Below are 72,089 nucleotides of genomic sequence, written 5' to 3' on the forward strand. Positions count from 1 at the left end.
GATCAGGTAAATGTCGGACTTATTGATGGAGCTTAGAGGAGTACGGTTCAGAGTTATCTGTTCAGAGTTCCTCACTCTGGCACACGATGGACGAAATGGGTAGTATGGTCTAACTACTGAACGTACACCAAGTAAAAAAATACACACTCAGAGACATTTTTTCCGATCTCGCCGAACTGAGTCGAATGGTATAAGAGATTCGGCTCTGCGGGCCTCGGTTACAAAGTCGGAATTCCGACCGATTGCATAAGTTTTATTATGAGAAAGGTAAAAAGGTATTCAGTCATTTTCTGTTTTTATTTTCACTGCATCAAGAATGCTTCTCATATCCTTAACCCAAAGACTAGTAATTTATAATCTAAAATAAAATTATGAACATTTTATGTATTTTGTTTAAGCATGTGCATTCACGAGGATCTATCTTTCGATAAAAGTCGCTTCAGGTGATGCTCTAAAAATTAAAAGGAAGCTGCATAAAAAGAATCGCATAACTTTGAAAATCCGCATAAAAAAATCGCATAAAGCATAAGCATAAGCATAAGCATAAGCATAAGAGATCGCCCGTAGTTGCTACTCCGTTATTGACCAGAACCAAATTAGGTTGCAAAATGTTGATTGGAACAACATGCTTGGGAATAACATGATGAGCCACATTGTACAATCTATTCCGATCCCTGCATGCTGATCAATACCGACGCCGGCCACGTCCGAATGCAGATCTTCTGGGAAAGGAAGGAATGTTAGTCCGATACATGTTGCTACTAGAGACCGAGGAATCCTCTGCATCTCCACATGTATCACGGGAAGGGGAGAGTTGTTAGTAAGTGTGCCAATAGCGTTATCATGTAATAATTGCTCTGGGCAGCCGGCTGCCGAGAATTTGTGAAATTTATCATTTGTTGTATTAATACGATTAGCAAAATAAGCAACTTGAACTCCGGATAGCCGGCTATAGGAGCACTGCTTATATTTTTTAATAATATTCAATCACGCGACGAATTTATTCGTGGTTTCTATCGTGTCGGTGCTGATTTTACCCGGCGATCGTTTGAATAAAATGAGGAATCTTATACCGAAGGTTCATCAGACTCTTCCATTGGTGTCGCGGAGTTGGTGGTTTGGAAGGAAATAGGGTCTAGGATTCGCTCCAAGCAAGCGATGCGACCTATAAAGCATAGTTTATTATTAGGGATCATCTATAAATGGCGTAGCATTTTTTGAGTAATTTTTACCACCCCCTTCCCCCATCGTAGCATTTCGTCACAAACCTCTAAATACCCCCTGGTAATTACGTAGCTTGACGGTAACTCTCCCCCCCCCCCCTGTCAGCGTGATTTTTTTTAAATAAAAACCGATGTTAGTTATTCCCCTTTGAAAAAGCTACATAGCCTGACATGACCCCCCACCCCCCGTCACCACACATCATCACAAAATGCAAAACTCTCTTCTCCCCCATATAATGCTACGTCATTTATGGATGATCCCTTAGTTTGTAGTTGTTAGTTTTCGAAAACACGATCGCTCGAAAAAGATCTTGTTTAGTTTTTTTGTTCTTTTAAAATCTGGGTAGCCGGCTACCGAGAGTATTCTATGTTTTCTAAACAAAAGCAATTTCAACTCCACACAATCGATCGTGGGAGTATTGCCCAGAAAAACTAATCTTATCTGCTTAATGGGCCGGATCACTATTTATTGCGACATTATTTAGACTAACTTCGCTGTTCCTTCTCTACGATATATTTTTTGGGTTGCAAACTATCGAGTGATAACACGTGATACAGACAAAGAGTTATGATAGCTCTAGATGTTATAAATCAGCGAAAGTGTTTCCTATTTCTAATATCGGATTGTTTGTGAAATACATCTATACGAACGATTATATCGAACATTGAAGGGAAATACAAAGGATCGTTAACCTGATGGACGGGCTTGTTACCAAAAACGGAACTTGAAATTAGATTCATTAAAACAGACGCGGCGAATTTTCAGTACGTATTGATCCGCGTTCATCGATACTACTCAAATTAAAGTCTTATTAGAGCTGATTATTCACTTACCAATAGCTTTTTCAATATAATAAACTTTCCTCAAAAGTTGAACAAAATCTATTTTCACACATCGTCGAACCTCCTGTGTATTGAAAATGTCCAAAACTATTGATTGTTAACTGCCAATAACTTTCCCTTCAATATAAAACACTCCCGAAAAGTTGACAAAAAATTCGATTTTGACACATCATCGGACCCCCCCTGTGCTTAGAAAATGTCCAAACTATTGATTTTCAACTGCCAACAACATGTCCTTCAATAGTTATTTATTTCTAAACAATTGAAATTTAACCGCATCAACTTCAACTCCAATAAACGGGAAAGTAACGCAAAATGTATCGCGATAACCACCGATGAATTATCGACGATGACGATGAATCCGACGATACATTATCGTTAACGGAGTTTCAGATGACGTTGACGGGTGGTTAACGTTATCGATGATGACGATTAATTATCTATTAACAACCCTGAACCTTAAGGTCCGCCCAGGTTAACTCTTCGGTACGGAGCAATACCTCGACCTAGGAACTTCTAGCATGTTGTTAGTCGCCTCTTACGACATGGGAGCAGTTCCCAGAGGTTCTATTCTTGGCTGAAATAGTTCAAAAAGATTTCAGCCCGCCGGACACCACACGGCTTAAATCCGCATAAAAAAATCGCATAGCTTTGAAAATCCGCATAAAAAAGTCGCATAAAAAAGCGCATGAAAACGCATAAAAAAGTCTTCCGTGTATTTTCTTATGGCAGCGTGCTTTCAGTTTTGCTATAAAATTTTCAATTTAAAAGAGCTCGGAATTCAGTTATATTTTGGATAGCAACGAAATAAATTTAATTTGCCACCTAGTGACTACTAGCCAAACTATTACCATATTCTCTCTTTCGCCTGCTTTCTATCTCTGAAGCACTCATGTATTCGAAACGCAGGAAACCGTCGGCTCTCCGGTTAACTCTCCTGCTAAATGTCAACCTTCCACGCACACAGTCAGCCGGCAGTCAACACTAATCATCACGGGAATCCTGTCATGTCATGTAACATTTCCCGCTGAGAGCAGACTATCCGAGAGAAACCAAAACAACACACTTGTTGCACTCCCGCCAACCAGCCACAGTCGGTTTGCTTTCGGTACATGCTGTGACCTGATTTTCTTTTCTTCGTTCCTTCTCCTACAATATTGGACAAACGCTGAGAAATGTGACATTTTCTCTTCATGTTGCATACCACCCCACGCGACACGCCTCACGCGGGAGAGTGACACCAGGCTCTCACCCCGGAAGGGATACACGTTCGATGCTGCCGGCGCGGAGATGATTTTCGTCAGGCTCTCGCCGGAGTAAAAATTGGACTCCGGTTGCGAAACCGATCCGATTCCGTTGCTGGCACGAGGAAGTGTAGTAAGACTGTAAAAGTGTGTTACTTGTTTGCGTGCCTGATGGGTGCCCTCCTTTTGGGATGGGTCATCCACAGCAGCCGTTTAGTTCGCTGCCAGAGCATTCCGGACGTGGACGTTGTGTGCGCGGAAGACCCCAAAGCACCGGTTAGAGTTGCCTGTTGTGCGTTGTGACCATAGGTGTCAGCTTGCGGTTGTCGGTGTGGGCAGTGTTTTGACGATCTTGGGATACCCATAAAAAAGGGAATTGTGCGAGTAACCTGTCAAGCAGAATTAACACTGAGTTGGGTAAGGGCGTGCAAGTGCGGAAATAATTCGCAGCAACCGAGCAGTAGAATGTTACGCCAGTAGCACCCTGCAGAGTGGTATCCGCCCAACAACAGTGAATCGAGGGGGCTGAAGCGTGGCTCGAATGGTTTGGGCAGGGCAGAGAGCAAAAGAGCCCTTCGGAAGCAAGACGCCGAAATAAGTCTTCGCGTCTGATGCAGTTCTGAATAATTTAGGCGACGGAAGGAGATAAACGTACATTCAAACTGACAAGTGGGTCAGAAGGAGTTCGAGGAGTGTGGGGTACGAATGTGTGGACGGCCGGACAAGGAACTGAACGTGACGCTCGCTTGGTGAAGCTGCTGTGGCTGCTACGATGGCAGTGCTACACTGATGGTGGGAAAATTTATGGAAAAAGCGTGCCCCAACTTCTGCTTTGCGGATTAGAGTGTTGCTTGTAGTCCAAATCCACACTTTGTAGTTTCATAAGCGTAGGAAAGCAAAAGTAACTTTCTTGATTAATGGTGGTAGTGGTGCAAATTTGCTCTAATTACTAATAATCGTACCGAGGTCAGAGCGCCGTGTTACATCGACCAACGTAGCAGATCCGCCCCAAAGATCATAAATCTCTAACAAAACTATTAATCATCGCTCCGGCTGGACTATCCCGTCGGAAGAAGGATTCCAATAAAATATAAATTTGCTGAAAACACCAGCCCAGTAGTGCACAAATAAAAACCCTAACACAAAACACATTGTTTGCTTTTGCTGTGCCTCCCACCCAGTGGATACCGAACTGATCCAAGAGCCAGCAAAAACAAAACAACAACAACATTCCTATAAATTCGCAAATATTCTCCAATTTCCACGTAGTTTTGCCTCCCGCCCCTCACGGGATTTGGCAGGAAAAGAGGATTATAGATTTTTTGCCGAAAACATCCAAGCTCGCTTCGAACTATGAAACAGTGAAAGCACTCTGGTGCGGGATTAAATCCTTGGTGGAAAATTTTTGCCAATATAGCAACAAATTCGGTCAAAGCAAACCTCTATCCCCAGGAGCGGTGTCACCACGAACCGAAAGGTGGTGGTGCCGGTTTTCGCGAGACCACTTTCACAGTCAGTCAGTAGTGACGGATGGAACAGTGAATGGTGGTACTGCCACCGAGCGTAGCCACACTTCTGGGGCATCCATCGGTGATTGTGTGTGAGTGTGGTGGTGGATGGTGGTGGTGTGCAGTCTGATGTGGGGTGGTGTGGTGTCGGGAATGCAGCATTCGCATGTGTGCCACTCGATAGTGTCATCCATCAAATGAAAAGTGCACCATCAATTGGAAGCTTTGTGCTCTGTCTGTGAAGTGTGCTAACCGGACACAGCTGACTGGTGGTGGGTTGTTTGCTGGTGCTGCAAATGCGAAATGACAGGTGCTTTGCTGGTTTGGGAGTGTGAAAATTGAAAATAGGCGAAAATAAAAACAACTAGTGGAGCGGATCAAGTGTTTTATTTTTAGTGCCGGGTTTTATTATCGCTGACGCGCTAACGGGGATTAAACATTTTAATACTTGATCGACAAAGTGTAAATACTGATAAAAAGTGTGGCTTGTGTGCGGTACAATTATTTTGGATTTTGATCCCCGGGTTGAGCCGGAAAGCGGTTTGAAGGTAGGTGCAAATATAGTAAACAATAGCGGATTAATTTGAGATTAGAGATCATTTTTTTGTTTACTGGGCTTAATTGACTCTAAAAGAGGTTTTGCTTACATTGAAGGTGGTGATGATAATGGTCTCACTCATATCATACTCATATAATTAAAAAACGAACTGGGTTTTTTGTGGCTGTAATCCAGTAGGAGTTTTATAGCAGTCTATTATCTTTCTCCGGACAAAACCAGCCTAGAAACCGAGTGGTATCCGGCAGTTTGAAGTATCTCAGTCAAGAATTGATTCACTGGGTTACTGCTCCCATGTCATACGAGGCGACTGAAAACATGAGTCCTCAAGTCGAAGTATTTCTCCGTGCCGGGGCTTAATGGCTGATACCGGGTCTTAACCTTGTTATGCTATGAGATTCAAATTATGGTCATGCTCCTAATACCCATTTAGCGGTTCTCTATAGGCGCTTGTAAGCCAACATGTTTGGTATCTTCCAGTTGCTGTACAATAAGTACTAATGATATAATATGTAGTACTGTGATCGAGTATGGTTAGAGTAGTACAAATTAACCGTTATGTGTCCAACAAAAAACACCTTTAACAGGCCAACGAAGGTACCCGGGTACCTACAAATTGAAATGCTCATAACTGTGGCTTCCTTTAACCGATTTGGACACTTTTAGATGTTTTAGATTCAGAAACTCATCCATTTTTTGAATCGAAACGGATGAATGGATCTGGTTCTTAGTAATCCAGATATTCCGGAGTAATGTTCCAGTACTAGGGTATGATTGGTAAACTTTAATAATTTCCTAGCAATATGAGTATCAAAACTCTTCAAAATGTCTCGGAAGTCTGTTATTTATTGTTGCGGAACCCTATGGCAATTTGAAAAATTGAATTGAAATGGAATGGCCACTCACGACCCCACGAGAACCTGCTCTGGAATGTCCGTTCCAGGGTTAAAGCACCAAATGGTTCCAAAACCACGAGATACAGCTTAATGATGCAATTCCAAGAATTCTGATACCCATATTGCAAGTATTCCATTGAAGTTCACAAATAGTATCCTATCACTGGAACATGCTTCCGAAAATCCGGATTCCCGGGAACCGAATTAAGTAACCCGATTTGTTTTTACCAAATCCAAAAGTGGATGAGTTCTTGAATCCAAAACACTAAAAAGTTTCAAAATCGGTTGGAAATTACCTTAGTTATTGGCATTTCAGTATTGTGGATACCCGGGTACCCTCGTCGGTATGTTACGTAGTAAAAAACATTCAGGAACCCCTCCCTGGTCCCCCCTTACTATATCCATAATATTATTAACCCGAAAGTTTTACTTATTGAAGTTCTAAGATGTCACAAAGTTTCAAATTTCAGCTATGGATAAACAATGGGAATTTCATCAATTGAAACCTAAAAAGGTACCCTGGTATCGCGTCGGACACATAACGGTTAATCTTCAGTATAAACGTACAGAAACTATCACGCCTTGTGCATGATGGAAAACCTTTCATAGCTTTGATTCAAGAACCATAATTCCATGAAGAAAACTTTTATGTCGGAAGGCTACTTAACCCCGTCTTTCTGGCTTTCAACAAAAATGACACGACAAATCCACCTTAACCCATTCATGCCCATTAGGGTGGGGCATTGTTATATGAAAAAATATAATCATAGCCACATCAACCGAGCACAGCACTTTTTTGGTTCCTTTTGGGGTCCCAAACAACTGTGCAAAATTTGGGGTCGATTGGTGTTGACCCGGCGTAGCGCATTGCGATTGAAATTTGTATGGAGATTAGTATGGGAAAACCTACATTTTTGCATTTTTAATTCTACAGACTACAATTCTTCCTGTAGTGTGCCAACAAATAGATAGAAGTATAGTCCAGGATATGCTGAACAACTTTGCCGAAGGATGTATGGTGTTAGAATGTCTCTAAGCGAAGTTATAGCTGTTCAAAGTGCGATACATCGAATTAAATGCCAAAACATCATTTTTATTGCCAACACTGCCGGTGTACCAATGGTATTTCATATAGCATTCCAAAATAACATTATATATTTTAGTTTTACCACATTGATATGTTTGGATGAATTATTCAAAAGCCTTAGCTCAATTTCATGAGCGTAGGTAGTTGAGCAATGTGGCGTAGTGAGGGGGGGGGGGATTTTAATATGTAGAAATTCGAACTGAAATGTTGTCGAGTTGGAATGTTCAGATGGATTATTTCAAAACAATTACACAATGTCCTACGCATAATAGTAACGATGAAATAAAACATACTGTATCCCTTTGCCTTGACTTTTATCAATAGAAGTTACGTTACAGACTGAATCAATTGATGTCGAGTTGATATGTCAGAGGATTGCATTGATTATGTTTCAGTTTAATAGGCACTATGATTGATGGGATGCTCATTTCTATGCTGTTCGATCACGAGGCGTGAAGCTAATTTCTGGATTTCAACATGAAATCCACCAGATCCCTACAACAATTTTTGCTTCAGGTGATCTAACAGCATCGAAATGAGCATCCCATCAATCATAGTGCCTATTAAACTGAAACATAATCAATGCAATCCTCTGACATATCAACTCGACATCAATTGATTCAGTCTGTAACGTAACTTCTATTGATAAAAGTCAAGGCAAAGGGATACAGTATGTTTTATTTCATCGTTACTATTATGCGTAGGACATTGTGTAATTGTTTTGAAATAATCCATCTGAACATTCCAACTCGACAACATTTCAGTTCGAATTTCTACATATTAAAATCCCCCCCCCTCACTACGCCACATTGCTCAACTACCTACGCTCATGAAATTGAGCTAAGGCTTTTGAATAATTCATCCAAACATATCAATGTGGTAAAACTAAAATATATAATGTTATTTTGGAATGCTATATGAAATACCATTGGTACACCGGCAGTGTTGGCAATAAAAATGATGTTTTGGCATTTAATTCGATGTATCGCACTTTGAACAGCTATAACTTGGCTTAGAGACATTCTAACACCATACATCCTTCGGCAAAGTTGTTCAGCATATCCTGGACTATACTTCTATCTATTTGTTGGCACACTACAGGAAGAATTGTAGTCTGTAGAATTAAAAATGCCAAAATGTAGGTTTTCTCATACTAATCTCCATACAAATTTCAATCGCAATGCGCTACGCCGGGTCAACACCAATCGACCCCAAATTTTGCACAGTTGTTTAGGACCCCAAAAGAACCAAAAAAGTGCTGTGCTGAAAAAACGATCATTTTGCCCCACCCTAATGCCCATGTTGTTTGTGGACAACAACGTTTTTAAACAGCTATAACTTTTGATTGGGGCGAAGATTTGCTCGCAAAAATAAGTAAGGCTCATTAATGTGATTATTGCCTTTAATTTGAGTATTAATAATTACAAGGATCAGCTCTAGAACTGAAGTTATTGCAATTAGTCTGATTGGATTCCGATGGAGCAGTGCTACCAGGAACAGTTTACGTTGACGACGGAAAATGATTTTTTCATATATCTTCGTTATGGTGCAATATTATTGACAACTGATAAAACTTATCAATGTAGACTGTCGTTGGCTACGTTTTCCACGTAATTGGACTATTTTAATTATTCTAAGAGAATTGTATTGAGCATTAGAAGGTAAAAATTGACCAGCTTCTAGCACTGCCATGGCAGCACCTATCTTTATGAAAAAAGGCTTTTCGTGTTTCTTGAACCCACCGTTTTCAAGGAAAAATAGTTTTGAAACCCTACATGCACTAGAAAAAAGTTGGGCATGAAAGGGTTAAATGCACCGTTCTATTGACGCATGTCTTATATCTGACCTCACAACTCACGATATTTTCATGTCTCAGTTAATATGAATGTTGATAACGTAAACAGAAAATACGTCTGTTGTTCGGCATATTTGCCGCAAAATGATTCATCCCCTTCTGATAATTTCAATACGGTTGTATCATACTGCGGCTGAAATGGGTTTCCCTTCATAATCGGCAGTGATGCCAATACCCACAACATAATTTGCAGCAGCTAAAATATCAATTTGAGAGACACCGAATTGATAGAATACATAAGTAACACAAATCTGCATATACTTAATGTAGGAAACCACCCAACACTTGCACAAGTTAGCAGCGAAAACTTGTTCGGTGTAACTTTCTGCTCTGACGGTATTACGCATGAGTTGGCGTACTGGCTCGTACTCAACGAGCTCGATCCGTCATTATTTGATCACAGTGGCATAGCCAGATGGGGGGGGGGGGAGGTTTTGGGGGTTTAACCCCACCCCCTCCCCCCAAACCAAAATTAATTAGATTGAAAAAAACATTGTTGATGCTGATTAATTTAATTAAATATTCTACAAAATATTTTTGGAAGAATATCCTCTGATCATTACATTGTGTGAATCGTGTTTTACGCATCATGAGGACTATTGTAAAATTGTGGGAAGGGGATCATGCAACTTATCTCTTAGCCGAAATCCTATAGTTGTCAATTCACTTGAATGTAAAATAAAATAACTGCCTGAATTACCATGAGCTCATTTTTGGAATGATGCTGCAAAATATGGATCAGAGAAAATTTTTCGAATGGGAAGCTAAGTTTGTCTATGGAACATATAAACTTGCTCAACGAAAACTTGTATACATTACAACATTTGCTGAAAATGTGTTTTTTTACATTGCGTAGAGTTCAGACAAAAATTTAATATAGTTAATAACAAGAATAATATTTCGGAAACTAGTTGAAAGATGCTGATCAAATGACGTTTACAGTTTGTCTCTGCCAGGTTATGCTCGGTTTTTATAAGCATTTGTTTTTTGTTGTATTATCAATTATATGAATAGTCTCTAAGTAGGCTTGGTGTATTAGTGGTGTATATTTGAGTGCTGAATTGAATGGCGTACTAAAATTTCGTGTATTAGGTACTGGGACTCATTGTCAAGTTGTGAGCTTGAATAATGAAGAAAAGTAAAATAAATGCTCGATAAATTTTTAATGATCACGATCACATCCATTCGAAACTGACAAATTTCGATGTTAAGTTACATTGAAGAACTTCAAAACGTAAAACTGCCCATTTTCTAATAAAATAATTTTGGCGGGTTATCCTACAAGAAATAATTAAAGAGAATGTACTCTTCAAGGAAATTTAGGTCAAGTTTTAATGTTAAGTAAAGTTTTCGAAAATGCTATTTCAAACAACTTTGTTGAAGACATGAATATCCCATACATTCAGAGTAACGAAATATATTGGTACAAAACCTTTACAACAAGGTATTCTGATATTACTGTATTTCAAAAATCTCTTCTGTGTTTTATAAACAATAAAATTCACATTACATTGAAGGTATGACCACAGACAAACAGACGTAACAGCTCGAAGAAAATTTAAAAAAAATCATCACCCACGGTATACTAGCGACATCTGTTGAACACATTGCAGAAAATGTGATTCTTGCAACCAGGGGACAATTTTTTTTTCAACCGAAGTACTGGCAACAATGTCCACACCGCTTGTCAACTGCAAGATAGTAGATGAAAGGTAGGGGCATTGTTGCAGTTGCTAAATTTGAAAAGCGAAATAAAAAAATCGCCTGTCACGTACTTCAATTTTCCATGGCATAATTATTGCAATTGACAAATTTAAAGAATGCAGACTGCAGAGCTACGACTGCATTTTTAAAACCCAACAGAACCATTTTTTGTTACGGGAAATTAAGCAACGCCAAAATTGTTTTTCTTTTCGTGTGAAGAAATCAATTTGTGTCGTCGATTGGTCGTATGACTGATTTCTGTCTCTATTTACTCTTCTTTGTCGTCGCTCTTTTAGAATCCCGGAGACATTAGGTACTCTTAATTTTATTTAGTCTATTTTTAAAGAGTCGGCTCTATCGAGGTCATCATCGGATCAAGATCACGGAGACACAACCCCTAAAATTTCCTTGCCAATATCAGGATCAATTCGCATCAACGATTTCATTTTTAACGTTTTCCGTAAGGGAAAACTCATCATGTAGGCTATGGGAGAATTTAATTTTATAAAATTCCAAACGGATGGTTCACCACGATGATTCTGCATACGAGTACATGGCACTACTTTCCCTTTCAACGAAATCTTTGCTTCTGTCTTGAGTGCAAAGTATGTTCGATGTGTTGGTCTTCTACGGAACTGTAGCCTGACGCAATCTAAATATGTTGTGATTGTCAATCATAATAATCCAACGACTTGATAGTTTACCTCCTGTTGGGTTACGACGGATCATTAAATTAAATAAATTAAATAAATATATCTAGATTGAATATGGTCTAAGCGTATCTTCAATTTTCGTAAGTCCTGCATGCCGCCAAAGTTGAATTTCTCCGTCAGTCTCCGGGGACCAGCAAATTCGAATCCATTGCATACATCCGGTTAGATTTGTTACACCGAACCAGTTAAATTGGCAAGATCCTAAAATGTATCTGCTCACCGATCAGCATCGTGCAGGAAACTACGAAATGATTTTGAACAATTCTTACCTTGAACACTTCGACAGGAATGCATTTCACATTTCTGGACCATTTTGTTTGTTTTGGTTTGCATAAAATGAAAATGGCGGTTATGTTTTCGGGCAAGATGGTACAGGATGTCACATTGTTCCAACTATACGTACTGTTGCCATATTTCTTCGATAAAACCGATAAAACAAACGGATATGAAGAAGAAAAACATAAACAAATAACGTAGTGGGCAAAGGTTTTGATTCGGTTCAGTCATAGTTATTTTTATCGCTAGTTTCGAGATTAAAAAGTGTTCCTAAGTGTTCGAATCGGAAGATTCATGGTGAAGTTCAGCCTTTTCTCTCCTTTCATCGTACGCCAAAGAATCAGGATGCTCGTTCCGATCTTTATGTTTACTTGTTTTATGGGTCGTGGAAGCCTTGTTCAATTTGACTATAAAACTAATACACTCAAAAGTCACGAATGTTCCCACCTTTCTTTCCCTTCATCTTAGTTTTCGGGTGCTTGTTGTAACGAAGTGATACATTAGGCCATGTGTCAAAATCGCTTCACAAGCGCCACGCTCGGTGAGATGGCGCATTTTACATAATTTAAATCGACCGTTTTTTCTGTGGGCAATGAAAATTCTTCTCGTGTTACGTCTGTTTGTCTGTGGTATGAATCTCTGAACCTAACAAAAATGATATATTTAAGCGAACTAGCTTCAAAAAAAATCCCAAATTTTTAAAAGATTAAGAGTTTTTCTAGAAACACAAAGAGTGTTTCCGTTTTTTGGAGATAGCATCAATTCGGCACTAGCTTAGTCCTGTCACTAAGTTAGTATTTTGATGAGAAGCCTGTCGAAATGCAAAATCTAATAATAACTAATTTAGTTTTCAACCCGCAATGGTTTGAAACAATTTTCTTCTAAGTTCATCAAAATTAGTTTTTGCCTAAATTGTTCTCCACTAAGTATAAATATAGCATGTTGTTTATGTCTCGATATGCTGTATTCATGTAGCCTTCATATTTTCAACAAAATTGTTTAAAATGACATTATCAATAACTTTACTGAACGCGTCAAGTCTGTTGCTATTTTTGAAGAGTAACTTCTCCATAACTACCTCTATGCGAATTAATCACTAAAATGTTAATATCAAAGTGTGCGCTATTTTATGTTGGAAAACTTCTACCACGTGTCAAACCTTCATTGTTAAGGATTTTTAAACTAGGTGATCTTGAACGTTAAAATTTTTTTCGAAGATTTATCCCACTTTAAAAGATCGCATTCTTTGACATCATTGATATATTATGCAAGAAAATAATCAATAGAGGTTTGAAAACTGTTCCATGTTAATTCTCCTTGTTTGTAGCCTCGAACGACATCTGTTAGACTGCTCATGTTTCTGAATTTTCAAAAATTTATCAAACTCGTATTAAATTTTAGCATATTCCAAAAAAAATCGATTTTCATCAACCACTCCCCCCCCCCCCAAACCAAATTTCTGGCTACGCCACTGTTTGATCATAAGTACATCGTCTTTAATAATTTAAACGTCTAGATGTAGACCCTCTTGCGGTTCTCCTGTGTTCAATTTTGTATGTAGTGCAAAATTGGATTTGATTGTGCGGGCTTTGCTAGAATATAAATTCCCACTTTTTAATATCAAACCGTTGATGCGTGCAGATCATTCCCTCTTTTCCCATTTTCGACGAATCGAAAATTGAGTAAACATAACATCAGGTGTGAATACTTGCAGTTGTGGAAATCGCGCTCTTTCTAATCCCTTAAAATGCGGTTATTTGCTGAACTATAGCTTCCAAAAAATCACGGCGAATGTGAATAACCTAAATCGGTTTAAACTGAATTTGAATGAAAATATATCTTCGGGAGTGTGTCTATTATACCTTTGGAAGTGAAGAATACTTCCATATTATCCATGTTCTCTGTGTCGTTATTTTCCTCATTCATAACCTTACCACTTCCTTAATCCTTCCCATAGGAGAAATAATGAAAATACATATCAAGACAAAACACACATTTCCAATCAATATGGGAAAGTGCCATTTGAGCCATTCGCTACTGATTCCTAGCACTTGGCCAAACTAGTGAACCAAGTAAAAACGAGCTGAGTATACTTGTAGAATTTGATTTTCCTGATTTGATATTGATTATTGATTGATTTGATATTTGTATTTGTATATATTTACACCAACAGGCTCCTTGGCCCCAATGATGACTCCTTATATACTAATTACATCAAATTAATTTCAACAGAATACTTCATGGTAAAACAGTTAATTTACAATCACAGTGGCAACATTACAGAAGAAATAATCATGATAATATCCACAGAAACATATTTCACATATTGCATAAATTAAACAAACAAAACATTTTTCATATTTTAATTTCACGTTGTCCGAAGCCGCAATCCATCCGAAATGTGCGGTGAAGTTTATCGTCCAGGTTTCCATGTTGTGTTAATTCGATTTTCAAATTTCCTACATCGGATGTTACGAGGCCAAGTTGTGGCTTGCAAAGCAAACGATTCCCATTTGCTGTTGAGCCTAACTCTGAATGACGCATAGTCATTGGTGTCACACGATTTCCAGATGGGCACAAGTTTTTTTACCTCAACTGTGTCACTCGCACTAAGGCCAAGACATTGTGAGACTAAAGCACTAATTTCGCCTTCACTTACATGGGGTTCAATGTTTGACAGGTACAGAGAGAATTCTATATTTTTCTCCCAAGAACGGCTCCGCGGCGTTATACATACTGAAGCTATCCGACCTCCATCGCTTGATGTGTTTTGCAAATTGACGGATGAGACTGGAGTTGAGTGATGATCACACATTTGCTTATTAGGAACTATTTGAGATAAGGATTGTCGAATCTCCTCAATTTTTGTTTTCATGAGAGATATATCCTTCTCCAAGCATGTTGATGGAAATTCCAATTCCGGTGAATCCAGCAGTGAAGCAGTTAAAGTTTTGTTAAAATATTCCAAGCAGTCATCACATAACCAAATTATATTTTTTGAAAGAGCATCGATTTTTGCCTCGTTTAATCCAACGCATTTGGCATGGAACCGTTTACTACACCTACATACATACTACATTTGATTTCGAAGCATGGAGAAATGAAATCCATCTATAACGAAACATGGAGAAACTTTTTTCACGACATTCTCAACGGTGTTCGGTGGTGCAAATGTGGCTAAACCAACTTATACCGTCTTACTTAACTGTGCATATCATCCCAATGTATTAACTACATATAAAGAATTCTTTGTATTAGACCTCTCCACATTTTGAAAAAGTTTTGAAATACACATGAGTCAGCTAAAACTTTTGTTCCAGGTGTGAATGAAAAAACTTTCTCCAAAAATGACTTAATTTGGACATGATTTAGAGGTGTCTCCAATCAAAAATCGTGTTTTTGCTATGTTTCTATAGGAAGATCACTGACGCTCTGATTTAATAGGCCCTACATGCCCAAATATTATCAAAGGCTGTTCCTTAGACCTATCTTGACATGTTTAACAGGTGAACATAGCTCTAATCGCAATAGAAAATTTGTGAACTGGGTTTTTATATAGAAAAGAATATCAAAACCAAGAAAAAATACCACTAGATTAGAGCTATGTTCACCTGTTAAAACATGTTAGGATGTGTCTAAGAAACAACCTTTGATGATTTGTGGGCATGTAGGGCCTATTAAATCAGAGCGTAAGTGATCTTCCTATGGAAATATAGCAAAAACACGATTTTTGATTGGAGACACCTCTAAATCATGTCCAAATTAAGTCATTTTTGACGAAAGTTTTTTCATTCACACCTAGAACAAAAATTTGACCTGACCCATGTGTATTCCAAAACTTTTTCAAAATATGGAGAGGTCTAATGTACATACTCTGACCAGACACGTGGGCACCAGTTCTGTAACCAGACAACACACTACGGTAAGCCATGCGCCAAAACAACCAAAAAAAAAAAACTCATCCGCAACCAACACTACCAAACAGTCTTCAACATCTGCTGATACACAACAGACAACTGGTCAAAAAATAAATGCCAGACAAACAATGTTCCACGGTATCCCCAAGCCAATAGTTAACCATACCTAGGGATGAAATAAACAGGAAAGAAGACGGTTATACCAAAGTCACTCGAAAACACAAAAAGCATCAAGTGTCTAACATCACCAAAGCTCCAGCAATAAAAACATGGACGCAAACACGAGCGAAGGAGAGGGCAGGTGGAATGATCAGCAAGCGACAGAAACGGTAAACGTGGCCAGTGGCGTAGCCAGAAATTTGGTTGGGAGGTAGTTTTGATGAAAATTGTTGATTTTTTGAAAATGCTGAAATTTATTAGGAGTTTCATCAGTTATTGAAAATTCAGGAACATAGATAGTCTAACAGATGCCATTCCGGTCTACAAACAAGGTGAATCAATATGGAATGTTGATCAAAGCTTTATAGAATCAGTTTGATTATTTTTGTGTTTCGAATTCATCTCGTCAGTAACTAGCATCAATTGGGTGTCTAGTTAGACGATGTATGTGAACTAAAACACAGGTAAGCACTAGTTTAACACAAAAAAAAATCCAAGCAGTTCACGCGATATATCCCGATTAGAAACACATAACAAAAAAAATTCAAAACCATATCTCACTTTGTTACTTGTTATAATTTCCTGTTATTTTAACTACTAACGAGACCAAAATTATAACGCAATATGTTACGAAAAATGCATTCTGTTATAATCTTATTTCATTCTGATCAGGATGTGAACGTCTATGCAACTGACTTATCCTGGATGGTGTCCTTGGAAGCAAAAACAGATGATCTGGGCTGCTGACGAGAAAGCGAAAACGAACTCCTGTCTTATGGCTAGGCTAGCTAGAAAATTTTAGACAATGTCAATGAAGTCAAAGAATATAAATTTCCAAAGTGAGACAAATTTTCGAAAACTTTCTCAACATAATTTCGAAGTCATCAACTTTAAACGTTTAAAAACTTCGAAGAAGTTTTCCAACATAAAACAGCGCATCTTTTGACACACAAATTCTAGTTATTAATTCTCCTAGAAGTAATTGTGGAAAATGGTAAGTGACTTTGTGCCTTCAGCAAAGTTGTTGATAGTATTATTTTAAACAATTTTGTCGAACATATGAAGGCTACCTGAATGCAGCATAAGGAGATATAAAACAATATTTAGGAAAAAATTAAGGCCAGTTCTCTTCAATATAACTTTTGTTGTAAACTGCAGAGATTCATACCTTGAATGCAATGTGAATTTAATGGTTTGTAAACCGCAGAAGAGATTTATCAAATATAGTAATATTATAATAACTTGTTTAAAAGGTTTTCTTTTACATATAATCTACTAATTTTCGATACTCTGAATATACAAAGTATTCATGTCTTTAAAAAAGTTGTTGGAAATAGCATTTTCGAAAACTTTGTTGAAGACATTATGTCACAAGCTGAGTTTTCTTGAAGATCAAATTCTCTCTAATTGCTTCTAGAAGGATTAACCACCAAACCTATTATATCAGAAGATGTGCTGTTTTACGATGTAAAATTCTTCAATGATATTTAACATCGAAATTTGACAGTTTCGAATATAATCCGATCGCGGCCGTAAAAAGTTATCGAGCATTTATTTTACTTTTCTTCACTGTTCAAGCAAATCACCGAAGGAAGGCGTGACCTATAAGCAAACAACGCTAATCACATATCCCGGGCAGACCCTAACATGCCAATTTTGTAACCATACAGCTCACTACGGAAAAACATGCGCAAAACATGTAACTAGTCAAAAGTCGTCTACTACAGCCAATTATAACAAGCAGCCACCGACACCTTCAGATAAACCAAAAACTACAAGTGGCAGCCCTATGGCGTTGCACGAACTGTAGACGTAGGACTATACTACTTAATCTAAAAATTTTTTTCTTAGTACATTTAGAGTAATAATAAATCAAATATATTTCTTACGAATAGTTTAAGCACAACCAATCAACATCGAATGTTATATATTGAACCAAACCTTCTTGGTTATCAAGTTATTTCATTTGTTATAGGCTATCGAATCCATTTAAACTTATTTGAGATGATTTGAATGGAGACAGAAAACCGTGACCGAACTAATATCTGAAACTAAATCTTTATAGCACAAGCAGGGCCGGCGGAAAGCGTGGGTAGTATGGGTAGTACTAGCCACTCGAAAATAACCGAGTGGGTAATTACCCACTCGAAATTTTGAACTATTTAAAAAAATTTAGATGTGCAACGCATTTATCTCGCACTACACACATTTGAAAACAATTCCATTTGCATAAACGAACGTGATTTAATGTGAATGTAATGTAAGCGTGTGCATTGCGAAAAGAGAAAAAATCCGTACCAATGGGCCCCTCACCCTATGCTTTCTACCCACTCGAGCGTAAAGTGTTTCGCCGCCCCTGAGCACAAGATCAGCTTTAAAAAATTGTAAAACTTTTCGATTGTGTGTGGTAAAAAAATCCATTTGTACGTATAGAAATGTAGCGAATGCAATGGTCTTAATGATATATCTGTTCTCTCCATCGATCTGCGTAAATTTGTTGCTAAGAAAGTTTTCGTCTTTGCGCAATTAAAGCACAGATTGCTATCATGCAGGTTACGCATGTATCCGTTAACAAACAGGGATGCCACATTGAAATCTGTATTTCAGTCAAAAATATGATTTTACCAAAAAATTTGTGATAAATTTCCGAAAAATATGTGAAAAATCACAATATTTCCAAAAATCTATCAAATTTTCATCAAAATGCCAAAAATCTACCATCTATGAAAAAGAATATGTGATCAAAAATTGTGAAAAAAATCTCTGACATTACAGAAAAATCTGTGAATATAGTAACCCTGTCAACAAATTAGATATACCTACATTCGCCTCAAACATTGAACCCAAGCGCACAAAGCAAAATGAGTCAACGCTGATGATGATTGGTAGAGCGAAAGAGACAACTAGTACCACTACGCTATGTTAACCGTGTTTGCAAATGGAGCTCGAATGTACAAGCGATTTTGTGTAGGAATAACTGTGTTCGAGATTGTACATAAAAGTGTGCTGGAAACAAGCACAAAGAAAGCATAGCACTGAATAGCGTACCTCCACAAGCAGTGTAACGGACTTCTCACTCAGCTACACTGCACATCAAAAAAATATGAATTTTGTCGTTGATGTAATTTCAAACATGATACAATTTACCAAACCGTAATGCACGAAATGACGAAATATAACCCCGTTCCGTTTAATTTTACATGAAAGATGTACTTTACATGCGCAGTGCTATAAAAATATGCGTATCAACATTTAAAACAAATGCCATATGTGGAGTAAAATTGCGTGATTTACGAAATTCAATGTCATTTAAAATTAGAATCGAACGTGAAACTGTGCGATTTTCGACGCTCGTATATGTCAGGGTCAGAAGACGTAATTTTACACGATTTTTTCTAGGTGTGTGGCTGTGAAAAGACACAGCGCAGTGCACCGCCTTCCGTTCAACAGGCAACTGAGCTTGTCTTGCCAAATCCATTCTTTAAATGGTCGATGATGACGTCATTCATAGAAGCGTAGCGCGATAGGTACACAGATCTGTCGTACCGGGCTTGGGAAGCGCTATCTTCTGTGTGTAAATGTGCGATATTTTGACAAGGTTGTATATTATTTAAATTTTTATTGCCATGATATCAAAAATCTTTGGGTTTATCTATTGGAATCTATTCTTAGAAGTATTTTGGGGCGACATGCGCAAAAAAATTGAAAATTTATCGTGAGATGGCTGAATTATACGCGTTTAAAATTGGACCACTTTTAGTTACATACCATGTTTGTAGAATTTGCAAAGTGCACCCCCATATCGAAAACAAAGACGTAGTCCTACGTCAAAACAACGATCCAATCAACCAATAATGCAGGTACAACGACCACGACAACCACTCCCAAACCAATAACTAGCATCGCCAATAATGAAGCAAATACCGATGAAGACGGATTTACAACAGCGACCCGTAAGCACAAGAAACAAATAAGAACCTCTGATCGTGCACAGCAAGAAAGCAGTACCGATGATGACATGAACGGGAACGATAACGCGAGAGAAGGCAGACTGAATGACCCTCAAGCGGTTTCACCGCCAAGGAAAATGATCTCAACTCGCAGCAGCAAACTGCGTCAACAAGACATTCTTAGCATTTTTTTAAACTTATTGTCAAAAAGTCAAAAAACCCACGGCTCAGTTATGCTAACGCATTGAGTCGTTTCAAATAAAGCTTCAGATTAAAAAAAACTGAATTATAACCTAATTAAACCACGGCTAGGTTAGGTAGCTAAATCACAGATCCATCTGCTCCAGATCCGTACCTATAGTGGAAGATCATGTGAATATAGGCGAAGGAAAATTGAGAAGAGAAAGGTGACCGAGGATTACTAAACGTAAGTGTATACATGGATGAACAACACTGAACTCATAGCTGTCTTATTTCTGGAGATTTTTATTTCTTTAACCCTAGAACGTTGCACTTGCGTTTTCCACCCTAGAACGTTGCACTGGGGTACAAATCTCGATAAACATATGATTACGGCTTAAAAGCCATCTGTCAAAATTATCTTTAAAGGGGAATTCCGGACAAACCGTTACTGTCCAAACACAGTTCACTGTACTAAATGTTAGGGAAAACTTTTCTCATTTGTTTACTATCAACATCTGTGACTGGTGTGCGACCGTTTGTTCGAAATTTTCGTTCAAAGTGAATTTTGACAGTTGGCTTTTAAGCCGTAATCATATGTTTGTCGAGAAATATACCCCACGCGTTTGATCGCAATTTTCGCAGGTAAAAATGCAAACAAAAGAAATGTATAATACATCATTTTCTTCGTTTTTTATTTGTGAAAACAGCTGTGTGAGTGAAAGTACGGAATTTATTGAATCAAGGATACAAAAATTGGTTTGAACAAAAAAATAAAAATAATGTTGCTTTTTCAACAAAGATTAGTATAACTTTGCGAAATTTTAACCGATTTGAAAAAAAAATCAAATGATTCTAACGATCGAAATGGTCTAGAAACGGTTTAAATTTGAATTTCGAAATATTTGAAAAATTATTTGGAAGAGTGAAAGTTTAAAAATCGGGTTTTGGAAAATACCACGAAATGGGGTGGAAATTGATGTGAAAAAATATTTCTGATCAGTAATACATTGATAACAGGCAACGTTACTGTTACAGCAGTTTCTGTGCACAAATCATACTTGCGGGTCATTATTTAATTATTAAAAAAAAAAAAAACAAAACAATGAAAATAAGCAAAAATGAAAACGATTTTTTTCTATTTCAAAATTAAATTAATTTACTTTAATAAATGATTAAAAACGATTATATAATACTTATTGTAACTTACGTAGTAAAACAACCAGTATTTAAACTGATATTGTCACGAATCACATTTCAACTGACAGCACGAAACACTAACGGCAACCGTATACTGGGTACAAATGTACCCCACGCCAGCTTTGACACCTGCTTCCACGATGGCTATTAGTAAACTGACTATACTACCTTTTCCTACTCTTACTAGGAACTCTAAATTGGATTATGGTTAGTGACCTGCCCAATGCCGAATTCTCGTCTTCACACGACTCCAAAGAAGGCGTGGGGTACATTTGTACCCCAGTGCAACGTTCTAGGGTTAATAAAGTTATACGCACACAAAAAATTCTCGGTCTATTTTTTGTTAGAGCGTCAACACTTACACAATAACGACCCGGATGAACAAACTAGAAACAAACATGATTGTCCAACCGTGAACAGCAATAAAACAAGGCACCGATAACACGCAGCATGAAATTGCGTCCACAGGATGCATCAAACAAAAACAAATTTTTCATGACTTTTTTTATGTTTTGAATTATCTTATCTTTGAATCAATGAATCTAACGCAATAAGCAGTATCATAGGGCAACTGTTCGCTAATTCATCTTAACATCCGACAATCAAACATACCATATGCTTTTTATTGTTAATTTACTGAACTTTAACAAACGACTCATTGAGGCGCATAGAATTAATGAAATAAACAAAAAGCAACTAATACAGCATTCAATACATGCCAATCAGTACTTTTCTTCCTACATCTTCTATCTAAATTTCCTTGATAGTGAACGCCATCTTCAGGCACTCGGTAACTTTTTCGTCCCCTCTCGAGGTGGTGACCTCGAGGTACATTTGCCACTCGCCGGAAAATGCGTCCGGTATGTCCATTCCCAAGTCTCCCATCAGGATATTGTCGAATGTTTCAATGTGCTGTAAACAAATAGATCGATAAATGATTCAAGATCCAGCCGCTATCGTCAATTGGTGTGCCGTCTGCTACTCCAAGGACATCGAAAACGAAACAAACTTAGCACGACCCAACTTACCCCCGCCTGGTAGGGACATTCTATCCGCTGCATATTACTTGAAACCACATACCCCGTTATTCATCAGCAGGGGGCACAAGTAGGGTATATCGCGGGAGATTTCGCCATTGGTTCAAGTTCCTTGCTACAGACGCTTGGAATATACTTTCAGCTGTGGGTGAAAAAAGATTGTGAGCCTAATACTACGTTCACACTACGAGTTAAAACATGTTTTAACGCTATCTTGATGACATTTTTCTTGTTGCTAACTATTATAACGTGTTTTAACTCTGTAGTGGGAACGTAGTATAATTCGTTAAAACTTTGCCCTACTTTGATTTGAGCCATTTATTGCAGGGGGGGGGGGGGGGGGGGGCAAGTAATTCATTTAACAATGCCACTAGGCTCACCTCAATCGGGTCATTATATTCGGCTTCGATTTTTAATTTGCCGTTCAGCGTAGGATTTCCGTTTTCATCTTCCAGTGATGCAAGCTCACTAACATCCACAGCCGGAACCGGTTTTCCATTTTCGCAATCATGGAAGTAGTCGGTCACGTCAACCACGTTCTTTCCCTGTGATAGATACGAACAAAAAAAATGTTGTAATGCAGCAGTTAAATTATAGGCTAGCAGTTTTTCAGTAACCAGCGCACATCCCAGCAGCACCAAAAACACGACTAAATTTAGATGACGACCATGCTGCAATTCCATGATGCTTGTGACGTCCAATGCGTCCGGAGTAAGTTGACACCGTTGGATTTATATGTTTGAATTACATAAGCATTTCGTGTTTGTGATTCGAGCAGCGAGCGTGGTCATGTCAAACGGTCGTGCAGATTATCTGAAATAGAAATGTTTTCCCTCCGAACCGGTACTTGTTGGCTGGGTTCGATCTGAATTGTATTGCTACGGCATGATTTGGTGTTCATTTTTCAGATAATTTAGATACAATTACCAAGTCTCATTTTGTTGTGGAAGTCATATGTATGTCATGAATATTATTGTTGAAACATCCTTTTTGCAACTAAAAAAGCACATGTTGACTCAATTGAACACATCTGTCGGTACAAAAACATTTGTCACACCAGATGTTTTCACGTGTATGTAGATGGTTAGCTTTTTGTTTTCCCACGGTGTTATATCATAACATAAATTACTCCGGTGCAGAGTAATGTCGGAAAACAAATGCCATTAATTTCATCCGGTGGAGAAACTTCAAAGGAGAGTAGATAGAAACAGTCTTTGTATCTAAATTACAGATTCTAATCACACAATAAAGGCTGGAAGATTAAATATTCGACGACTTAAATAAAACATTTTTAACAGTGCAATTAAAAACCATCCCTTCTTTTGTGGGTATCTGCGTACGGAATGTTATCTTTATTTTTTTGCCATTTCTTATTCAGTTATTAAAATGGCATCGAAGTAAGAGAAACAGCGTGTCAATTTCTTTTTACGAGAAGCATGAGCAGCTATCCATTCTCAATGTGCGCGTTTCGACAGTTCTATACTTTAAAATGCCAATTAAATGTAATTTTCGACAATTTACACGTTATTAAAATTTTTATGAAAAGATGTCTGAGTCAGTTTCACATAGAATCTAACAGCACACGGGGGTTAATCAGTAGTCGATTTCAGCGAACTTTATTTTTCAGCTAAATAATGGCTAGGTTTAACTGAATAGTATCTGGATCATCTCTTGCCCACAACGTATGGTATTTTACTTCATAGAGGGCGCCAACACTACCTTTTATAGGAAAGGAGATAAAATAGGGACATGCTCACTCATAGAATGTACTCAAATTCTTTCAAACATTCTATTCGGCTAAACTCAATCATTATCTCGCAAAAAAATAGATTTCGTGAGAACCATGATTCTCCACCATGTGTTGTTAGGCCCTATGCACAATTGACTTAGACATCACTTCATTAAAAATTTCATAACTTCTCTCAAGGAAGTTGGGTTGATTTGCTGTCTTTGACAATGTTGTAGACAATAAATAAAAAAATCATCTTATTTTTCCTTGCAATAATTAACTGATGCATATAGTACCAGCTATCAATGAAAATGTAAGTTAGTGGACTTTGTCCGTGTAATTTTTCAAGGAATCCCGTACAAACTTCTAACGCGTTGGTCCGGTCACTAGATTTGTCCGATTTGGCTCAAAGCTGGCAGCAACTCGTGGCGGAACTATACCCAATACATTTCCGTTATGTAATCAATGCATAACATCGTTTCGTGTAGATTCCGAATTGGAATCATGCCTTCTTTGGATTTAATACCAAATATAGCTTCGGCATTATACCAACACACTTATAATTCACGATGAAACAAATTGAATGTGAATGTACCCTACGGTATAGACGAATTTCGCGCTAAATCGTATTCAGAGTTGGCAGCACCATCTCAGATTTTAGTGAAACTTTCTGTACATGACGACTTTCTCACAAAAAGCCACTTTGCAGACTTTGTTTTTCCAAAAATGATCTGACCCTTTGAAAAGGGTCAAACTTTTTTCCCATTTTTTTTTTCAAGTGGCTAAGGTCTAAAAATGACAATCCTTCAAAAAAAAAAAGTTGTAGGAGTGATTTTCGCCAAATTAGTCAAATTTTTGAATAAAAATATTCGACTCCTACACTGAGTAAAACGATTTTAAAAATTTAATGTCGATTTATTAAAAAACCCCATCTTTGATTTGTATGAAATTTTGTTCCAAGTTATGTTCCCCATCTTCCGTCAAAAATTCAAGGAAAAAAAAAATATTTCCAATAACTTTTCCTTGTCCAAACTGTGTTGTTTTTTGCAGTGTATTTTTATTGAAAACTAAGCCAATGAAATGAGTTATCCCAGTAAAGCTCAGCCGGAAATGAACTGAAATTCTGGCTGGTTCCAGCACGTATTCCGGCTCCAGTGACACAACCGATTCAAACTAGAATCGGTTGTGTCACTGGAGCCGGAATACGAACTGGAACCAGCCAGAATTCCGGTTCATATCCGGCTGAGCTTAACTGGGATGTTCCATCAATGACCATGCGGTAGACTTGGGTGCAACGCCCAACTGCTACTTAGCAGAAGGCAAAGGAGGGATTCCATGAGAAACCGACCGACCGCAAAATATGACCATCGTCGATTCGAACGAAACTTTGCAGGTGTGTTCGCTGTATGAATCTCCATGATATTCTCTGGCAATTGGAATATTTTGATACAAGAGTAATTTTTCAAAAGGGCGTAAACGTTTCTACGTGTATGAATTTCAATTTTTTTTTGTTCGATTACTGTATTTCATACAGCAAAACTATCTGAGAACAAGTTACAGGGAATGAATATTTCTGTCCGAAAAAAATATACACTGAAAAAAATGTTGTGTCACTTTTCAAAAAAACAAAAATTTATGATAAAAATTTAAATTGCGAAAAAACCCATTTTTTAATTAATTTTTTATATTTTGTTTTTTCCTTTCTTTTATTTCGACTATGTTAGTCACATTTTCTTTTTTTTACGTTTTAACGACATTTAATTAGCTAGAGATTACTGGGTAAGGAAAGTTATGAAACTTAGAGCCATAGTACTCAAGTGAGAGCAAGGATGTGAAGTAAGCAGATCGGAAAACTAGAAGTGGCAGGGTCATTAGAACAGGCTTAATATCGTACGGGCTTAATTTTTGCCTTCTGTTAATGAGGGTCGAGCTTAGGCAGAATAACTACAATATATTTTGGTTGCTTTCATGTAACTTTAAAATGTTTCACAATATCGCCTTGATGTCAAAGAGAAAGTTGCAGGAAAGTTTACGGGCCTTTTGAAAAACCTATTATTGTTGATGAAGAAACGCGACTAACTTATGAAAAGGTCGCAATAAAACAAAATAATTGTGTTGTTAAAACAAAATATCTCGAAAACTACTACATTTTAGAAAATTTTTGTTAAGAGCATTTCGATTTAAAATGGCGTTTAGAAAACTTTTTAATTGAAAGCTTCTCCAAGATCCAACTACACTAAGAAAGTTGCTTTTACGTCTTTAAAACGATAAACATTAAATTTTTTACATTTTTTGATGGGGTAACGCGAATAACTTTTAAAAAGAGCATAATTACACGAATTAATTGTTTTTGAAGGAACAAAATTTCAAATATCTCGAAAACTATCGCATTTTAAAAGATTTTTGTTAAATGCATTTTGATTTTAAATGGTGCTTAGAATTATATTCTGTAATTGTTTGGGCCTAGGGGTGGCCCTTGGTGTAGGAAATTTGCAGCTTGCTGTTGGTGGCTGGCTATGTTTACACTTGTCCGCAGACAAATAAAACTCTTGGATGGACCACTCAAAACAAACCGTAAACAACTTATGTGGACTGTATTTAGGAAAACCACTTGCAACTGGATGTGATTTATTGGAAGGAAAAACACTTTTTGCACTTCACACTTTACTCTTTTATTTTCACTCTTCACTTGTACTTCACACTTTACTTGTTGGAATAATACTGACTGCTGCGATGCGCAGAACGCGCGTATTTATATTACAAGCCACACGTTCTAGAAACGCGTGGCTCATCCGCGATGCTTGTCGATGCCATGCCACACATCAATTGTTCTTCGTCTCCTTTCCGCATCGGGCGATTGTATATTTGGCTCATTCACGCTTGTTGAGAATGATGCATTGCCGCGCGTATCGCTGCTGTTGCTATTGTTGTTGCTACTACTGTGTGTGAGATGATCGTGCGCGAAAGGAATATTTGGCGTTCATTCGAGAATGTTCTTGCTAGTTAAAGATGTTTCTCGATAATAATGAAATGGTGTGGACAATTTTATTTGGCAGTGATTAGCGCTGAACAGAGGCGCGAACATACTCCCCCGGGCTGGGATGGATTCCCAGAATTATTAGGATGTTCATACTTAGAAAACCGGTTGTCCTCAATCGGAAGGATTGATAGCTTCGAGCTGGGGTGTCTCAAATATGAATTTCCTATATCTCCAGCGACTACCCATCCGAAATGAGTCTCTCGAAGATCCGGAAGGTCATTAGCCATTTGGAAGAATCCCGATTTTAGCAAACGGAAGAACTTGGATACACCGATGAGTATGTCAACATGGTTGGGCGTATGGAACTGCGGATCCGCCATTTTAAAACCTGCTGGTATCGGCCAATTGGATATATCGATCTTTGTTGTGGGAATCACTTCCGTTACTTTGGAAACGACCAAGCATTCTATCTCCATGCTAAAATTGCTGATTCTGGATCGAACTTCTGCGAGGATGATGTCTTTAGCATACGTTTTTGATTCTCCTATGCCAGTAATAGGGATGCATACTGGTTTTCTTTCCAGACCTAAACGGTTCGCCATTGATTCAGAAATTAGGTTTACTGTGGAACCGTTGTCCAGCAAGGCGCGGCAAGAAATAACTCCTCCTTTGCAATCTCGCACATTGACGACGGCCGTAAGAAGCATAGGAGTTTTCTGTAACTGGGAGCGGTTGTGCGAAGATGGCTCATTACCAAATCGTTCACTGCTGATCGATTCACGTGCTATCGACGAGTTTGTTGGTTGACTCACAAAACTTCCCTGTGACGCAACATTCTGCAACGGAGTTTCATAGTGCAACATGGTATGATGTTTCTTTTTGCATTTGAAGCATGCCTTAGTGGAGTGGCATTGTATCGATCGGTGTCCAACTCGGAGGCAGTTAAAACAAATAGGGTGATGAGCCTATTTTGGCACCATTATGGAGAGGGTCGCACTATTTTTTGAACAACTTAAAAAGAAGCCATATTACCTATAACCTTTTTCAGAATAAAGTATCAATGTACTGTTTCTTAAACATCTGTATAATGCTTATTTGGCAGAATTGTCTCAATTTTCAGCATAAATGAAAATAAATGTTCTATTCTGTGCATCTATTCCCACCTGAATGTTCCAATTATCGCCTCATGGGTGTGCCGATTTCCACCTCATCGAAAAACAATCTAGTTGAAACGCAATGCCTCATATTTCATTTGCGTCGATTCTAACTAGGTATCCAGATCATGGACGCCAACGCGTGATTTGTAAAACGAATTATTCTGCTTTTTTCAGCCGATCAAAACAAACGTAAACATTACGCACACGAAAGAAACTCATCAGCTGTTAGTAGAAGAGCGCCCAGAACTGCGCATGCAGGAAATAACCATGCGAAAGTTAATAACTGGAATATAAAGTTCACATCACACATTACTTCCTCCCGATTCAAATTGTATGTGCAGATGAAAATAAAATATCTGCAATCAACAATTAGTTGAATAACTTGAAATAATTGATTACTTATACCTGAAATTGCATAACATTATGTTTTCAAGTTCATGTTTTGGTTTGGCCGCACTGGTGATTCTTTTCTGTATGATGGATGCAAAAAGTTGGTTTTGATTGTGGTAGTGTATCAGCAAAACATGCCAATAATAGGAACCGCCGTATTTAGTTTTATCCTATTATAACACTAAGTCTATTCTAGTGTTTGACGAGTGCTTTTAAAGTGAAATAATCGTAAAAAGGTTCTCCAGCTAAAATAAAGGTATGTATCAGTGCAATATTTAATATATTTGTACCGGAATAACGAGATATGAGGCGGTAAATGCTGGCTCGAAAGTGTTTATTTTGCTAAGCGCCGTTGCGTCCTGTTTCGGTTCACTACGCGAGTGAGGCGGATCAGCAGATATTTCAATAAGGTGATTTTGTTTTAATTAAAAGTTGGATTTAGTGGATAGTTCTGAATACGTATGTGCACAACAAATAAAGAATATAACTTGAGCTTTTTTTGCACACCTGTTTTAGCCAAATCGATATTGTCACTATCTCATATGCTTGGTTCGAAACCAAGGGGTACGAAATAGGGTCACAATAGGCTCTACTGCCATAATAGGCACATCACCCTATGTTTCCTCCTCACCATTGCGAAACGCTGGCTGATCGATAAGTTTCTGAATGACGGACACTTGAAATTAAAGTGATTGCACCCACAGAAGTCACACTGAGGTCCTTGTTTTGGCTGTGTTGTAGCTGCGTAGGCTCTATGGAATGATGTCTTGGTGGTTTGTGGTACGGGATTGACATGCTGTGGCTTGATGGAAAATTCGTTGCGTTGTGGTTGGTTTTGGCATCGCTCTAGTACGTAGACACGGTTTTTCAGGAAAGGAATGGTTTCGTCATAGGTAGGCAGTTCCCCACGCTTGATTGTTGACTCCCAGTGTATCTTGGTTTCGTCATCCAGCGCTCTAGCCAGTATATAAATGAGCATCTGCTCTGAAACTCCAGTGAAATCCTGGCCAAGAAATTTGAGATTCTCCACATGGCTGACAAAAGACTCGACGAGAGTTCGTAATTCATCGTAGCTCCCCTTGGACAACTTCTTCGTGTTAATGAGACCTCCAATGTGTAGATGAACTATGCGTCTTTTATCTTCGAAGCGTTCCTCGAGCAGCTGCCATGCCCGCTCATAATTTCCATCGCTGATAGTTTTTGCGTCTATTATACCTGCAGCGTCTCCGATGAGTGATTTTTCAAGATGATACAGTTTGATGCGGTTGGATTCGTTGGATTGATCCACCACATCCCGGAACATCACTTTAAATTTTTCCCAGTGCTCATACCTGCCATCAAATGTAGGAATTGCACGAGGAAGAGACTGTTGGACTAGCAACGGTGGTTGGGTTGCTGGTGCATCCAACTGGTGCTGAGTTGTTGGTGGGGCGAAATTCTGGAGCCAGGATTCCAGAAAAATTGAAACTTCTTCATGAAGATCGACGAACTGCATGAAACACTCATCTTGTTCATCACGTTCACTTGTTGGGATTTGGGCTACGATCTCTTGGTGATGCTTAGTGAACTCGACATATGCACCTTCAACACTTTTCTGGTACACTTTTATCTGAGCTGGTGTTAGCTCTGTTTGCTCGGTTTCAGCTTTCTGCAGGATGTTTCTGATTCTGCTGATGATCCGTTGCGCCATTCCACGGTTGTGGATCAACGCATTCACAGGTTGCTCTTCGGCTTTTTCACCTTCCGATGGGGTAGCCTTCTTTGCTGGCGTTCTTTTCGTCATTTTGCACTTTTTTCACTCACTAATCACACCAGAAGTCACGGTGGCAATAGGAACGATGGACCTAATATCCGGCTCGAAGGACCAATGTTTGGGCCTAGGGGTGGCCCTTGGTGTAGGAAATTTGCAGCTTGCTGTTGGTGGCTGGCTATGTTTACACTTGTCCGCAGACAAATAAAACTCTTGGATGGACCACTCAAAACAAACCGCAAACAACTTATGTGGACTGTATTTAGGAAAACCACTTGCAACTGGATGTGATTTATTGGAAGGAAAAACACTTTTTGCACTTCACACTTTACTCTTTTATTTTCACTCTTCACTTGTACTTCACACTTTACTTGTTGGAATAATACTGACTGCTGCGATGCGCAGAACGCGCGTATTTATATTACAAGCCACACGTTCTAGAAACGCGTGGCTCATCCGCGATGCTTGTCGATGCCATACCACACATCAATTGTTCTTCGTCTCCTTTCCGCATCGGGCGATTGTATATTTGGCTCATTCACGCTTGTTGAGAATGATGCATTGCCGCGCGTATCGCTGCTGTTGCTATTGTTGTTGCTACTGCTGTGTGTGAGATGATCGTGCGCGAAAGGAATATTTGGCGTTCATTCGAGAATGTTCTTGCTAGTTAAAGATGTTTCTCGATAATAATGAAATGGTGTGGACAATTTTATTTGGCAGTGATTAGCGCTGAACAGAGGCGCGAACAGTAATAGAATTATAATTTTGTACGTCTATTAGTATGAAATTTAAAAACATGTGCGAAGTTATTGTTAGGAAATCTTTTTTACCGATTTTTTCTCCATCATGCAATCACATTCAAAATGTTTCTTTTCTCTTTATGTTTTTGGTAACAAAATATGAAAAATTTTAAAAATGGGTTTTTTCGCAATTTAAATTTTTATCATAAATTTTTGTTTTTTTTTTTTTTGAAAAATGATACAACATTTTTTTCAGTGTATATTTTTTTCAGACAGAAGTATTCATTCCCTGTAACTTGTTCTCAGATAGTTTTGCTGTATAAAATACAGTAATCGAACAAAAAAAATGAAATTCATACACGTAGAAACGTTTACGCCCTTTTGAAAAGTCGCTCTTGAGTCAAAATAATCTTATTACCTGTGGAAAATATTTAGTCTTGCATGACGGTGAAACGTGTAAAGTTTCTTTGGAATCTAAGATGGTCGGTCACGATTTTAAAGATTTTCGGACGGATCTTCGTGGAATTCCCCAAAGGACTCTTCACATTTCCTTTCGATCATGTCTATATGAGCCTGCCTAGTTCTAGTTTTCCGTTCTAAGTTTATAACTGATTCACTCTAGAATACCTATCCGTCTTTCAATTTCTTTGCTTTCGTTGTCTCTTAGTCTTAAATTTGCCGAAAATAACCAACAAAATCGATACAGTAGAACCTTGCGGCAATTGAAACATAGTAACATAAGCCAATGAAAGTCATAATCATCTCAGAATCCAATAAAACTCAGTTTTTGAGAAGATATTGTCTAAATTAGCAACTGAGTATATTTTTATACCAATATTCCTACACTGGTCAAGTTACGGTTGAGATATTGATCATGTAAAAAACTGTAGCAACGTGTCATGGTTTGAAAGCTTTTACTAAAAATGGTAAATCTCAGCCCCCGACCGAATTTTCACAATATTGGTTCATAAAAATTTTTGTAATAAATTCTACTTTTTAAACAATGGTTTAATGAAAGAATATTATTGATATTTGTTTTGTTTGAATTTTCTTCAAAATCGACCAAAAAAATTTTTTTTGTCATGATTAAGAGGTTCTATCATTGTTATAAGCACTTTTTGCAAATAACTACTTTTAAATGGAATTTGATCTTTAAGGTCCACAGAAAAATAATAAAATGTTCTAAAAATAATTGGGCTTTGAAAAAGTTGCGAAAACACCTTATATGCGACAATTTCTCTCAAAAATGACCGTTTTTCATAAATCGTATTTGCGGGACTTCTAGATGATTTTTAGAAAACTGATTTGTTGTACAAACGTGCTTAAAATATGATAATCTTTCATTATAGGATTGAGCAGCATGATTTTTCGAGCATCGATTTTTTTGGGCAGCCTAATATACATGGCGTTACGTTAGAATGTTTGGTTAGGGTACTGTTGTTGTTTAGTTTTTGTTGTGATTCTAGCTCATGATTCGTGATTTCTCATTACGTTTTTGTGCTATCTTATTGATGAGTTTACTATCGTTTTTCTGTCAGACTAGCGGGATTAAAATTCATGATTTCAGGATCTTAGTCACGATTTTTGTAACTTCTATTCACGTTATCTAGATATTTTAGTTATGAGTAGAGTGATTCATGTTCATGATTTCAGAATCTTAGTCACGATTTTAGATATTTTTGTCACGAGTTGTGTGATTTGTGCTCATGATCTCGGGATCTAAGTCACGTCTTTTGTAACTACTGTTCAGGTTATCTTAATATATTAATCATAAATAGAGTAATTCATGTTCGTAACTTCTGGATCTTAGTCATGATTTTCGTAATTTCTGTTCATGTTATCGTAACATTTTATTTTATAACTTACTTCCAACTTTGACACGAAGAGTAATATGACTAATGCTCATGATATCAGCAGTTTTATCGTGGTATTCGGAATTTCTCTTCGCCTAATTGTGATCTATTATTTTTTGGTCACTATAGGTTTTTTTTTATTCGGAATAACGTGACAATATGAACTGAATCATGAAAATGTGACTGATTCGCGATATCTTGTATTGTGAATTATATCAAGCACACTATTTGGGATTCTCGGCGCAGTTTTCGTTTTTTATCCAGAACCATGAACCTTATCAAACGATGTTCGAGGTCCTAATAGATTTTTTATATCTATTACTATGGTCGCTTGCTGCTTGGCATTTCACAAAACAGTTCATGGAATAAAAAATGATTCCATGAATAATTCTCCAAATTTTGTGAGAGTTCCCGAAAAAATGTCGTTATCATGTTGCATGTAAATGATTGTAAATGATTAGCGATGTCTTTTGAATATCACCAGCACGCAAACTAGATTGTAAATCTTGTACTAGCAATCATGAACCAGTTCACAAACACATGAATAATATTTTATTTTTTCGTGAACTCTTTCACAGAAATGAACGCGAGTTGTGACTTGTACTAGGTATCATGAGTTCACGAATACACGAATACGATTTCGTGAACTATTTCACGAGCTCGGACTTTGGATCGTGACATATCATAGGAATCATGAACCAGTTCACGAATACATGAATAATATTTGATGATTTTGTAAACTATTTCACGAGTACCACGGATATTGGATCGTACCTAATATATTAGGGATCATGAATTAGCTCACGAGAATTGAATGGATTCATGAATAAAATTTTGAATTTGGTGAAATAGTTCACGAGAACATATCCAGAATATTTTGATTTTGTGAACTAAGGCTCCTATATCTATGAAAATCATTATGAGTCAACCTTTGGTTTTATGAATAATGTTCAAGTTGTAAACTAGTTCACGTACTGAAAATCGCACTAGAAATGACTTGGCGGAAACCGCGACTGAAGTACACAAAACAAAAACAAATTGTTCTACTAAAATAAGCGTTATGTGGGCATTACTGAAGGGAAATTGAGCATAATTATAAATCACATGATTTTTGTTCATGGTCCTGTTTCCATAACGTAAAAACGTGATTGTTCCAGGATTAATGGTACTTTCTTCACGATTTTTTAAATAGTTTTTTTTGTGTAGTTTGGATAAATGAGAAAGGCACAATTACACCAGTAGGTGGATTAAAACAGGTTTTTTTTTATAATGAAATGTTTATTTCTGTACTAGTAATACATTTTATTTCTTCTCCAAATTAATTTTACTTTTTCTCTAAAAGATATGATACATCAAATTTCTAACCATATTATCAACATAATTCAAATATAAAAGGTATGTTTTGAGTATACCACCACAATGATAATAATATGCTACATATCTCTCTAACAGCTCTTTTCTCCCAATAAAAGTTGATTTAAAAGAACTGAGTAATTTATATAACACAAGGGAATTCGTAATCAATAAGAGCTTTCTGAAACATTAGTAAAGAAATTGTTCTGCTTGATTTTTATAACAAGTCTTCCATCTGTAGACTTCATATGTCAGTAAAATACGAATCGATCTCAGACAAGAAATAAATTAATGAGTATAATGCTGTAGATTTGAAGGTGTATTAAACAATGTTGTAATAGGTACCATACCCCCTCATGCTAAAACCTCACTCACTGCCTTGGCCATGATCTAGCAAATTATAGCCCAGTAGGGACTCGTCCCAACCCCTTCATTACGACACCGAACTGATTGCATTGTGGGGTGAACCCATCTGAATGAGCACCTTGTCCAGCCACTGCAGCGGTCCGTGCAGATGGATCTCGATCCAGCAGGGCGTCGAAGTGACATCCTGCCGGTGATACTCCGCACCCCAGCCCTTCACAAAGCTCATCCGTATCGTACACATCTTGGTCAGCTCATACACGGCCTCGAACCCGTGATTTACCGACTGCGAAAGCAGCTGAGCAAATTCCTGATTGTTGAAGATCTTCAGCGAGCAACCGGGTGGAATTTTACACACCGTACTCGGATGGAATCCGTGGTGATGGTTGCAGTTACGGCTCTGCACGAAAATAGCTGAATCCGATAGGCATTCGGCGTACACCTCGCCACCGACGTAATAAAGATGCACTCCCTTGCCGATGTGACGGCGTGTGTTTTCGATTGTACTATTCCGGTTGACGTTACTCAGCTGCCCGAGACAGAAGCGATCCGAGTTATTGGATGGATTGGTAAAACCGTCCACGATGATGGAGGTAGCGTTGCAATGGAACACTTCGCCAACACGACAGTTCAGCTCGTAGTAGGCTATGCTGGCCCAGTATGGAGGTTCCTGATAGCTGACTGGAGCCACTTCGCCATGCATTTGATTGGTATCCATTTGATTGCTATCCGGTCCGGTGGCGTTGCTTCCATCCTCCGATGGACTATAGGCAGGCGGAGGTGTTTCTGGCAATGAACCGTAGGGGCTTTGCGGGTTCGAGTTGATTGGTCCGGGGCTAGACACCGTCGAGATGGGACTGTTTGGACTCATGTGAGAGGAAACGGGTGAGTTTGGTCCACCACTTCCAATGTGTGGGTTGTTGAAACCTGAATTGGTATAGCTCACGTTATGTGGCATGTTAGACTCGCTCATCTGATGGAATGGCAACAACGAATGGCCGGGTGCAAATTCGGAGTGACGAGGGACCAGTACCGGAGGTAGAATCGGACTTTCAACTCGCTTGTAATGGTATGGGTTAATACAAACTTCTTTCTGCTTGGCGGTGAATGGAAACTGGCACGATTCGATCGGCTTTAGCTCGTGGTGACTCTGCAGATCCGGCCAACGCCACACCCGACAGTAGATGACGTGTGGAAGACCTTTGCGATGGGAAACCTGCAATCGTCCGTCCAGTGATCTTGGAATTGTAACACACTTGGACGGCTGACCGGGACAGGACAGGGCACGTTCCAGATCCTCGATGGCACCTTTCTGCTTTTTGAGTTTCTTCACCAAACTGTCGACGGCTTTCTCGGCCCATTTCTCCTCCTCGTCACCCTGCTTCCAGCCGAGTAGTTTCTTCACCGCCGGACTGGTGAACGAGAAAAAACTGTTCAAGGTAGCCAGCGTACTGCTACTGCTCGAAGATTCCACATCGTCTGTATCCATGCTAGCATCTACTGATGTTCCGTCTTTAAACCAATTCGGTGAAACTGATCTTTTGAACACAATATTCACTTTCAATGTATTTCTCACTAGTTTAGTTTGACATTATTAAGTGAAAACGCTTTCTCGTCTTCACTTCGTCGCACCGCGACCGATACTAAATAACGAATTAGAACGCGTTGTGGTGGAACCTTCCGAAATACTGAAATTGTTTGCATTTCAAAAATGTTGACCGAGAGATGGAGATCCGTTGGAAATAACGGGTAAGTGTGAGCGAGAAGGCATTTGACATTAGCAAAGAGCACCTGTAAGCACAGATGGATTCGCCCTAGTGTCAGTATGTCTGGATTTTTTTTTTTGGGAATGCCCAATTAGAAGCAATACAAGCTAAGGTGACGAAATTTTTCTACCTCGAAATACAAATAACGCATCACGTATAAGTCTCACTGAACTTCCCATAAAGGTTAGTTTGGGGCGTATCACAAAAAACCAGTTAGCTTCGTTTACCTGTAACAATAGCCAATTGAAAAGGAATATAATATAAGGATAAAACATAATATTTGATAAATGCTATAGAATGCCTGATTCCTTAGTTACCTGCCAAACTTGACAATAAAGGCGTAAATGTTTTGGGGCGTTTTCGCTTTTGAATACACTAAGTAGTAGTTAGGCAAATACTTCAAGCAAAAGAAATATTTTTTCCCAATCAGTTCCAACTAACCAATCCCCTGAGCATGTTTGCATTAGAAATAGATCTCTAAGGGCAAGACGGGATAAGAACAACCGACAGATTAAGATATAAATGATCAGGCTTTCAGGAAAAATGGAATTTGCAAATCTGTTGACACGATTCAGTTCTATAGCTCATAAATTCTCACTAGGTCTGAATTGAACCAGTTCTTCCGACTTTTTTCTGAAATCACTTGTATTCATATAGAGTGAGAGATAACATTTCGCAGAAGATCAGTTAGAATACTGCCTAGATTCCTTCAAGTTCTTCTCAAATCATCATGGAAGTCAGTGGCGGCGCTATGCGTTTTGCCGCTCGGGGCAAAAAGTTAAATTTGCCACCTCTTACATATTCCTGACTAACCAAACTATCTCATCAATACAGTTTTCCGCGTATGTTGATGAAAATTGTCACAAAATAGTTAACAACAAGGATTACTTTGAAATTTATCTATTTTTTTTACACTGAATGTATTCGTTTTATAAAAACTAGTTAAACAAAAACGAGATTTGCTCGAAACATTACTTGATGCTAGGATTCTTTGAAACTTGGTAGCGTCGCACAGAGGAATAACTAGAACAAATTCTTGGCCAATAACCAAAATATTTTTTTTTTTCGATTTTTAAATTAGTTATATTTTTTTTACATACCTAAAAGCATACTGCATAATGTGGCAAAATAAAGAGTATGTCAAAAATTGTTAAAGAATTTTTGCATGGATGCAAAATAGTGATATTTTAAGGGGTTTTTAATCATTTTTTGTTATGTATCCAGCAAAATCGCTTTCATATGATGATGACTGTGTTAAATAAGACAATATTATAACAAACATAGTTGAACATAACTATTTGTATAACCTCAGCTTAAAAATAACTGAAAAAAACAGTGTTGCTGTATATTGGACCAGCTTGAAAAAAACCCATTTTTTAACATTTTATTCCAAATTTGAATGTGAAAAAAGTTACATGATACGGCACGATCCGGCAATGTTGCTGAAACAATATTACAAAACAAGATTCTGGCTATCTAAAAAACATTAAATCTCTTCCGATCTTGTCCGATCCACAAATTCCAAGCGATTTGAAAATATTGATATTTATACTAATTTGAGGTACGCCGAAATGCTGTAGGGCCAAATACTATGTTTGGCAAAATGTATCTCTATGAATATGTGCACAAGCATCCCTTTTCGTCTTGCTTTTCCACTGACCAATTGCTCATGCAACGGGAAAACAAATGTATTCACAAGGATCACCTCAAAAATACTAGTATTCGGAAGGATATAGAAAATTGAGCCCTGCACTGGTAGGTGAATATATGCCAAATTCTGCCAAAAACTAGTTATTGTCTATTTTTAGTTCATATTAAGGTAAAATAACAGCAATAACCGCAATAAATAGTTTTGGCCAGGATTCGACCCCAGTTGCTCCTCTGTGCGTCGCTATGAATTTCATTTTTGGCAGATTTTTCATAAACATATAATCTTGCCATTTTCTCGATTAAACGTATATTGCACCTAAAAATAATTTATTGGATTTTTTTTTATTCAGCTTTCAATAAAGAAATGGATATATAGTATAAAAGCCCGGACCAAATTAAAAGGGCGGAATTCCTTTTGATTTTTATCGATTTGGAATCAATAGAATAAAACACATTCAAACATGACCAAGAAGCCTCGCATCAGCGCACAGGAGGAGGAGTAATTGGGGTCGAATCCTGGCCAAAATTATTTGCTGCTGAAATTGTTGTTATTATGCCTTAATATGAACTAAAAATAGACAATTACTAGTTTTTGGAACAATTTGGCATCTACCCACCTACCAGTGCAGAGGCCAATTTTCTATATCCTTTCAAATACTAGTAATTTCTAGGTGATCTTTGTGAATACATTTATTTTTCCAGTTGCATAAACATTTGATCAGTGGGTAAGGGAGAAGAAAAGGGACGCCTGTGCATATTTTCATAGATATACATGTTGGCAAACATAATATTTGGCCCTACAGCATTTCGGTGTACCTCAAATCAGTAAAAATTTCAATATTTTCAAATCGCTTGGGATTGGTGGATCGGACAAGATCGGAAGAGTTCGAATATTTTTTGTATAGCTGAAATCTTGTATTGTAATACTGTTTCAGCAAGTTTGCCGGATCTAGCCGTATAATGTAACTTTTTTATAATTCAAATTTGGAATAAAATGTTAAAACAAGATATTTTTTAAAGTTGGTGCAATACACAGCAAGTTTACTTTTTTTATTTAGTTTTAAGCTGAAGTTAAACAAACGGTTGTGTTGAACTACGTTTGTCATAATATTATCTTATTTAATACAGTCATCATCACTAGAAAGCGATTTTGCTGAATATATAACGAAAACGATTAAAATATCCCTTAATATATCACCATTGGGCATACGTGCAAAAATTCTTTCACAATTTTTGATATACTCCTAATTTTGCCACGTTATACAGTAGGTTCTTAGGTATGTCAAAAAATATAACGAAACACAAAAATCGAAAAAAAAAATATTTTGGTTTTTGGCCAAGAATTTGTTCTAGTTACTCCTCTGTGCGACGGTTCTCTCGCTCGATTTTGGGCACTTCAGTGTTGTCCACGTAAAATTGGTGGATGAGATTAGCGGTAGGGTTTTGCTGGATTTGGGATATGCTCTGTTGTATTAGTTTCAAACAGGAGCAGTCTGCGGGAGGGTTTATCGGATTGGGGTTATTTTGAAGGATAAACGACTTGTAAAACGGCATAGAGTCTATCTCTGTCAAATGTCTGTTTATCAGCAGTGATTTGCATTTCAAAGCTGGTAAGTGCAGTTTTAATCCACCTTGTGCAAAATTTCGTGATAGCTGTTGGATAGGTACACGCGCTGGAATGCCATGCCAGAGAAAGTTTCCCATCGTTGTGGTAAGTTTTGCGGTATGCATGTTGGACGGCGGGAGGATAGAGGCAAGGTATCAGATTTTGGCCGTCGCAAAAGTATTCAATAGCGTCACTTTTTGTAGAACGGTTAGCGATCGCATCGAGTGTAGCCATATCAACCGACTAAATTTTCCCAGTATCTCATCCCAATTCTGCTTGCACATTAAGCGAATAGAATTGCTAAAGATTATACCCAAAATTTTTACAGTCTTTTCCATGCGCAGCCATGGTACGTTGAGAGGATTTCCATTGATGAAACCAATATCGAATGCTGTTGTTTTACTCAGATTTAGTTTCGCTCCCGAAACACGAGAGAAACGGATAAACAGTTCGTGCATTGCCATGATTCTGGGTACGGTTGTTGCTATCACACTTATATCATCGGCGTATGCAACGACGAGATCATTGCCGCATTCTTGCTCGATCTTCGTTAGGAGTGGTTGTAAGTAGATGCTAAACAGACAGCTTGAAATCGGACTCCCTTGCGGTACCGATCGTTGTATGGGAAAGGCGGCGGAAAGATGCCCGTTAATGAGTAAGCGAGACGACGACATCTCGGCGAGTCGAGAGAGTAAAGAGACTAACCTGCGGTTGAATCCCAGCGAGCACATGTTGCCGAACAGGAATCTTTGGTCGACACGATCGAAAGCATGGTCCAGATCGAATGATATCAGCTTGGCTCTCTGTTTACGGTGGATTAGTTGAGCAATTCTATCTTTTAGCAATAGGGTGGCCTAAAATATGTTGCGTTCGTTGTTAGAGCATGTTTGCACGTCGCTCAGGATTCGGTGGATTCGCATAACATTCTCTATTCTTGCTTTGATGATTCGTGAGAGGAGCTTGAAGTCGTAGTTTAGAAGCGATATTGGTCTGTAGGAGCGAGTAGTGTCATCTGTCCCCTTCTTTTTCACGAGAACGATCACACTCTCAACGTACTCGGCAGGGAAATTTGACGCCAGAGTCTCGTTCATAACGAGGTTGAGTTCTCGGTGGATAACGTCGAAAGCTCGGAGATAAAATTCCTTCGTGATTCCGTCGGGTCCTGGAGATTTTCTAGATGCGCTTGTTTTGATTGCCGCGTGTATTTCGGCGGTTGTTATTTCACTCATGCAGGCCTCGTTCGCTTCGTCGTTTTCGGGAATTACTCTCTCGCAGCTGAAATCGTCATTTGTAGCATCGACCGTTTCATCCCTCGCGTATAGGGTCTGGTAGTATTGTAGAAAATGTTGCTCGATGTCTTCGGAACGGTCAAGACTTTCATTCCGCTCGTTTTGCAGATGTGTTATCGTAGTTCTTTTTCTCCTTCTCTCTCCCAACTGGAACGTCGACAGTGGCTCGCCGGCGATGCGTGTTTCGTTGATGCGCACAAACATGTGCGTGAATTCTCGTTGTTGTGTCAACATCTCTTGAGCGTTTTTTCAAAACGTCATATCTGCAATCTTTGTTTACTTTCCCTTCTGTTAATAATTCGGTCACTTTAACATTTATCCCTCAGCTCTTTGCATAATATGCTAGTTAAAACCACCGTCTTTCGATCTGTACTGTAAAATAAGTGAAAAGTGTTATAGTGACGCCGTAAAAATCGAAAGAGAAAGTATAAACAGAGAGTAACTCATTGCAGATATGACGTTTTGAAAAAACGCTCAAGATCTCTGCTTTCAAGCGGTTGATAGTCGACAACATTATTGGGTCGTGAAAGTAGCTATCGTACGCCTGTCGCAATTGTGAATATAGTTGTTGGTATTTGCGATGGAAATCGTTGTAGGCCAAACTTGATTTCCACCGGAAGAATGATTTTATTTTGGGTTTGGCGCACGATAGCCACCAGCGTATCCATGACGGGAAGTTGCGTCGTTGGCGAGTCCAATACTGCCAACTGGTTCGTAGTTGGTCAATGTTCTCTGCAGTAAGGAGATGTGGACGGAGAGACCAAAACCCCCTGCCGGGTTCTCTTCCAAGGTAGGGAAGGCATATTCGGACGGTGACGGCTTTGTGGTTCGTGAAGGGGCAGACGTGAGTGTTCGCATTTCGTAGTTGGTCGCAAAGGCCTGGGCTCACATAGATGCGATCCAGTCTAGACATCGAGTTGTGCGTTATGTATGTGTGGCCGGGTGTCTGAGGGTTCAGTTTAGGCCACACATCACGGAGTTGCATTTGTTGGGTGATTGCTTGAAGAGACGGACTCGAGTTATTTCCTGTTGCATCGCACTGTCGTAGCACGCAGTTAAAATCACCTACCAAAATAACATTCTCGGTTCTGTGGCGGAGGTAGTATGGCAGTGTATTTTTGTAAAACCTCTCCCGCTCGGCTCTCATTGCGGTGCCGGAAGAGGCATACACATTACACAGAGTGGTGTTAGATATTCGTAGGGCGACAAGCCGACCATCCAGGCTTTTTTCTACGTGTGAAAAGCAAATGTGTTCTTTTAGTGCGATTGCCGTGCCCCTTCTCGTGTGATCCACATTGCAAATCACGTTATAGCCGGGAAAAGACAGCTGTTCGTTCTCTACTTCTTGCATGAAAACGATATCCAGCTCCATTGTACGAACGAAGGTTCGGAGGGCGTTCAACTTTGTTGTGTTCGTGATGTTGTTAATATTGATGGTTGCAATGTTATAGCTGGCGTACTCCATTACAAGGCGAGATTTTCCTCCTGCGAATCGTTGCCGTCCCATTGACGTTGTTTTTCGCCCGGTGGACGGCGTAAAGATCGTCGGCTGTTCGTTGAAGTTGAGGATCGGTCTGTATCGTCCCCATCGTTTTTCATTTGGCACAGGCCTGCGAGTTGCGTCTCCTACGCTGGTGAATTTGGAAGGCATTTTGAAGATGTCGTCGGTGGGTTGCCGAACTAGAGGTTCGGGTTCGGGATTTCGTTGTGATGGATTATTTGTGCTCGGTGATGGTACAGGGAACGTCTCAGTTTGCTGAGAGGGTACAACAGGCTTTGTTGCCGACGACGGTTTAGAACCCGAAGGCTTGTTGGTCGGTTGTTTTCCTTGTGTTGGTTTTTGCTGAGCTGTCTTAGGTCGAGCCGATTTTTTTACGACCTTTGCGTACGACGTGTTTGCCTGGTCCGCGGCAAGCTTCTGGACCAGAAGTTTTTTGTTTTGGATGCATGAGATCCCGCTATGAACAAATTCGTTGCAATGTCGGCACGTTTGGTGTTGGCCGTAATACGATACGGCTGTCATTTCGCCGTCGGTGGTGACAAATGATGGAATATTTGCTTTTACCATCATCTTTACCACTCGAACACCAGTGGGGATGCCACCGAAAGCGTATTTCTCGTCCCACATGATCTCATGGATTGAGAGTACGTCCCCGTACTCTTCGAGAAAGCCGATGATATCATCATTCGTTACGTCTTCAGAGAGATCGTAAAGTTTAACTTCCACAGCTCCGTCCTCCAACGTGATCCGAAGTTTGTAGGTCTTACCGTCTATCTCTGTCTCGTGTACATTGTCATGGTTTTCGACGATTGCTTGTGCCACAGCGAGTTCGTTGACTTTCACATACGCACAACCAAGGCTTCGGCTTGGTCGAATTCGCACCACTTGATTTTTCTGCAACTCGAGAACGCTATTAACGAAATAGTGAAGCTCTTCATAGGACGGCTTCCTTGGTAGATGCGCATAATCAATGCGAAACGTGTTTTTGCGACGTCTCATTTTGACACTGATCGCGATTAATTCTCTCGAGAAACGGGCCGGCGATGCCCTATTGCCGGTGAGTGAAGACAAGCTCAAAAATAATAGCTCGTGCACGGCTTCCGATGACCAGCGATACTAAACGCGTCTGCTCGACTCGGAGGTTGAGCGCTAACTGTGACCACTTCACCACACGCATCACCTAATCGAAACGGTAACAACACCTCCGATCTCAACTATGTAAACCGACATGCTGTCAGTCCGTCTTAAAGTTTCCTGAAAAAATGCTCCAGCACTCAACAACAAGCACCTAACCTCAAAAAACAAATCTGCAGTGAAATTATTTTTAAAATGGCTTCAAACTTTAGTGATCTATTGGTATTCTATATTGATGGTTTCGATTTTCCACGTTACTTTCAAAGGATTTTCTAAAAAATAGTTATCATTCTTTTTTTAAAAGTCTGCATACTTCGATATCATAATTTACTTTATAAACTAAGTGCAGATAAGTCATAAAGTAAGTCACGATAAGTGTGCCATTTTCAATTACACCCTTAATTATTGTTCGAAATTCGAACAGAAAAGGGTGCCAGAAGAACGCGACGTATCCTTGGTGTTTTCGAACGTAAGGTGTTGCGAACAATCCAAGGTCCGGTTCAGTTCGAAGCCAGCATGTAGAGACGACGTATAAAATACGAATTGCAACAGCAAAATATGCGAGGCTGTGGTGAGTTGGGCACGTCGTGGCGGACGACAACCCGGTAAAAATGGTACAAAATATTTAAAGGAATTAGTGCCAAGATTCGCCTAAAACCAATTGCAATTGTAAGTGTTGGAAATTCCCAAAAGTTTGAAAAGGTTTGTGAGACATAAACTGAACTTTTACCTTTATTTTTCCTTTTGTTAACTTAGGGCCATTACAGAGTTTTTTTTTCTCAAAACTAGTTAATTTATTAATAAACGATTTTTTAAACAATTTCCGTTTGCATTTGCTAAGATCGTTACGTTTGCGGTTCAGGTTCAGATATATATTGTTTTGTTCCGTTAGATGCGTCGTACTTATGATCATTAATTCTCTTTCTTCTACACACGCCACACGCGCCTAACGTTTATCGCGATTAATGAACAATGATAATCTTTAATAAATAATTAAATTATGTTGAGCAGCGTATGCCGCTCCCAAATTTTGCCGCTCTGGGTGGCTGCCCTCTTCGCCACCCCTTAGCGCCGCCATGAATTGGCTTACATGAATTTTAAAATGAATAAGCCGGAATCGAAAAACAATAAAGTTTAGGATTTTCGCTTAATTTTTTTTCTTTTGCTCTTCCTTTGGAACAAGTTCTAATTTTTTGTTCATCCTACTAGTAGTGCATCAGAGATACATCCATTCCATGCTGGACGAGCTAGATAATATTTAGAAGAGCACAGCGAAATAATCGCCATGAGTCGGATTTTTGAAGTGTAAGGGTAGGTGTGTAAGTAGTCCAAGTTCAAACGAATACATTATTTTAGTGGCTTTCATAACCAGTATGAGACTTTGTAATAGAATTAAAATTATCTGAAAAATAAAGACCGAATCATGTTGCAGCAATAGATTTCAGTTCTAAGCGTCAGCCTTTATCTACTGACCATTCGGAGAGAAAACATTTCTATTTCAGATAATCTGCACGACCGTTTTGACATGACAACGCTACTCAAATCACGAACACCAAGTGCTTATATAATTCAAACGTATAAATCCAACAGTTTTGCTCACTCCGAACGCATTGGAGGTCACAACCATCATGCAACGTGGTCGTCATTTAAATTTAGTTCTGTTGTTGGCGGTGTTGGGATGTGCACAGGTTACTTCAAAACGGCAAGCCCATAATTTAACTGCATTACAGTGTTTTTTCCGCATCTATCGCAGGGAAAGAACGTGGTTGACATCACCGACTACTTCCAGGATTGTGAAAATGGGAAGCCACTACCGGCTATTGATGTGAGTGAGCTTGAATCACTGGAGGATGACAACGGAAATCCAACGCTGAACGGCAAATTTAAAATCGAAGGCGACTATAACGATCCAATTAAGGTGAGCCAAGTGGCATTGTTGGATTGCAGGGTTGGTCCTGCGATAATTGGTTCAAATTATAGTAGAACAAGGTTTTAAACGAATTAGCCTCACAATCTCTCTCCACCAACAGCTGAAAGTATATTCCAAACGTTTGAAGCAAGGAACTTGGACCAATGGCGAGATCTCCCGCGATATACCCAACTTGTGTCTCCTGCTGACGAGTAACTGGGAGCCCTGGTATCCGATGTCTAGTAAGATGCAGCGGAAAAAATGTCCCTACAATGCGGGGGTAAGTTGTTTCGTTTTCGAGGTGCTCGGAGTAGCACTCGCCAATTAATGATAGCGGCTGGATTTTGAATTGTTTACCGATCTGTTTGTTTACAGCACGTTGAAACGTTCGACAATATCCTGATGGGAGACATGGGAATGGACATACCGGATGCATTTTCCGGCGAGTGGCAGATGTATATCGAGGCAACCACCTCGAGAGGAGGCGAGAAGGTTACCGAGTGCGTGAGGCTGGCGTTCACCATCAAGGAAATTTAGGAATGTTCAAGAAGCAGAAAGAAGAGTACCAGTTGATATGTATTTCAAGTTGCTTATTCTTTAGTAGGGGAGAGGGGGTAACAATGAAACACATTTTTTATACGATTTAATTTTGATGATAATACATGTTATTTGTGTACCCAAAAGTGATACATAGTTTCACTCTGTTGTTAACTAATACATATATTTTTTCCAGCTGGTAAAATTCACGGAAAATAACTTTTTTTGGGTAATACACAGTCGGTGGTAAAATGTACCAGTGAGCCCCATGGGTAGGAACTATGAAACACGACGTCGTCTACAGTGAAATATTCTACTTGCAAATTTCATTCTTTTGTTTTGACGAATAAAGATCCTAAAGCTTCCTATTAAAGTTATTTTGAGACGCAAATCGTTTGTTTACGCAAGATATCACTATATCATCGCGTAATATCGGACCACCATATATGCATATAAGATGCAATTCTGAAAGAAGCGATAATTTCTACAAAACTTGCCTAAATTGACAAACTTTCCATTTAATGAGTTGTATTTATTGTGGAAAATCGGAACCCATTCACATTTTAATATGAATCACAAAAACAAAAAAAATTCACTGTTACCCATATATCATCGTTTCACAGTTAACCAATGGGTCTATTTATAAAGATTGTCAAACTACACAGAACCATGACAAGTTACCAAAAAACTTTGTTCGCGGCAAATGTTGAGCATAAAATTTGCTACAAATAACAGTAGAATAAACATTTATCTGGTGAACGGTAACTCATTAAAATGGAATAATGATTTTTATTGCAAATTTACTCTGACTGTTATAAAACAAACAAATATCCATTAAAAGAGATAGAGTTATCTGAAGTCTTCCAAAATATAGTAACACGTGTAAAGAATTAGAAACCATGAAATATGAGGGAATGAGACGATTATGTTCATGCATTATGATTTTATTGCGATTGTTTCATAGTTCCTGCTGATCCACCGTTACCCTCTCTCCCCTACATTAATTTTATACATCGTACTGCGCGAGTTTAACGAGTAAATGGTTCTATTATGGATGTTTAGTGAATTAACAATAAAAATAAATGGGTATAAGAAATTGGCAGATTCGGCTTGGAAATTTGTTTGACACGGCTCAATGCGCTGGCTTCACTTAACCATGGGTATTTTATGTTTTTATAAAACGTTAAAAAATTATTTCTGTCCGTTGAATCCTGTGGACGCAGTTTGCTGCTGCGTGTTGGGATTCTTGACGACACAGTTTCCATACAATAATGCAATATTAAAATAACGTTTTCTCCAATTTTCACTGCGAAATGTTAAAAATTGGACGAGTTGCAGAGCATTTCCGGAAACACCTCGATGAAACGTGGTGTATATCATAACTCAAATCTAATGGACAAATCGTTTTGAATTTTGGCAAAGCTTTTTTATATTGTTTCCCAGGTGAAGCTATTTTCAAAATTATTACTGTTTTTATTTTGACAATAACGTTTTGGCTGACTTTTTTTTGGCGAAAATCGGATTTTTGACGTCCTAGTGAGAAATTTTGGTGTTTACCCAATTTTTCTCCTTAGGGTGAAATATAGCGTAGTGCTTTCGCATAGGCCTGCTAGCCAAAACAAGTTTCGGCTTCACTGTGTCTTATCGGCATAAACAGAACTTCTGCTCGGACGGGACATCACGTTTGACCAGTCGTTCGATTGAAACACAAAGTGTGTTCTAGTTTTTGGGATTTGTGTCAAATCGGCGCTAATCTATTCCGACAAAAAGTTAGTATCGGTTTAAGAGACGAAGTCGAAACGCACCCGTGTAGCTTAAATTTACCCCGCATAATTCACCCTCATCATTAGTCAAATTTACCCCTAGGGTTGAAAATCACTGGTCTAACTAGTGCCAGCTTTGGTGCTAGTTTAGATTTATTATCTAACTAGCCCAAAGTCTGGTGCTGGTTACTGATGCTAAGAATCCGAAACGCAAAACATTTCAACCATAACCAAAGTCGCTTTGACCACATTAGCCACCTACGACGGTTCTTGATTCCATATAAGCAGGAACTGAAAAATGCTCAAATGATGAAAAATCAAACTTGTATTTTTGATGCCAAAGGCTCGGTTTTAGGTCAGACCGGACTAAGTCGCAAAACTTAAATGAGAAAATGATAGCACTAGATAAAACATTTCTTCGGCTCCATTTGACTTTTACCAGATTTGAAGTATGTTACAATAAGCACAAATCTTTGGAAAAATTTATTTAAAATTATAACGTAGAGGATGCTGCGATTCAAACTTTAAACTCGTTTTTTTCAAAATCAATATAACGTCTGACTTAACACTGACCAAATGCATAAAACGTCGAGTTTTGAAATAATGTTAAAAAAGTTGACGAGAATTAAGGGATTATATATGTTGAGGTCGGCCAAAAAATAAAATTATCCTATCATAAATTTCAGGCTGTTAAGAATGTTATCTAAAATTTTTATAGAGGTCGGAGCAGTAGACGCAAAGTTATAGCGTTTTTCATTTTGCTCCCTTACAGAAGTGTGACATATACTTGAAACTTTAAACGCGATTATTTCGAAATCATATTTTCCCAAAAACGTTTCGCGGTGACTACGATTACCGAAATAGTTTTCAACCGATTTCAAAACTTTTTTTTTGGTTTGCCGTGTCCTTGAACTATTCCATTTTTTCGTTAATTTTTTTATATTAATGTTATGAATTTTTTGATAATTTTTTTCGGGTGAAAATAGTTTTTTTTTTGGAAAAATCGTCCCCGTTTCCAAAAAGAAGAATTTTTTTTAATCAATCTTTCAAGGACACCTCAGGTGCATATACTAATGATTTTTTTTAGTTTGATGCTTTCAGTTGAGCTGTTGGACTGGAATCGTAGTCATGACAAACCTCTGAAAAAATTACGGAAATTGCTATAATTTCGACAATTATTGATAATTTTTTTATGTTCTCAAGTGGATTTTGCAAATTGAACATTGTACTACGCTAGACGTATAACAAGTATTTCATAAAAATATGGCTACATACCTTTACAAAAATTCAAACTTTTCCATTTTTTCCATATATAAACCCTTAACTTTTTTGGACTTTGGGACATTTTTGCCTTTCTCATAAAGAAAGGTTATCCAATCACTCTGAACATGTCCTACTTAATCCCGGCCCTTTTTTGACTAAGATAAGTTTTCTGTATTTAACACCCACATTACACACAATCCTTTCCCCACCAAGTAGATTCACCGATGGGGACTACTGGAGTAGATTGCCGCAAGACAAGGAGCTAAATGGCTCAGAGGAACAAACCGAGGTGGATGCTGAATCGCTTAACGATTGTAAAGGAGTCTAGGGGCCAAAGAAAGAAGGGGTGCGTGTACACAATTTCTCACAAAGTAATACCCAAAAGTAGTCCCATGAGGACGAGAATAGGGAGGGTTCAAGAGTTCACCCTGCTCTGAAAATCTAGCGAAATCGTCTTAGCGCACCAGCGGCTGCTCGTTCAGTGGGCCATTTGCGCGACTTCCGGAGGATTAAGGTTTAGTCGGTAGGCGTACTGGAGAAAGAATAGTATGAATCCGATAGTACCACGTGCCAAGTCGGCACATTTGAAGATCGCCCCTCGATAAAAAAAACATGCTCAAATATGGGTCGCGAAGTGATCAAGGAACGTGTAATCGACCTTCACGGATTTAAACCAAATTTGGAGGAATTATTCATCTAGGGCCAATATATAAAAACCCAAATTTTTGTGTCAATTGGAGCACCCCCCGTTTTGACACATTGCTAAAACCCTTGACTTTCTTTTAATCATATCTCCGGTTCGAATTGCTCTAAAATCAAACCGCAAGATGATTTTTAAATAGGAGTCTAGAAAAAATATACGGCGGCAGTGCTGCCACAAATGCGATTTTTTCAGTTAAATATTTAAAATTAATTTTTCTTTCAATATGTTAATTTTAATTTTGAAAATTGCAATGCCATCGAGTTCTTCAGACATTTTTACCTAAAGACGCTTATAATCTCAATATAATTTGACCCTATCCTGAGATACTCTGTTTTGAAGAAAATAAATCGCAATTTCCCGTATAATATCGGAAGGTCACAACGATAAAAAAAACAACTTAAGTATTCTAAATTTACACATAATTTATAGTGAAGTAGACAAGAAATGATGGAAAACTACATTTTTTGTATGTTTCTAGCAGATCAGGGTCAATTTTCATGACCGTTTGAAGTTTTTCAATAAAAATGGATTTTTGAATGATAAAACTTCAAAACAGTGTATCTCAGGATGCGCTCAAATTATATTGAGATTATAAGTGATTTTGGTGTAAAAATGTGTGAGGAACACGTTGGCATTAAAAATTTTAAAACTGAAATATATGTATTGAGAAAAATATTAATTTTTAATATTTAACTGAAAAAATCGCATAGTTGGCAGTTCCGCCAAAAGTTAATATTTTTTCAAGACTCCTTGGGCAATTTTCTTCAACAGTCATCTTGCGGCTTAATTCCAGAATAGAACGGCTTAATTCCAAAATAGAACCAGAGATATAATCAAAAGAAAATCAAGGGTTTTGACAATTTGTCAAAACGGAGGGTGCTCCCATGATCCGAGGGATGGTTTTTGGGTTTTTGTATGTTGGCCATAGATGAAAAATTCCTCCAAATTTGGTTCTAATCCGTGAAGTTTGCGTCTTTTTTTGATCACTTCGCGCGGAATAACCCATATATTTTCCGATCTCGACGATCTGAGTCGACGGGTATGTGGCGCCGGTAGCCTTTCTTTTTATGAGTTAGACGAAAATAACAAAATACACTGTAGCCAGTTTTATGCGGTTTCTTTGTGCTGATTTTTTTGACGCGTATCCCCCACGTAAAAAACCTAAATTTAAAACAATGTTATATGTATTGGGATTTTAAACATATCGGTCTAGCTTATACGATTCTTTTTCGAATTTCCCCAAATTACTAAAAAGCAACTATTTAAAACGTGCCTCATAATCAAAATTTTCTCTAAACGGGATGTTAAGATCTATGGTAGGTAGATTTGAGAAATTTGAAAACATAAAATGACAAATATTGCTACACAAGGCGATGATTAGGGCCTCAATCAAAAAAATCCACGAACTCTTCTAAGCATTGAAATTGCCGTATATAGGCATAGAAAGCTGTAGATTATGTTTACTTTTAATCACTGGTACTAAACGGCTACAGATCTGTTCTATTAATACTAAGCTACCTTGAACATTATTACCTTGTATCATCAGATTTAAGTATTCGCCTTGTTCATGTGTGAAATTAACACTCCACCCTCCCCATCAGCGGCTCATTCCATCGCAACCGAAACCATTACAAAACCCGGCTAACCCCGGATGGGACGGCCATGGGAACCCATTACCATCAAAATCAACGACATCACCCCTCGAGAAAGACGGATTAATATAATCCGACGTAGCTTTCGCTTTGAAAAGGGTTTGATTCCGGCTCGAAATCAGTCCTTTCAGAGGTGTTTTTCTCGTTTTTTTTTTCTCCCGCTTCCTTCCTTTCAATACATCCTAAGCTGTCTTTTATTGCAAAGCGGAGTTAGCCGACAAATAAAAACAGGATTATTCCGGCTTCTTGAAGTGGAATGAAGGCGGTCGGATGGCGTAATGTCGTGGGTACGTGCACTGGTAGGAGTAATTGAAACCGCTTTTCTTCAACCCCTTCTGCGGGATCTGCACGCCCAACCTTCAGTAAGTCCCTCTTCAACCATTCAACCAGCGAATGCTGCCTGCTGGTGTTACCTGTCGCTGTTGGTTGTCACAACACCGGAATGACATGCTCTGCTGCGAACGGAGGTGAACCATCCGGACAACAAATGAATTTGTTTTTCTTCACGCTTCCCCTGTGTGTGATGACACAACAATGGGGCGCGCTCTGAACGAGGGGGTTGGGGATTCACTTTTTTTATTGCCGAGACATCTGGTGAGGTAGTCGTGCATTGCGATTTTGAATCAACACGGTGGGGGTGTGTGTGTATAGGTGGTGAATTCATTCGAATGCTACGAAACCACAAATTAGTGTTCTTCGTTTTCGCTCGATTCGTTGGATCTGTTTGCGTTGTGCCTTGGTAAAGTTGTTTGATGGGAATTGCACATGTTCTGAAATATAGCAGAGCCTACTGAAGGGGAAATAGATTGTTTAATCTTCTCAAAGGCACGTAGTCAGAGGGGGGCTAAGAGGCTAACACTTTTAACACATATGTATCCTGTTTGTTTTAGCAAATTGACGAGGAAATTGTACAGAAGATTGCCATTTCAAACCACCAAATACAGTGGTCACGATACTCATTGCGTCTTTTGCTTCTACCGGAGCTAGTGTAAGGCGAGTGACAAAACAATTAGTTTTATATTGTGTATCAAGTCTGAGGAACAAAAGTAACATCTTGTCGTGGTGATCTGTAAAATTCAGTGAGACGCAGAAATAAGACGCGGTGCTCTGGCAGGGCCGTCTTTAGACCACTCAGGGCCCCTGGGCACAACTGAGCTGAGGGGCCCCTATAATTGAACAGGTATAAACTGCTGTATAGTAGGATGATCAAAAAATGATCCCCAGCATCAGGGAGCCATCTATGCCACCTTGAGATTTATTTTTCAAAGTTAAGCCAAATTATTCAACCATATGAAAGTGTTAAAAATACTGTAGGAATCAAAAAATATGAAAAAAAAACTTTAGATTTCCAACATTATAGGTGGCACTGTAAACGTCCAGGCACCGTCAAAAACGGATGATGTTTTTGATAGATCTTGAAAAGATATTGGCATTTCTGACCAATCTGACCGAAAGTGGCAAAGGGTCTAACACGCTATATGCGGTTGTGGAAGTTCAAACTCAGGTGAGCTGCGTACAGTGTAATGGACTTACCAGCTGCGGTATTCCCTCTTCATATGATATAATCTGACCTTCATAGTTGTAAGAGGCTGAAAAGTGCCTCCTTCAATGATGATGAATGATGGAGTAAGGCGGGTTAAACGTCAACACTACAATGTCGACGATTCATTCAATAATTGTCCTTACGATATGGCAATCTTGGAAAAATATTTAGCAATATGGCAGCAAAATTCAACTTGTTAAGAGATAACGACTACGTGATTTACAATAGTTACATTGATTCATACAATGTTGTTCTCAATTTCTTACTGTTACTGATATGATGCAGCTGGAAAAAATCAATTGCCAGCTTTAAAAAAGCCACATTTTTCAATTATAATACAACTACTTGAAATCACTCGATATTATGTCGAATCTAAGTGCACGAATCGAGGTTCATTCATTTTAGATATTCGCGTTTTTCGCTACAGGACTAGAACGATTTTTTGAAATAGTATCTCTCCATGCACAAACTATTGGTGAGGTAGCTAGAGATTACTGGGTAGGGAAAGTTATGAAAATTAGAGCCATAGTACTCAAGTGAGAGCAAGGATGTGAAGTAAACAGATCGGAAAACTAGAAGTGGCAGGGTCATTAGAACAGGCTTAATATCGTACGGGCTTAATTTTTGTCTTCTGCTAATGAAGGTCGAGCTTAGGCAGCATAACTATGAATCACCCGAGTTCACTAGCATGTGTCCTGGTATAGACAGACAATTGCATCTTTACCGTGACAAACGACTCGATAAAGATGGACTTGTCTGTCTATACCAGGACACATGCTAGTGAACTCGGGTGATTCGTAGTTATGCTGCCTAAGCTCGACCCTCATTAGCAGAAGACAAAAATTAAGCCCGTACGATATTAAGCCTGTTCTAATGACCCTGCCACTTCTGGTTTTCCGATCTATTTACTTCGCATTTTTGCTCTCACTTGAGTACTACCCAACAAACATTTCGTGGTTTTATAAACGTTTTAACAGTTGCTTTATTCAGCTCTAGCTGAACATTGGAAGTATACGTGTAATCATATATCGTTTATTCCACCCTTAAACATCCGGGATTTGGAGAATTTATTCAGCTTGTCTGATTAAGACACATGAAAGAACAATTCTTCAGCACGTATACAGCCTGAAGAAAACCACAGTTCAGCTTTATCAATAAACCTTTTCGTTACCGCTATTCAGCTGAGAGAATTATCATAGTAAAATTGTTAAAAAAAGACATTTATTTCAAGTTACACACGCCATAAATCTCTTTGGAAGCCATATTCTTTTATTAGTGTTACGTACAGTTAGAGAAAAATTGTATTACCTTGTTGGATATCATATCACGTACCTGGATCCGAACCAGCAACCTGTTGAATACTAAGCACTTACCTTACTGTCTGCACCAATCTTGCATACATCGAATGCTTAAGATTTCACCGATGTACCGACAAGTCTAGGCTGCTGAATAGAGTCTGTACAAAGGCTACAGTAGCCTTCTATAGATTTGAGTGAACCTAGTTGGCTTGGGTTCGAATCCCAACCTACGATAACTTTTTTATTTCAATTTTTTTAATTAATAATTTTTAGAACATTCGGGAATTTTAAATTAGATAATTTAGTGAATAATCATTTCATTGTACCTTTGTTCGCAAGTCGATGGAGAGAAAACAATCATGGTAACAATGCTGGTGTCAAAAATTTATAGCGACGTTGGAACAAAAAGTTTCTCTTGTGTTCAATATGAGAATATTCATGTTTCACAAGTAAACAGGCCGTTTCGAATTAAAAGGTAAATTTACATAAACGAGGGCGCGTGTGATTTGGTAAGCTTGTACATTGAAAAACTGTAAATCGTGTATTTCCCGTGGTGAGAACTCAGTAAATATAAAAAAACTAAATAAACTTCCTTTATTCATTTATTGATCTATTGCTCCTTAACTGTAATATATGCAAAACATCTCAATTGGAATATACCGAAATAATAAAAAAATCGTTCACATAATAGTAAAAAAAATATTGTGTGTGTATTGGGACTCGAACCCAGGTCGGTTGCCATTCCTCATGATTTGCTAATCGCGCCAATTTTTGTAGTAGTTTCAATTACCTTTGTTAAACACATAATTCAGCTGAAAGTCAAAGGTGGTATAACGGCAAATGTAAAGGTAGAAACAACCTTTTGAAGACATGTAGTGCAGATTAATGATTAAAGGTAATACTATTGGTAACAGCATCGTTTATTCAACTCGCAATTCAGTCTAATTAAGATGGTTGAATAAAAGCTTTAATATTGTCGCTATTACATTTATTAGCAGTATAGTTCAGCCTAGTTGGAACTGGCGAATACTGGATTTCAAATAGGCTGAATAAACTGTTAATGTTTAAATAGTTCAGCGAAAGTTTTATTCAGCTTACATAACCTTTAATCTGCTTTAAATCAACACGTAGTCTTATAGTTCAGCTTCTAATGTTTGTTGGGTATGGCTCTAATTTTCATAACTTTTCCTACCCAGTATCTTTAGCTAATTGAATGTCGTTAAAATATAAAAAAGAAAATTTGACTAACATAGTCGAAATAAAAAAAAAGGAATAATAACAATAATTAGCCTTTTCACCTTTTGAAAGTACAAATGTTCAATACCTTCGTTGTTACGTAAACAAATAAATATAGCGAACCATCGAAATTACTCGAACCTATTAATATGAGCAGCACAATTCATTTCAATAACTCACTACCACAACTATTAGCAGTTCATTTATAATCAACGTCAAACAGAAATCTACCAACAAAGCTCATTAAAGACGAAAAGCAAATGCTACATCACTTAGACTGCAATTTAATACAAAAAGTAAACCCAAACATAAATGATTACAAATTTAAATTAAAAAAATACTTTCAATACCAGTCATTTAAAACAGTCGAAATAGGAAACACATTGCATGCACGCTGCCGTGAGGCACAAATCCTCGACTACCTACGGGATGTATTCCATTTGAGCCAGTATATTCTGATTTCTGATCCTGACGGCTTAAAACATTTTTGATAAGGCGGATTGTCGTACAAAAATGATATAATTGGCTCTGCACCAGACTACGACGGCATAGTGGAAAATACCTAATCTGGCCGCGAAAGTATCGTGACACCTCAAAAAGTCCAGGAGTCATTTTTAGAGGTTTGTATGTAGATTTGTCCAAGGATTGTGTACCGAATTTCAATATGTTCTTCCACTTTCTGTACAGCTTTCTTGTGTAAATTCTGCCACCTTGTTGGTTGCCGCTCCTGCTTGGTGTTTTTGCTCAAAATGAATTGAAATTTGAATCGAAATGCTGGATTGACGTTTGAATTGGTCTAATACCATCCTGGTCATGCAGTGCCTCGTTTCCTACCGCTACCATCACTCCGCTTGATTGTCTAATGCTCTTTAAACGTCACATGGGGAAGGCTCAATGTGCGAATCCGAGCAACTGATTCATTGTTACCGACACGCTAAAGAGTTATAAACAATTGAGTGCCACTATTTTTTGAAACATGGCCTTCAGAATGATTCTATATTCATCTTAAGTTGGGGGCCCCTAAAAGCCTGGGGCCCCTGGCCCTGGCCCAGTGTGCCCATGCGTAAAGACGGTACTGTGCTCTGGGCAAATACGGTGGCTATTGACTTCCGGTATTTTCGCATACGACCGAACATCAGCGATGTGAAACATTTGTTGAAAGTGAAAATGTAGCTTAGGCTTACCGAAGTCTCTTAATCGAGTTCCACCATGTTGGGCATTCAGTGCTGATGTCGTTCGACAAGTTGGCCCAAGCAAAAAAAAACAATTTCGCATTACAACCGTAAAACACGTGGTTGTTTGTGATAACGCTATAATAAAGATGTCAATATGGGAAAATCGAGGATCGGCTACTTACTTGCACTGTGACCATTGAATTATTCTTGTTACTTTTTTACATTTCAACGACATTGAATTAACTAGAGTAGGGAATGTTATGAAAATTTAGAGCCAAGTGAGAGCAAGGATGTGAAGTATACAGGTCGGAAAACTGGAAGTGGCAGGGTCACTGGAAACAGACTGAATATCGTACAGGCTTAACTTTTGTCTTCTGTGGGTGGGGGTCGAGCTCAGGCAGAATAACTGCGAACCACTCAGGTTCACCAACATGGTTCCTGATAAAAACAGACTTGTCCCTCTTTACCGTGAGAACCGGAAGGCCTGGCTGAACTTATAAGTTACTAAGGTGGATTAACGTTTCGATTTGATGCCTTTAGTATGGGACAGTGTCTCGTTTTTATTCGTTATGGAGAACAAGATATCAGATCAGAAATCGGACAGATAAGAGATGACCAAAGAATCAACCAATTGAAATCGGCTCAACTGTGTTTCTTTTCATTTTTTATACACTCAACCCGAGTGCCTAAGGAATTGCGCTTTAATCCTCTCATTTTGTTGTGTATAAAACGACATTTTCGAAGGCACCTTACGTCTTCGCTGTTTGAACGACATTGGAGAATTAGGTGCAATAACTTTAACTGAAACTGTTTCCCAAATTATTATAAATCAGTTTTAATGAATTTGTAAATATTTTCATTTCTATTAAATATTTTTGGGTTTTTAATTCCCTCACTGAAAAGCGATAAAAAGAGACTTATTTTCACTGGGTCTTGAAGTCGATGCTTCTTGAAGTCACAATTTTAACTTACCTTCATCGAGCGTTTATTGAATATTAAAACTACTTGATCGAGAAACTCTCCTGAACTGTAAAAATTAGTTTAGTCATATGAAAAGTATATCAATTTCATTAAAAATTAAGAATCTATGGAAAGATCTGAATATTTAAAAACCAACTTTTAACTTAAAGGATGATGTAACAGAACTTGTAAGAGTGGCTAGACGCCAGATCAAGAAAGTACGAGTTGAACAGTTTCTCCACATCTACAAATTGCCTGCCACAACACATTCTCTTCTCACGAATATTCTCAGGGACGGTTAACTTGGACGTGTCGCTGATATAGTCCTATCCATAGAGATATCCTCAACGCATCCTCCATCACAGTGGAACATGATTTGGTGGACAACTACGGGTGAAATTTCATGACAGGTTTTTTTGCATTGAGTGCACGCTCCTCTGAAAATGTAGCTAAATCGTCTAAGGGCACCAGCGGCTGCTCCTTCAGTGAAGCATATGCGCGACTTCTGGAAGATTGAATAGTTTTGGGCCTTCTTAGGTTCCGCTTGACGACGAACCAATATTCCTCGATTGGGCCGAGCTATAGTGTGTTGGGGGTTTTTGTCCTTGGGCGCCACTTGGTTGCGCGACGTTAGGCATAAATACGTTAGGCATAAGTACGTTAGGCATAATGGATGTTAGGCATAATGGACGGTTGGCATAATGTACGTTAGGCATAATGGACGGTAGGCATAATTCACAAAAATATAAGAGTAATCGCAAACCTTCCATTATTGAAGGATTCTCAACCTTACACTCGTTTCTGTCGGCTTAGAAAACACTACGCTTGCTATACCATTCCTTTTACGAGAGACAGCAAAATACCGGCGGTTTTCATGGTAAAGAGAGAAAGTCTGCATTTGCAAGAGATATGTTGGTAGACTTGAGCGATTTGTAGTAATGCTGCCTAAGCTCGACTCCTGCCAGCAGAAGACAAAAGATTAGTCCGTAAGATTTTAAGCCACTTCTAATTTTCCGATCTGTATATTTCACATCCTTGCTCTCACTTGAGTACTATGGCTCTAAATTTTCATAACTCTCCCTACTTAGTAATCTGTAGCTAATTGAAGGTCGTTCAAGGTCGAAAAAAAGAAACTGTGACTACATATTAGTCGAAATAAAAAGGCTATTAATACAATTGTATCAAAATATTGAAATTTTGAGAAAAACAAATGACTGTTGGCGGGGTTATGTTCAGCTTCCAGTCTTTTAAGTATTTAACAAACGAAATATTTACTTTTCATCCGACATTTCGGCGGCATGTATTGCGCCTTTTTCAAGGATTTATGCTAGTTACCGTGTTATCGTCAAGCACACCTTCGTATATTGGTGCAATAGTCATATTCAGCTATTTTTGCGTATTGCCACTGACTCACCAACGTTGCGGTTTAGTGATTATTTAAAAACGGTCCGTAACGAAAAAAGCTATTTTATGTTCTTTGATGGCTTCTGAAATATAATCATTGATCTGAATAATATAGGAGATAATCAATATAGAAGTTGTAATATTCGTATATTAGTTTAATAAATAATAAAATTCATCATTCTTTCTTTCATGAGCTGTTCTTCAAGGCATATTTTTTTCGTTGACTTTTGCGCTATTCATGTATGTAAGAGCTATTCCAAGTTAATGTACGTTATTCATACCTTACCTGTTTATGCTCATGTTGTATATAAACATTGCGTATTGAAATTAATCTGAATGGATTCCAATGAATCATTGCTGCCAGGGACAGTTTAAGTTGACGACGAAAAATTAAATTTTAATATATCTTCGTTATTTTGCTATATTATTAAAACCTAATAAAATCTGTCAATTTAGACTATCTTCAATTACGTTTTACATGTACTTTGACTATTGTATTTATTCTAGCAGAATGGTATTGAGCAGAAGGTAAAATTTGAACGGCTTCCAGCAATGCGAGGGAAGCAACTATCATTATGAAAAAAGGTTTTTCGTGTTTCTTGATCCCTCCCTTTTCAAAGTAAAATAATTTTGGAGCAAGCATTCGGTATGCTTTAATTTGAGCAAAGATTTCTTCAAGTATATACAGCAGAATAAAATGTTGACCGAGGTTGATCAGTTTCCAGTTTAATTCTTCAACATCAAAAAAGTTCAAATATTAATACTCTTACCACCCGAGGCCATCATCGCAAAAAAAAATCCTTTAAATGAGACTTCAACATGATAATTTATGCCTAACGTCCATTATGCCTAACGTCTTTATGCATTATGTCCATTATGCCTAACGTACGTATGCCAAACGACCGTATGCCTAACGTATTTATGCCTAATGGGGCACACCCGCGCCACTTGAACCTTGTAGGCGTTCCGAAATGGCAGAATTCAAAATCCGGTCAGGATAGCGTGGAACTATCATGTTGATTCATAAAAGGTAGCAGACGTTTTTTCATACACTCATTCGCGTAATTTTCCTTGTTGGCAGGCTCGGTCGCAATGAAAATGTTGTTTTTCAAACCACAGGTACAGGAAGCCTGCCAAACCAGATATTTCTGTGTGGACTTCGATCTTTGTATGGTTTCACTTAGAATTCGTTAAAGTCGGCCAAGTCGGTGCTCTACAATATCGCCAGCTTCTGAAAATACAGCATCTCATTTGTTCGATAGTGTTGATGGTATTTTTGTGGCTTAGAGGAAAACTGAATCAAGTGATCGTTCGTCTATATATTTAGTACAATATTATTGAAAAACTCATAATAAAAACCTTGTACAAATTTCGAAAATAGTAGCAAAATGGTAGTGCAAATAATTAAAAAAAAACAAAAGAATCATTCAAAAATTTGAATAGAGCAAAACAAAAAAGCAACGTACGAGAAAAAGCAATGAATAGAAAAACAAAACAAAACAAGAAAGCTAAAAAATGACATATAAAATAATGGAAAAATGATTAATAATATGCAAACAGTCAAAAACCTACCAATATAAAAAATAGAAAAAAATCCAAAGCGGAAAAACAACAGAAAATGGACAAAATTAAGACAATGGAAAGTTAAAATTTGAAAGTATGTAAACAATTTGAAGAAATAGCAATATAAAACAGATTGAACAAATGAAACAATCAAATGAAATGAAGGAGATGGAAGAAGAAATTAAACAAAATTGAAGAAATAGTAAAATATTGTAAAATGGTTAAAATAGTGAAAAACAGGTAAATATCAAAATTGAAAAAAATATCATGATCATTGAAAACAAGAAACACGGCAAAAGAAATAAAAATGAATGCAAAAAAAAATATAAAAAAAAACCTGTTTTAATTCACCTAGCGGTGCAATTGTGCCTTTCTCATTTCTCTAAACTATGGCACGGAGGCTTTTTATGTTCAACATATATGTGGAAATGTCCATTATATTCTTAGTACACTTTGCACTTATACACAATGGCATGCCAGCCACGAACTTGATGAGCTACGTGTCGACGGTGAAACACTTGAAACAAAAAAAATATCATACTCCATTAGCCTAATCAGCATTAGATCAATGTTATCTGCTTGCTAACTCATTTTGTCATGCGGGGGTGGGTATGTGAGGAGGACGAAAGTCCCATGAACGAACGACTCCCCAGCTTAAATTGGTATGCTTTGTGATATAGTAGTGGTTTAAAGATGATGGGGTTGAAAGGGTGGGGTATGAGGGCTGGATGGGTTGGTGGTCTGAGGGGTGATTTAAGAAGATTTTTAAGAGAGGGGAGTGAACAGTAGAGGGGGGGTGCAACCACTCTCCGTAAACCATTAACTACGCCCCTGTTAAAATCCAGAAACCTTATGCGAGTCAAAAAAAATAGGCCGGAATTAGGTTGACGTTTTTCAGAGTGATTGCATAACCTTTCTATATGAGAAAGGCAAAAATGTGCCAAAATCCAAAAAAGTGAATCGCCGTCAAATTTTTTTTCGAGTTTGCATCAAATCTCGACGTTTCGTGCACCTTGAACACATTTAGCATCAAAAATAAAAATTCTATTTTTAATTTTTCCTATAGTTTATATGAGAAATTTCTGTGTGGCCGCACTCTGAAACCCGTAATTCCGGAACCAGAATTCCGATCGATCCAAAATTCAATAGCAACCGATGGGAAGGTTGCACCTTTCATTTGAGCTTGGGCAAATCGGTCCAGCCATCTCTGAGCAAAATGAGTGACATTATTTGACACACACATACAGATTTTTTCCGATCTCGACGAACTGAGTCGAACGGGATATGACACTCGGCCCTCCGGGCCGGGATTAGATTGACGTTTTTCAGAGTGATTGCATAACCTTTCTATATGAGAAAGGCAAAAACGAAACAAAACAAGAAAGCTTAAAAATGACATATAAAATAATAGAAAAAGATTAATAATATGCAAACAGTCAAAATCCTACCAATATGAAAAAATAGAATAAAATCCACAGCGGAAAACAACAGAAAACGGACCATATTAAGACAATTGAAAGTTAAAATTTGAAAGTATGTAATCAATTTGAAGAAATAGCAATATAAAACAGATTGAACAAATGAAACAATCAAATGAAATGAAGGAGATGGAAAAAGAAATTAGACAAAATTGAAGAAATAGAAAAATATTGTAAAATGGTTAAATTAGTGAAAAACGGGTAAATGTCAAAACTAAAAAATATCATGATCATTGAAAACAGGAAACCCGGAAAAAGAAATAAAAATGAATGCAACCAAAAATATAAAAAAACAAGCGCTTTCAACCGAGAATGAATTCAGTTCCAGAAGTAAATTAGACTATTATAGGGCGTGAAATATGCGGGACAAATTTTAACTTGTCATTCCATTTCTTTATATATTGTTTCAGTGTATCAAGAATAGTGATGCTTACTGATAGTGCTCAGGAAGAGGTTTCCAAATGTAAAATTATGGTTTTCATCCAATCGAAAATTATTTTTTCTGACAGGGTAATGATGGTAAACAATTTTCAGAACGGGGTACATTATGGGTATCAGTTTTCCTAAAAGAGTACATGGAACGAAAAAGGTTGAAAACCACTTAGTTAGACAAATATAAAAATTAGCAATGAAATAAAAAATGAAAACAGGAAAATGGGGAAATACCAAAAATGCTCCATAATAGAAGAAATGATAATGAACAAGAATGGAATAAAATAAATAAAAATAAAATATCTAAGAAAAAAGTGGACAAATTATTTTTTTAAACGAACACAGAATTGAATAAGTGCAATGGAATAAAAAAAAACCTATTTTAATCCACCTAGCGGCGCAATTGTGCCTTTCTCAATCATGAATCACGAGAATGTGTGCGTTGTTTATATTCATTAAAAGAGTTCGAGTTCTAAAATTTTGAAAAAAAACAGCCACGGTAATATTGAACTGAAAAAAGGTGCGAAATCGGCAAAGTCCCAAAAAGTCGATCTTTACAAAAAAAAATTTTTTCGAGATAACATAAAATCTCGACGTTTCATGCATTTTTAAGATGTTTGGCATCAAAAATACGAATTCGATTTCTGAAATTTCATGGGGTCCCCCCTTTGAAAAAAAAATTTGAGTTCTGGCTTATATGGGAATTTCATATGTGACCGGACGATTTAGTCTATATTTCCGGACCCATATAAGCTATCCGTACGAAATTTTATAGACATCTGTGGGGATATTATAGCTATCATTTGGAACTAAGTTTGTGAAAATCGGCCCAACCATTTCAGGGAAACTGATGTGAGTTCGTAAATTTTGAAAGATGGCCGCTTTTCCCGGGCACTTCCGGAACCGTCTATGGTGGTCAATGTAGTCAACGAAAGTTTGGTTGGCCGTCGGTGACCTAGAACAGCAAATTTAAGTTGTTTGAGAGACATTTTAGCGAAATTTTTACCTTTTTTGCTTTCATCGGAGTATCGGTTTGAATCACAATTTGCTATGTGATCGCACGCCACAACCTGTAACTCCGGAACCGGAAGTCGGATCGGCATGAAATTAAATAGCCATTTACGGGGACGCAATACCTTTCATTTGAGGCCAAGTTTAGTCGAATCGGTCTAGCTATCTCCGAGAAACCGATGTGACTGTTATTCTGAATTTAGATACTTTCGCCGGGGCTTCCGGAACCGAGGATGGTGGCCAATGTGGCCAAATAGACTTTGAATGGAGGTTAGTGACCTAATACTACAAATCGAAGCAGTTGTGGTCATATTTTGGAAAATTTTTCACCTTTATACATTCATTGCAGAATTTATTAAAATCGACATTTTCTGCGTGTTCGTACTTATCACCCTGTAATTCCGGAACCGGAAGTCGGATCCATTAGAAATTCAATAGCAGCCTATGGGAATGTTGCACCTTTCATTTGAGACTAAGTTTGTCAAAATCGGTTCAGCCATCTATGAGAAAAATGAGTGACATTTTTGGTCACATACACACATACATACACACACACAGACATTTGCCGAACTCGACGAACTGAATCGAATGGTATATGTCACTCGGCCCTCCGGGCCTCCGTTAAAAAGTCGGTTTTCAGAGCAATTGCAATACCTTTCTATTGAGAAAGGCAAAAAATAGAAACAATTGGACGGAATAGATAAAAGAAAAAATTGAAAACAGGAAAAGTCGAAATAGCCCAAAACAGATAAAAGAGAAATCATAGCAAATATTTAAAATCAAAATGGTTCAAATGGATAAAAATGAATTGCCAGAAGAAATGGGAAAAAATAGGAATATTACATTACAGAAAAATTAGACAAAATTGAAAAAATAAATGGTCGGAATAATAAATGTAAAGTTAAAGTGGGAAAAAATTAAATTGGATGAAATGGAAAACAGAAAACATTCACAAAACGCAAAAAGATCAAAACAAAATTATGAGAAAATTGCTTACATGAAAAAATTCACAAAATAGAAAATTTGGAATTCAAAATTGTTTAAATATGTAAAAAAAATGTTTAAAGCAATGAATCATAACAATAAAGAAAAATGGATGAATATTGGAACAGAAAAATTCACAACACGAAAAAAGTTAAACTAAAAAAATGATTTTTTAAGCAAATGAGACAAACCTAAAATGAAAAATACGGAAAAGGTCGCATGGAGAAATACTAAAATAGGTTTATTGCAAAATATTAAAAAAGTGCAAAAAATATAGAAAACAATGAAATAAACTAAACAAATTTAATATTGATTGATCAAACGGATGCAAAAGAAACAAATTAAAAGATAGATAAAATGAAAAACATGAAAAAAGAAACAAATTGAGAAAATGGGACAAATACTAAATTTAAAAAGAAGCAAAAATGGTTAAAATAGAAAAGGAAAATTTGGGGCAAAATATGCAAAAAAATGTAAAATAAGATTAAATGGAGAAAATAGAAAGATTGAAAAACCTGGATGAACTGGAAAAAGAATCAAAACAGCAAATATAAAACATTGGAAAGAAAAACAGTTGGATACAACAGAAACTCTAGATTAAATGAAGTGTTTGATTCATGGTTAGGAAACTCTCGAGGGTTGATTGACTGTCATATTTGGAAAAAAATCATTCTACACCTACCATCAAATCTCAATGTTCATTGTCCGAGCCCCCTCCACAAATCAGAGCCCAGGAGGAAACACACCGTCCCCCTATCCCTCTCGGCTGCTCTGTTAAGTAGCCTTTCTTTTAACTGGGAAATCAGTTTCTACTGTCATAGGTTTGCAATTGCTTTCACTGACAATTTTCAAAATTTCGCTCAGTTTTTAGTGATTAACTCAAGTCATCCAAGGTAAATGTATTAACTGCATTATACTTTTAAGCCTCTCCCGAATCAAAATCCTAGCTACGGGCCTGCGGTAGTCGCAATAATATACGGAGCACATACCGCTTTGAAAATCTAGAGAAATCCTTTTTGAGCAGTTGTGGCTGTTCGTTCAATAAGTCATTTACGCAATGGATTAAGCATCCATTAGGCAGGATGAAGGGAGAAAAAATGAAGCAGCATGAATCATTATCATACAACTAATTCTACCAAACTCTAAAGAAACATTGCTGCTGAACAGTGCATTATTCTGACAATTAACAGTTAATCCCTCGTCAGCTTTTATCACTTGCACCCATTTCACACCCTTGTCTACATCCGAAAAGAAAACTTTGACGTCAATGCTTTTCAGTACGAGAAAGTACACAAAAGCATGAGAGTGAAACATTTCAAGTCCATTAGGAAAATCGATAACCTTCGGAGAACATCCGGTAAACAGTAACAACCGTTGACTTTAAACTACTAAAGTCTGTAGTAGTTGCACCTATACTAGTGGTAGTGGTAGCAGTATTAAACAAGCATTATAAACAGAAGACTGTTGTATTCAATTTTCGAAGCACGCCCTGTAAGTTAATGAAAATAAATTAAACCCCAAGGGCAGCTTTCGTCTGTGCGGTGATGAACTTGTTCTGCGCTGTATAATGCAGGCAGAGCCTTGAAGACAACATAAAACCTATAGCAGGGAAGTTTTCTGCTGCCAGTAGATCATCATCGTCATCATTTTATGTCATCATCAGCGGTAGTGATGGCGATGATAATGGTTGACTATACCTTATCTAGGGTTCGTCGCGGTTGCGGTAATTACCGCAACCGCGCGGTATTTACCGCACCCGCACCGCAAAATCTGCGGTGCGGTGAGACACTTTTTCCCGCAGATGCGGTGCGGGAAAGAGCTTTTACCGCGCGGTTTTACCGCAACCGCATCGCAAAAAAAATTGATAAAGTGATAATTTTGATTATTCCAAATTGATAAACAGACTGCTATTACGAAAAAAAATCTAGCTGTGTCCGAAATATTTTGACACTATTATTTTTACGACATATTTTGGACTAGTTATTTTATACTTCTAAGAAAAACTTCACAAACTAACCATTTCAAATACATAAAATGCAAGATCCAAATAGAGACAAAATTATTAGATCATTTAAAAACAATAAATTTTTACTCTTAAATCCAATTTAAAAGTGCATCACTTCTCTCGATTTCTGTTGGAAATCGTGGAATTATGAATCGTTTTCGATATCAATTTTTCAACTGTGAATTTTGACTAATTTAAATGAATTAGAGATGAACTAATTATGCTGGGACTTAAACACAACCCAAAGAATATAATTATCTTCATCAAACCAAACGAATTTGGAGTAATTGGCAGTATAATGTACAAATGTATGAAAGCGTCCAAAATAAGGAGGTCCAAATTAGGATGAATATTCTATCATTCGTTCATCGACATTGTATTTCTATCTTCTTTGATTGCTATGTAAATTCAATCTGAATTTTTCTGCAGTCAATTTTATTGGACTCTTTCTCAAAAAGTATGTTACATAACTTTTTTTCGCGTACTTCCATTCAAATTTACTATAATTTTCTACCAAATTAAGTCCTAATATTTTTCAGTTAAGACTATTTTGTAGCTTTTTTGAAGCTTTTTTTTGCCAAATACCACATAGTTTGACTCCCGTTCACTTCAATTGAAGTTTTTGCCATTGGCTCTTTGGGAAAATATTAGGGGAAAATACATTAAATGCTAGAACTTTCCATTTTTAAAGGGAGCAATCTTAGTTTTTGAATGAGAATACATCTGTTTCTTGAAGAATTCGGAAGTTGGAGTTTTGGGATATTTTGTCTGTAAAATCCCCTATTTACATTTCTTATAAAAGAAATGTATAGAATTCGCTCAAACTTTCAAGATTTTTTCCGAGGCCCGGAGGGCCGAGTCTTATATACCAATCGACTCAGCTCGACGATTTGGGACAATGTCTGTGTGTGTGTGTGTGTGTGTGTGTGTGTCTGTGTGTGTGTGTATGTAACGGACAAATTCTCATTCGTGTTTCTCAGCAATGGCTGAACCGATCTTATCCAAACCAATTTTAAATGAAAGAACTAAAAAACAGTATGAACGCTATTAATTTGTTTTTGATTCTGATGTTTAGTTTCCAAGATATGAATGTTTGAATGTGTAAAAATGGCGTTTTTTGCAGTTTTTTTAAATTATCTGCCGAAATTGACAACATAGATTAACACTTTATATGTTTTTAGACAGCTTCAACGAATACCTTTCAAACAAGCTATAGATTGTTGAAATCGGACCATTATCAAAAGAGATATTTAACATTGAATGCGGACGAAAGATTTTTATCATTTCCCATTGCCAGAAATATGACCAAAAACATGTAATCTATTATTAACGCCAAAACGGCTTATTTTAGGTCAATAGTATCTTCGGAGAATATAATGGAGGCAATACTCCCTTTCTTTTGGTATTGTGCTTTTACTGATTAATCTCCCTATGAGTGAGATATTATCACAAATTTTCTTGGAAGTGGTTATATCGAAATGATGCCTTCAGCAAATTTGTAGCTCTTACTTTTGCGAATAACTTTACTGAAGACATAAAATATCTATTTTGAATACTTTAAAAGTTATGGCTTGTTGTTTGTGGATTACCTTTTGTCGCCCATTTATTGTTCAATATAGTAATAATCCATTGAAATAAGCCAAACATTATTATGATAAAAAGAATTTTGTATTTCATTTTTCTATCTACAACCGCTAGAAATAATCACCGAACACTTCCAAGTTGTCTGGAAGGAACTTGATACCTTATCAGTGCAAAAATGTTCATTTGTACGAACCGTCTGACTGCAATTTTTCTAACTTATAACCAACGGATCGATCGGAAACATATCGGAAAATGAAAGTGAAGTAAATAACTCCAAGCAACGGCGTAGCCAAGAGAAGGTTTTGGGGTTTAACAACTTCCCTCCCTACCACACCCAAAAAATATATTGGATTGCAATTGAAAATTTATTGATGCAGACTGATTTAATTCAGTATTACAATAACAATTATCTGATCCGTACATTGATAACCTGTTGTTGAAAACATCATGAGGACTTTGGATAAATTGTCAGAATGGGGTCCTGATATGTAATTGATCTATTGGTCTTGATTTCACAGTTGCCTAATATCATCAATATCAAATTCCTGCCTGAAATCATTCCAATAGAAAATTCCAGAGTTCTGTAATCAATCATAATCCTCAGATTTCTTTTCAAATTGAGCTCGCTTTTGTAGAGATGTACTGTAATGAGGGTCTTTATTTAATAGAAAGCGAAGTAAAAATTGATTTAATGTCTATGAAACATTTGCTAAAAATGTTTTTGCCTTTCTCATTCACTCTAAAATTCGTCAATCTAATCCCGACCAGGAGGGCCGAGTGTCATATGCCAATCGACTCAGTTCGTCGAGATAGGAGAATGTATGTGTGTATGTATGCATGTGTGTGTATGTGTGTATGTGGAAAAAAAATATGACCTCTGTTAATCAGAGATGGCTGGATCGATTTGCACAAAGTTAGTCTCAAATGAAAGGTACAACCTTCCCATCGGCTGCAATTGATTTTTTTATTGATTGGACTTCCGGTTCCGGAGTTAGGAGTTGAAGAGTGCAATCACACAGCAAATTCCCATATAAACTGAAATGAAAAATTTTCAAAATCAAATTTGTATTTTTGATGCCAAATGACTTTATAATGCATGAACCATTGAGATTTGATATAAACTCGAAAAAATAATGTTTGAAAAAAATTGATTTTTTGGACTTTTTTGCCTTTCTCATATAGAAAGGTTATGCAATCACTCTAAAAATCGTCAATCATACCGGCCCGGAGGGAGTATGCAGTGAGGGGTTACTGTTTTAAAATTAAAACTAGTTTAAAATTTCTTAACAAGTTGAAAATTTTCGGCAGGACCCGGACCTCCCGGATCTTACTATGTGATACTGAAACATCGCTTGAAACCAGCGGCGGTCAAGCGATGTTTCAGTATCACATAGTATCTCAAGATCGTGGCTGTCGATCCATTGTTTGTATGTGCAAATCGTACTGAACATGTAATATTCATTTCCACCATAGTATTGAACATAACCAGCCATGGAATCGTAGTCTGGACAAATGAGAAAAGCCCAATTGCACCACTAGGTGGATCAAAATAGGTTTTTATTTTGGGAATGCGTCGAGTTGAGACGAAAACGTAATATGATTAATAACGAGGATAACACTTTCCGAATGTAGAGAGAAATTTATGAAAAATGACGACTTCCATTCGACTCTAGCAGGTCCTGATCGATTTTGATGAGAATTTGATTTTTGTTGTATGACCAATTATATGTATAGGTCAAATGTTCCAAAACAATAATTTAAGGTCAAGATAGCATCATTTCGGAGGTTTAGTATCTTCGATGAGTTTTACTAACGAACAGCGCATCATTTGATAAAGTAATTTTGACGGTATATCGTCCAAGAAGTATTTATGGTGAATTTTCTCAGGTTAATATTCATGACTACAATAAAGTCTCAACAAATTTGCTAAAGACACGAACTCTGTTACTATTATCTGAAAAATTAATTCTGCATAATTTTAAAACTTCAAAAATTACGGTTTCGGAATTATGCCGTTTGGATAGTAAGATCGATTTTCACCAAACTCCCACAAATTGTTAAATTGGTATTGTAAAAAAACGTAAGGGCGATACTTCAATGCTGATAGGTGGGACCGAAAAATTAACCAACGCCAAAGGGACTATATTCTATATATACTATCATTTTGTCAATTTCAATAGCAAACACAAATTTTAATTTAATAATTTCAAATACTTTATGAAGTTTTGGGTTTCGATCACTGAATCATGCAATCTAGGATGTAAAAAACACAATAGTTCTTAAATAGGAAATAAAACCAAGTCTGGAAATATTCACTGTTGATTTTCTTTGAATGGTATCACTGCTAGTATCGCCCTTTTCAAGAAAAAGTGTTGATTTCTTAGTTCTCAGTCGCGTTGGAAATTTAAGTAAATTATAAACTTCAAATCGATTAAAAAAAAATTCGATTTTTTGGCTCAGTACATAATCCCTTTAGGAAAACTCAGTTTGCCCACCACAATTTAGATATTTTATTAACAGAGCATTAGCAATAATTCGTTTGTATGTCTATTTTATTGGCCATTTTTTCGCTTTCCCATTGATTTGGTTTGAGATTTCTAGCACTGATGTTGTCCTATGCTGATTTGAGCGATTCTCTGAGTCCTGCCACTATCCCATGTAGTATGTGTTATCAAAAACATCGCGAAGCATCAAGTTCTAAAAGTTCTCAAACGATATAATATCCGAAGAGAGTGATAAGAGTTATAAGAAATGTCTCATCACACTGTTAGGTGGATTAAAAGCGTTTTTTAAAAATCATTTCTGTTGTATGCTACCAATCATACATTTTTTGCAGTTTTTCTAATGTTCAATAATTCTGTACCGGTTGAGACTGGACTCCTGATTAGATGTAATGTATAGAGCAATTTTTTTTTTCGTCAAATATGGCGTCGTTCTTATTGATGAAATACAATATGTTTTTATTTCACTGTATTGTATATGCGCTACTATATAGAAGTACTGGTATTTCGACTTTAATTTTTTTTGGTGGAATTCCTTTAAGAATGAAAGGTGGTTTTTACTACGTAAATGCGAAAATCATCCATTTCATTTTCATATGTCAAAAATATTGAAAAATGAAAATTTAAAGAAAAAAATATGCAACTTTATTTCTTATTACATACATACATTCCACTTTTTCAATTAACTGAAGGGTTGCTAAAATAAAAGTTTTCCTATTACTGCAGTAGAACGTTTTTGAATGTATAATGTTTGCCTTAAAATGAACGGAATAGAAAATGCAAAAGTTGATTTTTTTTATAAACATTACATTCTGAGGAGTCTCTTAAAGTTAAATTTCGTGTGAATAAGAATAACATTTTATGGTTACACAAATGTACAATTTTTCAACACTATTTTTAAAAATATAAAAATTTTACCGCATTTACCGCATTACCGCGCGGTGCGGTGCGGTAAATAAAGTGCGGTTGCGGTAAGCGGTGCGGTTATATTATTTTTTTGCGGTTGCGGTGCGGACAATCCATTTACCGCCCACATCCGTACCGCGACGAACCCTAACCTTATCTACTTTTGCCGGTGAACGTGGTTCTTTATCTCTTTCAAAAAGTCATAACAAAAGGGATAAAAGCCGATGGCCGTGATTCGGCCCGCTCGGTCGGTAGTGAAGAAATCCATCCAGATGTTGTGATGGATTTACTCGTCTGCACATTGAAAGTGTAGGTATGCTTCTGGTTTCCGGACAAAGGGCTCAATAACAACCACGCCAGTTTTATGGGTTTAATACATGAGATGATCCGTTATGCATAGTCTGCTTCAATAGGGTGAGGATGAAGCATATTGGATGTAAATCTGTCGTTCACTTATCGAAGTGGGGTAGTGCAATAACTATCACGAATGTTAGATTCGAACTAACACACGCTTGAATAAAATAAAATAAAACAAGAATCTCATTCCTCTTTTATTTGAAGTATGTACCTCCG

At 37.6% G+C, this 72,089-nt stretch overlaps 2 protein-coding genes across 2 annotated transcripts; one reads left to right on the forward strand and one right to left on the reverse strand.

Annotated features, from left to right (window-relative positions):
• Window positions 1-3,543: 3,543 nt before the first annotated feature.
• Window positions 3,544-47,762, forward strand: LOC131695551 (uncharacterized). Its single transcript, XM_058984075.1, has 5 exons — window positions 3,544-5,366; window positions 45,112-45,297; window positions 45,363-45,527; window positions 45,640-45,798; window positions 45,894-47,762. The coding sequence occupies exons 2-5, from the start codon at window positions 45,238-45,240 to the stop codon at window positions 46,053-46,055; spliced, it is 546 nt and encodes a 181-aa protein (XP_058840058.1). The 5' UTR covers window positions 3,544-5,366; window positions 45,112-45,237; the 3' UTR covers window positions 46,056-47,762.
• On the reverse strand, window positions 34,690-36,201 carry LOC131695550 (protein mothers against dpp-like). Its single transcript, XM_058984074.1, has one exon. The coding sequence runs from the start codon at window positions 36,150-36,152 to the stop codon at window positions 34,734-34,736; it is 1,419 nt and encodes a 472-aa protein (XP_058840057.1). The 5' UTR covers window positions 36,153-36,201; the 3' UTR covers window positions 34,690-34,733.
• Window positions 47,763-72,089: the final 24,327 nt, after the last annotated feature.

Source organism: Topomyia yanbarensis, unplaced genomic scaffold (genome assembly GCF_030247195.1).
Source record: "Topomyia yanbarensis strain Yona2022 unplaced genomic scaffold, ASM3024719v1 HiC_scaffold_42, whole genome shotgun sequence".
Taxonomy (NCBI): domain Eukaryota; kingdom Metazoa; phylum Arthropoda; class Insecta; order Diptera; family Culicidae; genus Topomyia; species Topomyia yanbarensis.

Excerpts from the sequence above, each read along its gene's own strand:
- LOC131695551 (XM_058984075.1), top strand. The coding sequence starts at position 45,238 with ATGCAACGTGGTCGTCATTTAAATTTAGTTCTGTTGTTGGCGGTGTTG. Across the intron at positions 45,528-45,639 it reads ACTATAACGATCCAATTAAG|CTGAAAGTATATTCCAAACG; the intron begins GTGAGCCAAGTG and ends CTCCACCAACAG. Across the intron at positions 45,799-45,893 it reads AATGTCCCTACAATGCGGGG|CACGTTGAAACGTTCGACAA; the intron begins GTAAGTTGTTTC and ends GTTTGTTTACAG.
- LOC131695550 (XM_058984074.1), bottom strand. The coding sequence starts at position 36,152 with ATGGATACAGACGATGTGGAATCTTCGAGCAGTAGCAGTACGCTGGCT.